At 33.7% G+C, this 72,089-nt stretch overlaps 1 protein-coding gene across 1 annotated transcript; it reads left to right on the top strand.

Annotated features, from left to right (window-relative positions):
- The first annotated feature begins 22,451 nt into the window (after positions 1-22,451).
- Positions 22,452-71,886, top strand: CCDC198 (coiled-coil domain containing 198). Its single transcript, XM_031952639.1, has 6 exons — positions 22,452-22,853; positions 30,050-30,141; positions 56,903-56,986; positions 62,369-62,467; positions 66,010-66,166; positions 71,378-71,886. The coding sequence occupies exons 1-6, from the start codon at positions 22,634-22,636 to the stop codon at positions 71,608-71,610; spliced, it is 885 nt and encodes a 294-aa protein (XP_031808499.1). The 5' UTR covers positions 22,452-22,633; the 3' UTR covers positions 71,611-71,886.
- Positions 71,887-72,089: the final 203 nt, after the last annotated feature.

Raw genomic sequence — 72,089 nt, 5'->3', positions numbered from 1 at the left:
ATCAAACATTTAAAGAACAATTAATTCCAATACTATACAAATTATTTTTAAAAATAGGGAAAGAAGGAGTTCTACTAAATTCCTTTTATGACACAGATATGGCATTGATACCTAAACCAGATAGGATGAAAATAAAGAACATTACAGAGCAATTTCCCTAATAAATATTAATGCAAAAATCTTAAATAAAATATTATCTAAGAATTTATAAAAAGTCATCCCCAGGTTAATATACTATGACCAAGTAGGATTTATACCAGAGATGCAGGACTGGTTCTATATTAGGAAAACTATTACCATAATTGACTATATTAATAACTAAACTAACAAAAATCAGATGATTTTCTCAATAGATGCAGAAAAAGCATTTGATAAAACCCAACACCCATTCCTACTAAAAACACTGCAGAGGATAGGAATAAATGGAGTTTTTCTTAAAATAATCAGTAACATTTATCTAAAATCATGAGCTGGCATCATAAATAATGGAGACCCAGTAAGATCAGGGGTGAAATAAGATTGCCCACTATAACATTACTATTAAATATTGTATCAGAAATGCTACTTTCAGCAATAAGAGTTGAGAAAGAGATTAAAGGAATTAGAGTAGGTAATGAGGAAACCAAATTATCACTCTTTGCTGATGATATGATGGTATACTTAGAGAACCCCAGAGATTCTACTAAAAAGCTATTAGAAATAATCCACACCTTTAGCAAAGTTGCAGGATACAAAATAAACTCATAAGTCATCAGCATTCTTATATATCATTAACAAAATCCAACAGAGTTACAAAGAGAAATTCTATTTAAAGTAACTACCAATAGTATAAAATATTTGGGAATCTATCTGCTGAGGGAAGATCAGGAACTATATGAGAAAAACTACAAAACACTTTCCACACAAATAAGGTCAGATCTAACCAATTGGAAAAATATTAAATGCTCTTGGATAGGGTGAGCAAATATAATAAAGATGACAATATTACCTAAACTAATCTACTTATTTAGTGCTATACCAATCAGACTCCCAAAAAACTATTTTAATGACCTAGAAAAAATAACAACAAAGTTCATATGGAAAAACAAAAGGTCAAGAATTTCAAGGGAACTCAATGAAAAAAAAATCAAATGAAGGTGGCCTAGCTGTACCAGCTCTAAATTTATATTAAAAAGCAGCAATTACCAAAATACCAATTACCAATACCATTTGGTATTGGCTAAGAAATAGACTAGATGATCAGTAGAAAAGGTTAGGCTCAAAGGACAAAATAGTCAATAACTTTAATAATCTAGTGTTTGAGAAACCCAAAGACCCCAGCTTTTGAGATAAGAACTTAATTGTTTGACAAAAACTGCTGGGAAAATTGGAAATTAGTATGACAGAAACTAGGCATTGACCTAATAACACCATACACCAAGATAAGGTCAAAATGGGTTCATGATCTAGGCATAAAGAATGAGATTATAAATAAATTAGATGAACATAGGATAGTTTACCTCTCAGACCTGTGGAAGAAGAAGGAATTTATGACCAAAGAAGAACTAGAGATCATTATTGATCACAAAATAGAAAATTTTGATTATATCAAATTAAAAAGTTTTTGTACAAACAAAACTAATGCAGACAAGATTAGAAGGGAAGCAATAAATTGGGAAAACATTTTTACAGTCAAAGATTCTGATAAAGGCCTCATTTCCAAAATATATAGAGAATTGACTCTAATTTATAAGAAATAAAGCCACTCTCCAATTGATAAATGATCAAAGGATATGAACAGACAATTCTCAGATGAAGAAATTGAAACTATTTCAGGCCATATGAAAAGATGCTCCAAGTCATTAATCAGAGAAATGCAAATTAAGACAACTCTGAGATATCACTACACACCTATCAGATTGGCTAGAATGACAGGGAAAGATAATGCGGAATGTTGGAGGGGATGTGGGAAAACTGGGACACTGATACATTGTTGGTGGGACTATGAACAGATCCAAACATTCTGGAGTGCAATTTGGAACTATGCTCAAAAAGTTATCAAACTGTGCATATTCTTTGATCCAGTAGTATTATTATTGGCCTTATATCCTAAAGAGATCTTAAAGAAGGGAAAGGGACCTATATGTGCAAAAATGTTTGTGGCAGCCCTCTTTGTAGTGGCCAGAAACTGGAAACTGAGTGGATGCCCATCAACTGGAGAATGACTGAATAAATTGTGGAATATGAAAGTTAATGAATGTTATGGAATATTACTGTTCTGTAAGAAATGACCAACAGGATGATTTCAGAAAGGCCTGGAGAGACTTACACGAACTGATGCTGAGTGAAATGAGTAGGACCAGGAAAACAACAATACTATATGATGATCAATTCTGATGTACCTGGCTCTCTTCAACAATGAGATGAACCAAATCAGTTCCAATAGAGCAGTAATGAATTGAACCAGCTACACCCAGCGAAAGAACTCTCTATTTTTGTCCGCCTGCATTTTTGATTTCCTTCACAGATTAATTGTACATTATTTCAAAGTCTGATTCTTTTTGTACAGCAAAATAATTGTATGGATATGTATACATATATTGTATTTAACATATACTTTAACATATTTAACATATATTGGTCAATCTGCCATCTAGGGGAGAGGGTGGAGGGAAGGAAGGGAAAAACTGGAACAAAAGGTTTTGCAATTGTCAATGCTGAAAAATTATCCATGCATATATCTTGTAAATAAAAAGCTATAATAATAATAAAAAAAGAAACAATTCACAACTTTAGCAAAGTTGCAGGATACAAAATAAATCCACATAAATCAACAGCATTTTTATATATTACCAACAAAGTTCAGCAGCAAGGAAGACAAAAAGAAGTTCTATTCAAAATAACTGCTGATAATATAAAATATTTGAGAGTCTACCTGCCAAAGCAAAGTCAGGAACTATATAAACACAACTACAAAACACTTTCTACACAAATAAAGTCAGATCTAATCAACTGAAAAAAATAGCAAGTACTCATGGGAAGACCAAGCAAATATAATAAAAATGATAATACTGCCTAAGTTGATCTACTTATTTAGTGCCATACCAATTAAACTCCCAAGAAATTATTTTACATATCTAGAAAAAATAATAACAAAGTTCATCTGGAAGAACAAAAGGTCAAGAATTTAAAGTGAATTAATGAAAAAAAAAATGCCAATGAAGGTAGCCTAGTTATACCAGATCTAAAACTATATTATAATGCAGTGGTCATCAAAACCATTTTGTACTGGCTAAGAAATAGAGCAGTTGATTAGTAGAATTGGTTAGGTTCATAGGACAAAATAGTTAATGACTATAGTTATCTAGTGTGACAACCCAAAGACCCTAGTTTTTGGGATAAGAATTCACTATTCGACAAAAAACTGTTGGCAAAATTGGAAACCAGTATGGCATTGACCCATGCCTAACACCACATAGCAAGATAAGGTCAAAATGGGTCATAATTTAGACATAAAGAGTGATATTATAAGCAAATTAGAAGAAGCAATTAGATAGTTCACCTCTCAGATCTGTGGAGAAGGCAGGGATTTGTGACCAAAGAAGAAATGGAGCTCATTACTAAACACAAAATAGATAATTTGATTATATTAAATTAAAAAGTTTTGTACAAACAAAATTAATACAGACAAGATTAGAAGGGAAGCAATAAATTGGGAGAACATTTTTACATTTAAGGATTCTGATAAAGGCCTCCTTTCTAAAATACATAGAGAATTGACTCATTTATAAGAATTCAAACCATTCTCTAATTGATAAATGGTCAAAGGATATGAACAAACAATTTTCAGATGAAGAAATTGAAACCATCTCTAGTCATATGAAAAGGTGCTCTAAATCACTATTGATCAGAAAAATGTAATTTAAGACTACTCTGAAGTACCACTACACACCACTCAGATTGGCTAAAATGATAGGAAAAGATAATAACAAATGTTGTAGGGGATGTGGAAAAACTGGGATACTAATGCATTGTTGGTGGAATTGTGAATGGATCCAACCATTCTGAAGTCTCTAATGAGCCTGTATCCCAAAGAGATCTTAAAGGAGGGAGAGGGACCCACATGTGCAAAAATGTTTGTGTCAGCCCTTTTTGTAATGGCTAGAAACTGGAAACTGAATGGATGCCCATTAGTTGGAGAATGGCTGAATAAGTTATGGTATATGAATGTTATGGAATATTATTGTTCTGTAAGAAATGGTCAGCAGGATGATTTCAGAGAGACCTGGTGATACTTACGTGAACTGATGCTAAGGAAAATGAGCAGAACCAGCAGATCATTGTACACAGCAACAAAATATACAATGATCAATTCTGATGGGTGTGGCACTCTCAACAATGAGATAATTCAGGCCAGTTCCAATGATCTTGTGATGATGAGATCTATCTACACCCAGAGAGAGGACTGTGAGAACTGAGTATGGATCACAACATAGCATTTTCACTTCTTTTGTTTACTTGAATTTTATTTTCTTTCTCATTTTTCTTCCTTTTTGGTCAGATTTATTTTTGTGCAGCAAGAAAATTGTATAAATGTTATGCCTATATAACTAAAAAAATAGTTTAACACCAAAAAAAAAAGTTAACATAGTTTGTCAAGGCTTAATTGAGGAGATAAAATCTTAGCTGGATGTTGAAAGATGAGAAGGATTTCTGTAAGACTATAGAAAAAGAATGAAATCTTTGTGTTGGGAGGGACAAAAGTAATGTCTTTGAATGCTTCCAAGAACATGGATTTATCCTGGAAAATAGGGAGAAAGATAAGGTATGATAAGGACAGATTATGGAGGTAGTAATGTTGAAAAACTTGTAAATGCACTTATACTTGACTGGATTGGAGATAAGAAATCATATTTTTTCGACAGTGAAAATAATATTTTAGGAAACTGAGGAAAACTAATATTAAATTTTCTGAAATAAGATTTTAGGAAAATTTAGCTTCACAATTATATGTAAAATATATCAGATTGTGGTTAGAATAGAGGTAGGGAGAAGATTGATTAGATGGTTAAATTCAAGTAAAGTAATTAAAATAAAGCCTGGAGTAATTCAAGTCTGAACTGAAAGGAAAGGAAACAGATTGTTGGGCATGAAAACAGAGGAAAAAGCAAATCTCCGAAACATTTTGAAGGAAAAAACTCAGTTTTATTTAATCAGGTTCTGAAAGTGAAAGGGTGTTATCACTCATACAGAGATGAAAAGAACAAGCTAGGAATGGGAGTGAAGTAGGCAAATGGAAGAAAATTTTAGTTTTAAACTTGTTGAATTTAGGAGCACACAATTCAAATGTTTCCAGGAAAAATGGACATTTGAGATTGGAATATGGTTTAGAGGTTTATATATATATATATAACACTGGGAGAGATCTATATAAAAGATAGTTGTTAAAGTCATAAGATTTGATAGACTATGTATACAAAGATGGAATATGTATACAAAGAAGAACAAGGAGTCAAAGATAGCTTTGAGGAATGCCCACAGTGTGAGAACAAGAAAAATAGTAAAGGTAAGCAAATGAGTTTTTAAAAATAGCCAGAAGAATAGGGGAGGGAAATTAAGTCTAATAGATTTCATGGGAGAAAATATCATTTAGAGTAATGCCAATCACATCAGATGGAAGAAAGCAGAGTTACAGAGCAGGGCAGAAACTGGGATCAAATTAAGAAAAAAAGGAAAGAGAAAAAGTATTGAATTAATAGTTTATGAAATAAAGCTACTGGTTTACTCTAAATGAATAATTATCTTTTATGAGGAAACAACCAAGTGGAAAATTAGGTAAATTTGGCAAGGGATGACAAGTAACAGAAAAATGCAATAGGAAATAGTGAAGGAAAAATAATCCTTAGTATCAAGATGTAGAAGGCTGAAACTCCAAAAAGGTATGTGTAAATCAGACAACCAGGCATTTAAGGTTAATTACCCATTCGATGTAAGACAATGATTCTATTAGCATATATTTGGATAAATGGCTCTTCTCACTGTTGGTGCTTGCTATGTTTGGTGTTAGGATATCACAGCAAGGATTGGAGGGTAGAAGGAGAGAGGCACTTGACGGTAGGATGAGGAGAAGAGAGACTGGTGCCTCTGGACTCCAGGATCCAGGATTTTGCTTGCCTCCTTCACTTCTCCCCCTAAAGACTAAGGACTTTAATTCATCCTGATTCTGGCTGACCCTAAGCCCTCTAGGGAACTATCCCATACTCTACAATTGGCGCCCGAACATCACAAAAAGAGGGGAACTTGGAGAAAAGGGAAAAAAGCAATTGAGAGAATGGGATGAGAAGTAGAAAAGGGAAATATTTATCAAAGAAGATGAAAGGAGTGGGTTCCAGTGAAGAAAATCTTCATACAAGATGAAATACATATTCTCAACAAAATCAGGAATCTTTGAATTGGTTTTATATAGAGGGGGTTAGATCTGCACATTGGGTGATTATATTCTTTGAGTGAGTGTTACAAATTCTTGGAAAATAGTAACACAGTGAAGAGGATGTGGATGTCTCCATTAGTAACTTGGATAGTAGAGGGTTTCAGGTAGCAAGAGATGGATGATATTGATTTCAAAATGGAGATTGATTGTGGTTAGACCTAGAATAAACACCAAGACTCATGGCTTAGGACACTGATGCCCACCACATGATAACACATTCCATTATACATTGCATCTTTCCTGAATTGATATTTCAAGGAATGAGAAATAGCAGAAATAGGGAGGATGGGGTGAGAAGGAATAACATAGAAACGGTATAAATAAAATTTAGACTTGATATCAGACAAAACTTACTGTTAGGATTATCTATAAGCACAATGGGATGCCTAAAAGAAAGTGGATTCTCTCTCATTGAAGGTCTTTAATCAGTGACTAGATGACCACTTGTCAGATGTGTTTTAAAGAAATGAACCTTTTTTCAGATATGGATTAGACTAGATGACTTTTTTTTTTGTTTTTGTTTTGTCATATTATGAAATTCCATTATTCTGTGATTATGTTACTCACATTGAGTTTGTTGTTCATTGAATCCCCCAAATTTCCCTCTTCATCTTATGAAGTTGATTTTTGGACCCCAAGTAAATAAATTTGTATTTTATCTTTTTAGCTTGTTGATAGTACTCTTGTTTATCAAAGTCTTCTAGAATCCTGATTTTCTGATTTAATAGGTTAGCTACCTTTTCCAACATTACGTTAAATGTAAATTTGAAAAGCATGTTCACTTCCATATTAATTTTCACATTTCTATCTGATAACAAATATGAAAAGCTGTTAGTTGATCTTTTAAAAAATTTATATGTATATATACATATATTTTTTCAGTAAGCAAAATTTTACCTTCTCCCTCTCCCATTCAATCCCCCAACTGAGAATGATAGAAAAACAAAAGTCCTATTATGTATGTTTATATTATACTATGTACATATGTATATACAGATGTGTATTACAAATGTATGTTTTTGTAATAGAGATTTTATTTTTCTTTCATTCTCAATTAAGAGTTTGGGTGGGAGAATAAAATAAGAAATTTTGCTGGATGAAAAAATATAATAATTACAAACATGTTTATGTATGAGTGTGGTATTATGTGTGTGTATATGTATACATGCACATACAAACAGGCAATAGTGTACTTCATCTCCTATCAAGAGCTGGATAGCCTGTTTGATTAGTTCTCTGAAATTTTGATTGATAACCATGATCAGAGTTTTTAACTCTTTCAAAGTTTTTTTGTCTTTGTCATATTGTTTTCATTTTATAAATTATTTATTCGTTCTATTCACTACTTTATAGCATTTTATACAAATCTTTCAAAGTTTCTCTGAAAATATCTCCTTTGTCATTTCTTACAAGATAATAATATGCTTTTACAATTATATATCATAAATTGTTTAACCATATATCAATTGGTAGGAACTGCCTCAAATTTCTATTCTTTGTTGTTATGGTCCAGAACTCTGAACTTGAAACAAGGATTCATTCCTACAAGGTTTTAAGTCAGTGGAATTGATAAAGACAATGATTATCTAGTTTAGCATGATGATTAATAATTCTCTAGTTCAGTACATGTACTTAGTATTTACACACTTATGATAATGGAGCATATAACAGCCAGCAAGGACTGGACGAGATTCATTCCAACTTCAGCCAAACTCCTGGTGGCTCTCCTGGGGGACTGAGAGACAGATTCATTCATTTCATCTCACATCACCTCGGTGGCAGGTTCTTCTCATTCACTTCGCCACTGAAACCAAGATTCCTAAAGCCAACTGAGCCCCAGGCAAAGAAACTAGATTGTGAAGGAAATAATAAAGGATTTGGACTTTAACGCCTGGCTATTCTTATGGTGATTAAGCTGCTGAAAGAAAGGCTGCCCCAAAAACCCCCAAAAAACCCACCAAGAACATTATACTTTGTCATCTCTAAAAGAGCTAGAAATAATTTTGCATTGTCTTCATTAGAGTTTAAGACTAAGCACTCTCTTAATCTATATGCCCTCTAATTTCCCTTTTCCTCTTTCCTTGAGATGGAAAGTCTTTGATTTCCTGGGATGTTAGAACTACTTTCTGACTCAGTTGTATCTATTTCACCATCTTGACATTTTAGATTATCTGTGGAGGACCACTCAATCTATGATTTCTTGGTCACAAGGACACCTGGCAAAGGAAATGGTATTTCTTGACATTAAATGTAGAATCCCTACTTTTAAGGATACCCTAACCCCACCATTTCCCACCCCAAATGCTGTTTGTGTAGGTTTTGTTAATTTTTTTTCTTTGAATTTCAGCTTTATAATTAGTTTCTGCTTGAATGGTGAGATAGGATAATGAACATAAGAACAATATAAATTGCTCAAGGAGATGAGATCAATAGTGGTTAAATCAGTTTAAAACAAGAAGAATCCCAGCATCCTGAGGAAAGTTTTCTATTTGAACAGCAACAGTTCAAACTCACATCTTTAAAAAAAAAAACCAGTTGTTAATATGGTTGAGATTTTAGTGTCAGCATGTCTTTTTTGTTATCCATGACATTAATCCAAATCAGTGATAAAAATTCTAAACAGGTTAAGCACAAAACCCTGAGACATCCCACTGGAGATTTTATGTTCTTAAATTGCTTTACTTCCTCTCCTTTATACAAACATACCCTTTCTGCCCGAACAGGCAGTATCTTACACCAGAATGTGAAATAAGCTTCCTGGCCTCTTAGAATTTGATGATCATTTAAAAAAATAGGAAAACATTTGCTATTCTTCCATTCTTTGTGATCTTTCTAGATTACTGACAGTTATAAATCAGTGTTTTTTTACTTTTATTCATTTCCTAAATTTTTTCTTGGATCAGCTTTTTTTCTATAAGTTGGAGAACTGCTATATCATTGCTTGTCATATTTTTTTTCTTATATTTATTCTTCATTCTTATTTGATGATGTTTTTAACTTTTGATCTAATTAATTAACAATCTAATTGATGACAGTTCATTCACAAAAGACCCTTATGTCAGTAATCAGTTACTAGAGTTTATTACTTGAATTAAGGAGGGAGATTATAATTCTCTATATCTTACATGATCAAATCATATCTGGAGCAATGGGTTCAGTTCTGGGAATAACATTAATATATAACATTGATTACCCTCATTCCCAATGCCTGAAAATTAAATGGATTATATTTCCCCACATCCTCTGGGGTTGTCTCATACACTAAATAGGGTTTGAAAATATATAGTCTTTGAACCATTGGCTCAAGTCTCCATTGATTGTTTTCTCCAATTTCAGAAGTTTATTAAGCTCCTCAGTTTCATTTAACCATTTAACAATCAGATTAGCTTTTAAAAGGAACATTTACTTCAAAAATATAGCAAAAAACAGATCTATAAACAATATTTCTATAGAAGGGAAAGGGTGGATGGGAAAAAAATATAATTCCCATTTATATGACTTTAGTGTCTAAGAAAGGAAAGAGTTTAGGTTCATAGTTTAACTGCTTCCATCAAGTTCTAAACCCCAAATTTTCTTGTCTTCTCAGAGCTTCCCTTGGATTGGCAGCAATATCTAGCTTGCAAGCTAGACTTCTAGTTTATCATGGCTCAAGATCAAAAGTCTGGGGAGTTTATTATCATATTTAGAATTGAAAAGAATAAATGAAACAGACCAAAATCCCAAGCATATTCCTCAGGGCTAGAGGGCCTAAAGGGGAGGGGACAGATGGATCTTCTCACACATACACAGTTCAGTAAATGGCTGAACGAAACCATCACTTCTTGGATACTGCCAGAAATAACAGACACAAAAGAACTGTAAATGCCACATAAAATTTATCTTTAACTTTAGAAGCTGTTGGAATTAATGAGCAGGGCCTTAATATGGTTAAACCTATGCTATAGAAAAAATCAGTTTGGCAGTTATGGAAGAAATTTGAGGCACATAGAATAATTAGGAAGCTAATGCAGTAGTCCAGAAGAGAGTCCAGATGAGAAGAACCTGAATTAGGATGGTAACCTTTTGTATATTGAAGTATTTGTGTTTGCTGATGTTTGTTAAATTCACAAATGAGAAAAAAAATTAATTTTAAAAAGGAAAAACTGGGACACTCCCAGAAGACAACCAAGACGATGAAAAAGCTCAAAAAAAAAAAAGATATAATATCTTCAGCTAAAAGAATTGTGCATTTTTTAGCCTCAAAAAGGCTAGTCAAATGATCATTCTATTCAAATATATAAGGAGCCGTCTATAATGCAAGAATCATTGCTAGAGCAATGGAAACATAAAATAGGCTCATATATTCAATGTAGGCAATCAAATTTTATTAATCAAATGTATGCAAACATTATATGATTTACAAATATTAACCCTAATAAGCCCTAATTTCCTAGGGCTTCCCAGTAAATGGGTCTTGTACTAATAATCAATGACAAGATTTGTGCTTTTCCCAGCAAGAGGTTGTGTGTCTTTCTCCAATGCAACTGCTTGATAATTCAGTAAATTTCTGCCCATCAATCAGCACTGTTTGAGCTTCAAGTGTGGGAAATATAGAAACCAGCTTTAGCTCTGTGCCAAAATAAAAGTGAAGATTGGAAGTTACTGACAGGTTTCTAATAGTTTTAGCTATGGAAATTACCTAAGTTTTGATTGGTGATTGATTACCTAAGCTTATGCTGAAAGAAAACTATCAACCAAAGCTAAGGTTATTAGCTAGTGTTTGTCACCTGTTCACCTGATTTGGGGATATGGATCATTATCAGTTGCTTACAAAATCTGGGGGTATGTACACATTATTAGTAGTTGTATAACAAACTACACTCAAGCCCTTATCTAATTTAAAAAAAAAAAAAACATCAACTTATAGAAAATGTGTGAGGAAAAGAAGAGAAGGGAATAAGTGTTTGTGTAGTGCCTACTATGAACTATGTACTGTTTTCAGTACTTTTTGTAAATACCTCATTTGAACTTTACAATAAACCCTTAAGGTAAGTGTTGTTATCATTCTCACTTTACAGTTGAGGAAACTATGACAAACAGGTTAAGTGGCTTGCTTAGGAACACATAGCTGATAATTATAATAGCTAACATATTGTATAGAACTTACTATGTGTCAGATATGGTGCTAAGTGCTTTACAAATTTTATCTTACTTAATCCTCACAAAAATCCTGAAAGGTAGGTGCTATTATTCCTATCTTACAGATGAAAAAACTGAAGCAAGGAATTTGAAATTAAGTACAGAGATTAAGTGACTTGCTTCTGAGACTCTTGTCAGAATTCTCAGTAAAGACTCAGCCAAGACTCTCAGTAAAGGTGTAATCAGTATAATTTAGTATGAGGCTTCATTCAAGTCAAATCTGAAACCTTAGCCCTTTCTAGGTAAATTTCATTGCTGCAGAAAAAAAGGTTTTTGTCTTAATATAGAGAAACATTTGCTAATAATTTATAACTCTTCCAAAAAATAGTCCATTCTCTATCTTAAAAGTTAATTTCTTAATGATCTTCAAGTAGCTTTCTTGTATGGCTATGTTTATTTGATGAACATGTATGGGATGGGGTACAGTGAATTCTGTTCAGTTATTGATTCACAACTCTAGAACTAAGAACTAAGAACTCTAAGAACTTCTTTGACAGCTGAGTCAAAGTCATCCTTCACACAGAAATTTGTTTATGCCTCTCTTGTAGTGATAATGATATTCTGGCATTTCCATAGCACCTTAATATTTATGAAGAGCTTTACACATGTTATCTATCTCATATGATCCTCACAAGAATCCTATAAAGAAGGTGCTATTATGATCTCCATTTTATAGATAAAGAAGGAAAGAGGAAAGGAGGAAGAGAGTGGGAACTATTTTTTAAAAAGTATTTGTACTCTAATTTATAAAAAATCAAGCCGTTCTCCAATTGAAAAATGGTCAAAGGATATGAACAGACAATTCTCAGATGAAGAAATTGAAACTATTTCTAGTCATATGAAAAGATGCTCCAAGTCATTATTAATCAGAGAAATGCAAATTAAGACACCTCTAAGATACCACTACACACCTGTCAGATTGGCTAAGATGACAGGGAAAAAATAATGATGATTGTTGGAGGGGATGCGGGAAAACTGGGACATTGATGCATTGTTGGTGGAGTTGTGAACGAATCCAACCATTCTGGAGTGCAATTTGGAACTATGCTCAAAAAGTTATCAAACTGTGCATACCCTTTGATCCAGCAGTGTTACTACTGGGCTTATATCCCAAAGAGATCATAAAGAAGGGAAAGGGACCTGTATGTGCACGAATGTTTGTGGCAGCCCTTTTTGTGGTGGCTAGAAACTGGAAACTGAGTGGATGCCCATCAGTTGGAGAATGGCTGAATAAATTGTGGTATATGAATATTATGGAATATTATTGTTCTGTAAGAAATGACCAACAGGATGATTTCAGAAAGGCCTGGAGAGACTTACACGAACTGATGCTGAGTGAAATGAGCAGGACCGGGAGATCATTATATACTTCAACAACAATACTATATGATGACCAGTTCTGATGGACCTGGCCATCCTCAGCAATGAGATCAACCAAATCATTTCCAATGGAGCAGTAATGAACTGAACCAGCTACGCCCAGAGAAAGAACTCTGGGAGATGACTAAAAACCATTACATTGAATTCCCAATCCCTATATTTATGCCCACCTGCATTTTTGATTTCCTTCACAAGCTAATTGTACAATATTTCAGTCTGATTCTTTTTGTACAGCAAAATAACAGTTTGGTCATGTATAAAAAAAAATTATTTGTATCCCCAGCACTTAGTATAGTGCTTGGCATAAAATAAATCCTTGATAAATGTTTATTGACTTAAGGCTGCAAGGGTGAAGTGATTTGCTCAAGTAACATAATTATAAATGCTTAAGACAGGATTTAAACTTATCTGCCTCATTCTGTACATTATATTACCATTTTGTAGTTATTTTTATATAGTAAGGTTTTTAATTAAAGGATTTAATTTCCTCATTAACTTGAAGAGCCTAGAAAGTGGTGAACCTTTACAAAGGACTTTGAATATATCTTCCTATGAAGGATATGCACATATCTTTTGCCACACTCTAGAATAGGGCTCACATTGATCATGATTGCACCCAAAATGAATTGATTGACTTGTACTATTGGGAAGTAACACTCATGGAACCATTCCATTATGCTCAACTTTAAAAAAAAAAAAGGGGGGGGGGAAGTCTAAGGAAGAATTCAGCCTTTATCCTCCTCTCCCATCTTTCTTCTAAATAGATCTGAAAGCACAGCAGAAATGTACATGGGAAAGATGGGGTTTTAGAGGGTATGAAAAGTGAAGGAAGGTTCCCAGAAGCTCTTAATGGTGTCATTGGAGCAAAAATACATAGCCCAAGATGGGAATTGCTGAACTTGAAATTTCTGCCATCTTTTTGCCTTTCTTTTCTCTTTTTTTGATCATTGGACAGAGAATAGAGACCTGGGCAGAAGCTTTTCTAGCAAACACACACACACACACACACACACACACACACATACACACACGTGTGTGTGTTTGGCAAACATAATCTCACTGATGTCATAACTATGGAGAGCATCTTCTAGGCAATAACAGCTTTGAGTGTTGCTTTGTGAGTATTCTCAAGTCTTCTGTCTAAAAAAAAGAAAACTTTCTGGGTATCATGTTTCTTGAAAAGAGAAGAGAATGGCAAACATGTCCTTTTAATGCTGGGAGCCTTTGCTATTAGAATTATTTGGCTGGTGTAGACCTAATGAGAAGGAAGATGGGGTAGGATGATATTTATCTGATAATCTTAGTATGTTTCCTTTATGGGAAATTCAAGCCTTTAGGAAATAGTGCTATAAGGTTTAATCTATAATTCTTTTTGGAATGAAGGAGGGACTCACTATAATGTAGGAGCATTGTCTGCTTGAATAACCTTCTGAGTGACTCCAAACCACAAAATGGTGGTACAAGTGTGGGGAGAAAGGACTACACCATCCTATCTATATAAACTCATATTTAGGGGGCGGAGCCAAGATGGCGGAGAAGACACACGCGCCTTTCTAAGCTCTTCTCTTACCCTCTTTATCAATATTATATCGAGCCTCAAAAATAGTCTTGACTGCTACAATTCGTAAAGATAAGAAGTAGAACAACTCACCAGCCGAAAAAAATCTGCAGTCTCGCCAAAAAAGGTTGGTTCCGGGGCCAGGGGGGAGATCGGCGCAGACTGGGAGAGAAATTAGGTTCCGAGGAAAGTCTCAAACCGAGGGTGAAGGCACAGATCTCAGCACAAGCGCGCAGCCCCAACCTGCAGTAAGGGGCTTTTCCTTGGGGCAGTTGTGATCCTGCACGGCAGGAGGACGCAGCCCGGGTTAGCCTCCAATCTGCGCAGGGGGGAGCTCGGCTTGGGGCCATAGAGCTTTTCCAGGGCCGATTTGCATCAGGCAGAGACGCTGGGCAGAGTTTGTGGCTGTCTGCATTCTGCCGTCTGCGCTCAGCTGCTAATACTCACAGTCCCACAAGAGGCTCCGGCCTGGCGGTGACACTTTCACCACTTAGTCTCTAGCCGAGGGCAAGCGATAATCCACTCAGCCCTACTAAGCAGTTTGATAGCTCGGCCAGTGCTGAATCCACCTCCTGTTGGGGGAAGGGAAAACTCTCACACAGAGCACTCCCATACCTTGGAGCCGGAAATCGGTTTACATCTCTCCCTATTCTGCAGAGGAAGCTGGTAACCCCCTTGCCTAGGAGACCTACCCTAAAGGCTTTAAAACATGAATAAAAAGATGAAAAGAACAATCGACACCTTCTATGCAGAAAAAGAGCAGGTCAGCAAACCTGAAGAGACCTCAAACAGCAAAAATGCATCAGACTGTCCTCCTTTACATAATGCTCTCATAGAAGAGGCCATTAAAAGTCTCAAAAGAGAGTTAGAAGATAAATGGGGAAAGGAAAGAGAAGCCTTACAAGAGAGCAACAACTTCCTGAAATACGAATTGAAAAGTTAAAAAATTCTCAGGAAGTGCAGGAAACAAAATTGGTGAATTGAAAAGAAAATAATTCACTAAAAAAATTAGTGAAATGGAAAAAATTCCACAGACCAAAACAATACATTCAAAACTCAATTGACATATACAGAAAGAAGTAAAAAAGCTAACGAAGAAAATAATTCTTTAAAAATTAGAACTGAACAAATTGAAACTAATGATGCATTGAGACAGCAAGAATCAGTCAAGCAAAACAAAAAATGACAAACTGGAAAAACCACGAATTATCTACTTGCTAAAACGACAGACTTGGAAAATAGATCTAGGAGAGATAATCTGAGGATTATTGGACTTTCCGAAAACTATGATGAAAAAAAGAGCCTAGATACTATTTTACAAGAAATCATCAAAGAGAACTGCCCAGATGTAATAGAATCAGAAGGTAAAATAGGCATTGAAAGAATTCATCGAACACCTTCTGAAAGAAATCCTAAAATAAAACCCCAAGGAATATTGTGGCCAAATTTCAGAACTATCAGATTAAGGAAAAAATTTTACAAGCAGCCAAAAACCATTTAAATACCTGAGGTGCCACAATAAGGATCACCCAAGATCTGGCTGCCTCTACATTAAAGGAAAGAAGGGCCTGAATATGATATTCCGAAAGGCACAAGAACTTGAGATGCAGCCAAGAATAAACTACCCAGCTAAGCTGAGCATTTTCTTCCAGGGAAGAAGATGGATATCAATGAAACAAATGAATTCCATTTGTTTCTGAAGAAAAACCAGAACTAAACAAAAATTTGATCTCCAAGAATAGAGCTCAAGAGATGCAGAAAAGGTAAAAATAACTCTTGAGAATTGTATTTCTGTTGTGATATACAAAAGAATACATGTATAATTTGATTGTACTGATATAACATGAAAAAGGGAAGTAGATATGGAAAAGGGATGATGGCAGAATAAGGTGGGAAGGAGGGATAAAAGAGGGAAACCACATCCCACAAAGAGGCTAAGGAAACTTATCATATCTGAGGGAATTTAGAGAGGGGGAGGAACATTGTGTGAATCTTACTCTCATCAGAGTTGGCTCAAATTAAAAATCATTGACATTTGTTTTAGAGAAAATTCTCTCTCGCCTCATTAAAAACGGGGGAGAGGAAAAGGGAAAAGAAAAAGAGTAATAAGGGAAGGAAGGGGAAAGACTCAAAGGAGGGGAGGAGGGATTATAAAGAGGATAAGTATCGTGATACAAGAGGGGTACATAAGTTTAAAAGGGGAAAGAGGGTTGGGGAGGCAAGAATAAGTAAAGCACAATCTGGGGTTATTAGGATGGCAGGAAATACAGATTTAGTAATTCTAACTGTAAATGTAAATGGGATGAACTCCCCCATAAAGAGGAGGCAGATAGCAGACTGGATCAAAAGTCAGAACCCTACAATATGTTGTTTACAAGAAATACATTTAAAGCAGGGGATGCATATAGAGTAAAAAGTAAAAGGCTGGAGCAAAATCTATTATGCTTCAGGTGAAGTCAAAAAGCAGGGTAGCCATCCTTATCTCAGATCAAGCAAAAGTAAAAATTGATCTAATTAAAAGAGATAAGAAAGGAAACTACATCCTGCTAAAGGGTAGCATAAACAACGAAGCAATATCAATATTAAACATATATGCACCAAGTGGTATGGCACTCAACTTCCTAAAGGAGAAGTTAAGAGAGTTGCAAGAAGAAATAGACAACAAAACTGTAATAGTAGGAGATCTTAACCTTGCACTCTCAGAATTAGACAAATCAAACCACAAAACAAATAAGAAAGAAATTAAAGAAGTAAATATAATATTAGAAAAATTAGGTATGTTGGATCTTTGGAGAAAATTGAATGGAGATAGAAGAGAATATACTTTCTTCTCAGCAGTTTATGGAACCTATTCAAAAATTGACCATATATTAGGACATAAAGACCTCAAAATTAAATGTAAGAAAGCAGAAATAGTAAATGCTTTCTTTTCAGATCATGATGCAATAAAAACTACATTCAACAAAAAGTTAGGGGAAATAGACAAAAGTAATTGAAACTAAACAATCTCATCTTAAAGAATGATTGGGTGAAGCTAGCAAATTATAGATACAATTAATAATTTCACTCAAGATAATGACAATGATGAGACATCATACCAAAATTTGTGGGATGCAGCCAAAGCGGTAATAAGAGGGAATTTTATATCCTTAGAGGCTTACTTGAATAAAACAGAGAAAGAAAAGATTAATGAATTGGGCTTGCAACTAAAAAACTAAAAAGACCAAATTAAAACCCCCAATCAAATACTAAATTGAAATTCTAAAATTAAAAGGAGAAATTAAAAATATTGAAAGTAAAAAACTATTGAGCTAATTAATAAAACTAAGAGTTGGTTCTATGAAAAGCCAATAAAATAGATAAGCCTTTGGTAAATCTGATTAGAAAAGGAGGGAGGAAAATGAAATTAGTAGTCTTAAAATGAAAAGGGAGAACTTTCCACCAATGAAGAGGAAATTAGAGAAATAATAAGGAGTTATTTTGCTCAACTTTATGCCAATAAATTTGATAACCTAAGTGAAATGGATGACTACCTCCAAAAATACAGACTTCCCAGACTAATAGAGGAAGAAGTAAATTGCTTGAATAGTCCCATTTCAGAAAAAGAAATAGAACAGGCAATTAAACAACTCCCTAAGAAAAATCCCCAGGACCAGATGGATTTACATGTGAATTTTACCAAACATTTAAAGAACAATTGGCCCCAATGCTATATAAATTATTTGATAAAATAGGGAACGAAGGAGTCCTACCAAATTCCTTCTATGACACAGACATGGTACTGATACCTAAACCAGGTAGGCTGAAAACAGAGAAAGAAAATTATAGACCAATCTCCCTAATGAATATTGATGCTAAAATCTTAAATAAGATATTAGCAAAAAGACTACAGAAAATCATCTCCAAGATAATACACTATGATCAAGTAGGATTTATACCAGGAATGCAGGGCTGGTTCAATATTAGGAAAACTATCAATATAATTGGCCATGTCAATAACCAAATTAACAAAACCATATGATCATCTCAATAGATGCAGAAAAGCATTTGATAAAATCCAACATCCATTCCTATTAAAAACACTTGAGAGTATAGGAATAAATGGACTTTTCCTTAAAATAATCAGCAGCATCTATTTAAAACCATCAGTAAGCATCATATGTAATGGAGACAAACTGCAACCATTCCCAATAAGTTCTGGAGTGAAACAAGTTGCCCTATACGCTATTTAATATTGTATTAGAAACACTAGCTATAGCAATAAGAGCTGAGAAAGAGATTAAAGGAATAAGAATAGGCAATGAGGAAGCCAATTATCACCTTTGCCGATGACATGATGGATACTTAGAGAACCCCAGAGATTCTGCTAAAAGTTATTAGAAATAATCCACAACTTTAGCAAAGTTAGCTGGTTATAAAATAAACCCACATAAGTCATCAGCATTCTTTATATCACTAAAAATCCAACAGTCAGAGTTACAAAGAGAAATTCCATTTAAAGTAACTACTGATAATATAAAATATTTAGGAATCTATCTGCAAGGGAAAATCGAAACTTTATGAGCAAAATTACAGACCACTTTTAAACAAATTAAGTCTGATCTAACCAACTGAAAAATATTAAATGCTCTTGGATAGGGCGAGCAAATATAATAAAGATGACAATATTACCTAAACTAATCTATTTATTTAGCGCTATACCAATCAGACTCCCAAAAACTATTTTAATGACCTAGAAAAATAACAACAAAGTTCATATGGAAAAACAAAAGGTCAAGAATTTCAAGGAATTAATGAAAAAAATCAAATGATGGTGGCTTAGCTGTACCAGATCTAAAACTATACTATAGAGCAGCAGTTACCAAAACTATTTGGTATTGGCTAAGGAATAGATTAGTTGATCAGTGGAATAGATTAGGTTAGGATAAAACAGTCAACAAATATAGCAACCTAGTCTTTGAAAACCCAAAGATCCCAGCTTTGGGATAAGAACTTACTGTTTGATAAAAATTGCTGGGAAAATTGAAACTAATATGTGCAGAAACTAGGCATTGATCCATACTTAACCCACACCAAGATAAGGTCAAAATGGGTTCATGACCTAGGCATAAAGAATGAAATTATTAATAAATTAGAGGAACATAGGATAGTTTACCTCTCAGACCTGTGGAAGGGGAAGGTTTTTATGACCAAAGCAGAACTAGAGATCATTACTGATCACAAAATAGAAAATTTCGATTATACCAAACTGAAAAGTTTTTGTACAAAAAAAATAAATAAACTCATATTTATCAGAATGGAGGAGTATCATCTGTTAGTGAGAAAATGTGTTTCCCTTAAGACTTGATTCTATCTAAAGTCTGAAGAACTGAAGTCCCTGGAAAGACGGATTCACTAGAGAAGGAGAAAAAATGGTATTAATTAAGGAATATTGGGATCTTTTGTGTGTTTTCCAAAAATGTTCATGTGCTTCTATGAGACTTTTGCATTTTCTAAACTTGTAAAAAGAAGGTTCATCAAAAAGAAAATATCTATTATTTTCAATGATTGCATGGGATCTAGGAAACTGGTTACCCTTATCTGTGGAAAACTAACCCATAAGCTGTATTTGGAGATTTTTCTCAGAGTAAACTCTAAGAACATGAACCATAGAATTCAATTTGATATGGGGATGTAGTATGGTTCATATAAGCCAAGACTCAAGAAGTTCTGAACCATGGGTTATATCTGTGATTTGTATCTCCTCTGCAGTGGATGAAGTACTGGCTCTGGAGTCAGGCAAATGCAACTTCCTGAGTTCAAATCTGTCCTCAGAAATTACTAGCTGTGTGACCATGGGTGACTCATTTAACTCTATTTATCTCCATTTCCTCCTTTGTAAAATTAGCTGAATGGCAAACCACTCCAGTATCTTTGCCAAGAAAACCTCAGATGGGGCTGACAAAAGTTAGAAGAGGTTAAAATAAGTGAACGATAAAAACCATACTGTTTACTATGACAGCAGGGACTTAGTACCTTCTAAACTTTGAATCTTCCACAGTGTGAAATCTGTATGCAGTAGTCATGAAATAAATGTTAGTTCAAGAGAACTGTTTGGTTCTGCACACATATATTGTATCTAGGATATACTGCGACATATTTAACTTGTATAGGACTGCTTGCCATCTAGGGGAGGGGGTGGAGGGTGGGAGGGAAAAGTCGGACCAGAAGTGAGTGCAAGGGATAATGTTGTAAAAAATTACCCTGGCATGGGTTCTGTCAATAAAAAGTTATTATAAAAAAAAGAAAGAAAGAAATTTTAGTTGAATTCAATTGAAATCAGCATTTGTTATCTTCAAGATAGTTAAGTTGGGTAAATATTTGACCTTTTCATTCAATGACCCACTTTAAAGGGTGATGATAGAGGCCTGACAGCAATCTCTTATGGAGGATTCCATTTATAATATCAATTTATTATGTTTTGATACCTGTCTACCAAGTAACACTTGATACCGAGTCGTCCTCAAGTCCAATGGATGAATGGATAGAGGAAAGCTATTATCTGGAGGAAATTAAAATTTAGGTCATACATCACTTCTGCTTAACCATCCAGACACATAATTTATATTACTTTAAGCCTTCTAGAGATTGATTTCCCATTACCAGTGAGTTGCAGAAAAGATTTAAATTGTATTAGAAACATAGTTTGAGGATCCCATAAACAGAAACTATAAACTATATCAATTGCATGGTCAATACATAATAATTAACCCATGCAAGAAACTAAATCTATTTGTAAGCTATAGGTAAAAGTTGTTATAAATCTCATAACAAATTTCTCCCAGGGATCTGTTAGCACAGTTCAAAAGCCCAGCAATTTTAATCACTTTGTCTACTGTGCCTCTAGAATTCATTCCTTTAGAATCCCACTACCACATTAGTTGTATACATAAAGGGAAAAAAAATACCCAAGTGGATATATTCATGGACAATAAAACTCCTTTTCTTTAGTTTTGTCCTTTTTTCCAATGCATCTATTTGCCCCTCACAAAGTGTGAAAATGTTTCTTCATGCATATCTGCTTGTCACTTTTCTATTAAGCAACAACAACAACAACAATAACAACAACAACAACAACAACAACAACAACAACAACAACAAAACCCTCACATATACTCACACAAAAACAAAAATTCTCTGATACCTGTAAGATGAAACAAACTCTTGAGCTTCTCATTTAAGGTTCTCCACAATCCAGATCCAATTTACTTTATTGAATTTATTTGTCCTTATTGGAAATCAGTTTGTTTTTTTTTGAAAATGAGTTGCTAGCTGCTCTCACATTCCCTGTTGATGGTGACCATATCCCACACTGAAATGTTTTTCTACTTCAATGCTTCCTGTCAAAATCCTTTCACTTACTTCAAAGTCTAGTTCAGGTGCTACCTCTACCATACAGACTTTCTTTGTGTCTTCCTTCCCACAAATGGAATGAGTTTTTCTTAAGCACTTTTGTCTTTATAGCTTCTTTTCTCTTACCCCATTTTGTCTTTATGGTATACTTATTTCTATATATGTTATATCCCCTGATAGACTGTAAGCTTCTCCTAGACAGAGAGGATATTTTCTCATTTAATATTTGGTGCCTGGAATAATGTCTTGCACATAGTGGAGTTTGTGGAATTCAAAAACAAATGAATTTTCTAAGCTTTCCCACTACAAATATACTGCTTTTTATGGTGTTAAGAGATTTGTCTAATAATTAATAAAAGTTAGTGTTCCTTACACTAATCCTATCAGAGAAAAGTCCAGTGAAATAAATGTTTAACAGAATTCTGATTCAGGAATGACTAGGGAGAAGTTAATAGGGAAGTAGCCATAGAAACCAGCCTACCAGGAAGTCACTCCAAAGGCTTATGTCTAATGAGACAGAACTAGAAAGATGTATTGAACTAAAAGACTGCTTTATAAAGCAACTAGAAAGAACATATCTTAATAACAGGGTAAGTTGAAAATCCAAGATTCTCCTTATTTTCCCCATATACATATTTTAATGTCTTTAAAGTGAAATGGGGTCAAAATACTCTAAGTCTCACCATAAGGTGACCAGAGTGGCCCCTATGCAAGACAAAGACCTAATGTCTTCCCCAGCCAGCCCTGTGGACATAATATTCAATGAGAATCCAGAGGAACAAAGTTTATATTCATTTGCAAGAAAACAAGAGAAGAAAACTTTGGACAGGCAGCTGCCACCACTTCGGGAGACTTTGTATGGAAGATATTCTTCAGGTAAAAAATGAAAATGGCATAGAAATTATACTTCCATAGGAAGGAAGGCTATTGATAAAATGTAGTTGTTTTTACAGAGAACTGGAATTTTTCTGTCTAACTGGGAAAAAAGATATTAACATGTATCAAAAGATTTAGCAATTAAGAGTATGTCCAGGGGACCAAAGGAGTTTATTTTGGAAGATGTGTGACAAAGATTTTTGCAGTTCTGGTTTGAGGGTGAAGGAAAATCATTTTGATACTTCTCAGATACTTCTCAGAAACAGTAGTTTCTAAGTTTTTTTTTTTTTATTCATGGCTCAAATTATACTATCAGCATTGTGTGTATGTATAAAATCAATAATAATAATCAGTCAGATAGGGTCTAAGTTAGAAATTATTTTTATAATATCTTATATCACCAGTGAAATATTGTTGAAAAGCTTTGAATAACTGCAAACTACTAATGATTCCAAAGGACAACTGAATGAATGAATATTTCTTTCTTTACTTCATATACTCTTTTTCTCCCTATACATCTTCAAATTAAGAAGATAAACTTTAGTACTCTGATTACAAGAATCAATCCTAAAGTGACTAACTTGTTTCTGGATAGGCTAAGTAATTTCTGTCCCTCCCCCCCACTCCCCAGCATTTTATTATGATAGAGCATCTAAATACAAGTTATACTTTGAGAAAAGCTTGTTACTGGATATTTCCAAACTACTTTAAAACCAAATATTTTTTTATTAATGGACTTCCAGTTTTTGTATCCCATTCCAGGTTTATAAAAGAAATGAATGCCTCTAGTTACTTAACTGGAAGGTATTGTTCCATATAACTAACTAAAAAAACTTGTATGCTTGCACAAAATACAACTATAGTAATATATTTAAAAGAATTGCACATATTTAACCTATATGAGTTGCTTGCTATCTTGGGGAGGAGAGGCATATGGGAGGGAGAAAAACATTAGAACACAAAGTCTTACAAAAATGGATGTGATGTTTAACATATATTGGATTACTTGCCATCTAGAGGAGGGGATGGGGGAAAGGTGTGGAATTGGAACACAAGATTTTGCAAGGGCTACTGTTGAAGAATTGTCCACACATATGTTTTGAAAAATAAAAAGCTTTAATAAAGAAAAAAGTGAATGTGAAAATTATGTGTATTTGAAAATATAAAATACTGTTTAAAATAATCATATGCATGATACTACAATGTTTCTACAATTGACTGGTTTAAAGCTATTCTGTATAAGTGCATGTTTGATATGTCTCTCAATTTCTATTCACAGAATGGAATTTTCTCTTTAGATTTTCTCTGCAAAGATGCTTTTATGTACTCATTTCATCTCTAGGATAGAAATTTTTGTGTGTGACAAGAAAATTACTTCACTTGAATAAGGAAACATGGACCCACTTTGGAAGTCAAGGCTCTAAACTGATCTTCTATGCTTGTGAATGATTAGAATAAAAACTTTTTAAAAGTAGTATATGGAAACATCATTAATATTCAGGAGAGCTGAGTTCTAGGTATAGCTGAACCATTATCTAGTTCTATGACCTTAGGCTAAATCTTTTTACTAAATCTTTTCATATATCTCAGGTTGTTTTTCTGTAAAATGGAGGTATTAATATGTCCTTAACATCTCACACAGGTATTGGAAATACAAAATATAAAAGTAGGTAAGACTGCCTTCAAGCCCAATTGAAAAGTGAAGAATAATGATATTTGACATCTAATTGGCATTTGTGAATATTTCACCAAAAATATTTTCATTACTAAGTTCCCCATAAAGGGTCTGGTGCTATAAAAGATAATGAATAGATTCAGAATTATGAAGACTCAAGTTCAAATCATTCCTCAGATATTTGCTAGATGTGTGGTTTTAGGCAAATCACTAAATTTCTCTGAGCCTCAGTTTCCGCATACATAACTAGGGATAAGAATTGACCCCACTGACAGGGTGGTGGGGATTGAAAAGAATAACACTTAATATTATCAGATTTGTAAAATCTTTTGAAAACCTTGATACTTTATATAAATGTTATATGTAGGATTATCATAATTATTATTTTGTATTAATGTAATGATAACACTTTAAGTTAAACTGAAAACCTGCTTCATTTAAAATTACAGAAAAAATACTGTATTAATTATTATCTCTTAATAAGGAAAAGCAGTGGTAAGTTACTAGTTGTGCAACTTTTGGATGTGTCAATTTCTAAGTCCCAGACAAATGTAAGTAGAATAATTTTAGATTTTCAGTTGTGGAGGGATTTTCCTTACCTGGAAGTCCTTACATCAATAAAACCATTGACCTCATAATAATAAAAAAAAAAATTAAATACCTTACCTTGGAATTTTTTCATTGAAATGCAAAGTAAGAGTGAAGTGAATTATGGGTAAGGCATTTAAAAATCAGGATTGAAATTGTCATAAAAAGCCAAGAGGTATGCCTTCATTTAAATTTTATTATGTTATAATTCTTTAAGCCACCTTTGAGAATAAGACCAAGAAATGATGCATTGAGGTTCCAAGTTTGCTCATGGAACTTATCTGTTGTTGTTTGTCTCATTTTCGAAGAAGACCATGACAACAGGGAGATGATGCCCTGACATACAAGTGAACTGGATTTAAGTAAGGGAAGATTGTACAAGGTCATCTGGCTCACTTTTCCCTCCAGAACCACCTGCGTCCAGTAGCCAGATATAGATCAGAATGATTGAGATAGTCCTGGATGCAATGGCAGACCCTGGCTTTTTTAAGCTAAGGTCTTGAACATGTCTCAATTTGACTGAGGTCACACCCATTCAATGATTAAAGCCAGATAGCAACTGAGTCAAAGAATCTCCTCTTTCACCTAGTCCCCAGATAAATGAATGAATGAATTTGGAAGGAGAAGACCCTCAGCATTTCTGGCCAAAGTAGAAATGATTACTATTTACTTTGAATCTGAGTCAATCAGGACCCAAACAATGACCAAATGGGGTTTGGCTTAGGACCTATTGGTGGTCAATGAGAATCAGATTGAATTTGGTTTATTTTCACTGGTGACAGTTTATTTAAGTAGAAAAAGCTTCTCTCTTTCTATGTTTTCATTATCTATATGTTTCTCATCCACCTTCTTTATATTGAATTTATGCAATGGATGTATGATAGGATTATAACAAGTCATGGTTGGGAATTAACCCCTCAAAGGATATGCTTTGTCCCCATCTTTTATTTATTTTGGAAAGTATCATCTTTGTACTTTCAGGGTCTATTACAGTGACTTATACACAGTAAGTTCTTAATAGATATTTATGATCTCCAAGCTGAGGGCTATAACTAGATGTTGGGAGAACTATGACCTAATCCCAGGGAGGTATGGAATCAACCCATCAGAGTGTGAGAACTTGGATCAAATGACAAGCAATTGGCTTGGACTTGTGGGAAACAACTACATGCACCCACATCTATCAACATTCCTCCCATTCCTCTCTCTTGGTTTAACTTTGTTGTTTGTCCCTTGTTCTGTAAACCTAACTTAACCTTGTTCCAGATATCTACAATTATAATCTAAGCTTCAAATGCAGTTGCTTCCCTCTTCCCCTTATCTTTACCTTTCTCCCCACAACATAGCAGTGACAAACATTAGGAGAATGGTTTCCAAAGGCTTTTCATTCCATGGCAGCAGTTGGTTCTTCTCCCACCCCCTTTATTTTTATTTTAGGTGGAAGAGAAAGAGTTGTACAAGATAAGCAGCCTGGATCTGTTGTGACAGACTGGATATTTCATTACTTTATCTTCACTCCCTAAAACCAGCTCTCTTCTAACTTCCCTATTACTGCTGAGTACACCAATATTCTTTAATCTCTTCAGAATCACAACCTCACTATTGGTATTTTTTATTTGCCAATAAGTTGCCAAATCTTTTCTTTCTGAGGAAGATGTCTTCGGTCTGTCCCTTTTTTTTCTGCTCATACTCATTACCTTCTTCAATATCCTCATTTTGTTTTGCATGGATTGTTGCAATAGCTTCATAATTGGTTTTCTTGCCCCAAGAACTGTCCTCCCCAATTCATTCTTCATCAAGATAACACAATGATTTTTCTTAAGTGTAGGGTTTGACCATATGACTCTACTCAATAAATTCCAGTTGTTCTCTATTTCATTTTTATCTCGTTCTTTTAAAATTTCTGGAGCCAGAAAGACTTGTTTTATCCATTGTGCCATCTAGCTGATTTTTCCATTAGGACACTCCATTTTCCAACTCAGAATGCACAATTTATGGTCCTAGGGAATGACCAGGGGGTAATGAAGAGTTAAGTGACCTGCCCAAAGTTGTTTAGTCTTCATGTGTAATTTGAACCTAGGTCTTTCTAAGGCTGAATCCTCTCAAATTATCTCATTTTACAGATGAGAAAACTGAGCAAAGTCTGAAAGACTAAAGAATTTCACCTATTATCTCATGGGCAAATTTTGAACCTACCTGTCATAATGCTCTATGCTAGTGATTTCCAAAATTTGTGATCCTACACCTCAGAGTAAGCTACTTTTATGGACCTCAGTCTCCTTATCCAAAACTCTATGATATTTAAATTCTCTTACACATCTAATCTATGGTTCTGCGATTTTTGTCAATAAAAAATAAAGAATACATGAACACATTGTTGTACCAACATATAGAGATGAGTTGAGAAATATTAATTTTCAATTGGAGAATTTATTAAAGTCAACTTTGGCCACATGGGATCAGTATCCAAAGCATGTGGTCCTGAACAAAAGAATATAGGGCCTTTTATGGGGTCTAAAGAAACCAGCAAACAGGTTAGCCTGCTTCCTTATCTGACAGATTAGGTATAGACAAAGTCAGGGGGACAGAAGTCTTGTATGAGATTTCCACTCCTATTCTTATGCAGGAGGGAAGGGAGACAAGGATCTTTTAAGGTGTGCAAAAGCGGTTTGGGGATTTCTGGATCATTTTAAGTTCTCAAATCCAGTTTTCTTGTGCATTTGGGGCTATGGTTGTAACAACATATCCCCAATATGTATATATGAACATGTATTCGGTTGAAGGTATCTCAGTGGATAGAGTGTTAGGCTACGAAGATGTATCTTTGTGAGTTAAAGTCTGACCTCAGACACTTACTAACTATATCACCCTGGGCAAATCACCTAACCCTGTTTGCCTCAGTTTCCTCATCTGTAAAGTGAGCTGGAGAAGGAAATGGCAAACCAGTACAGTATCTTTGCCAAGATAACCCCAAATAAGGTCACAAAGAGTTGGACTTGACTACATTGATTGAACAACAATGGGAAAGAGCACCGGACTTCTTGTCAAGAATACCTGTGTTTCAGACAGCTAGATGGCACAGTGGAAAGAGCACAGGTCCTGAAGTCAGGAGGACCTGAGTTCAATTCTGTCCCTTAACACTTACTAGCTGTGTGATTCTAAGTAAGTCACTTAACCCCAATTGCCTCACCAAAAAAATATAAAATAAAATACCTGAGTTTGCATTCTGCCTCAGGCACAAGCTTCTTGATTCTGGGAAATTAATTTAACCTTTCTCATCTTCAATAAAATGTCAATAACAATAGGCTATTTTACTGGATTATTGTGAGGATCAAATGAGATAATGTGTAAAATATTTTGCAAATCTTAAAACACTACTACTAAAAAGGGCTTTTGGGACACTATATGATGACTGATGGTGATGATAATTGATAAGTATCAATGAAATCACAAATCCAGAAAATGGAGAAAACAATGCCCTACTATGCTACAGAATAGAGAAGAGAGAATGTCCTGTTTTAAATTCATTTAATAATTTAACATTTATTGTTTTTATTATCAGATATATTTCCTTACAAAGAAAGTAAGGGAGGAGATAAGGAAGGTCATGGCTAATTCTGGGTATCATCTAATCCAATACAGCAAACATCTATTAAGCATTTGCTTTATGAGCATGTTTATATTGAGAAATAATGTCCAGAATGGCTAAAGGGCCAACCTTGGAGTCAGGGACACCTGAGTTGAAACCTTATTTTTGACATATATTTAGCTATGTGACTATGAGCATATCACTTAAACTCAGTGCTTCAGAGAAAGTTGTAAGATGAAATCTCAGATCAGTAAACTCTCAATTGGTGAATGAAAATTCTATAATTTCTTATGCCAATACCTTTTTTACCCTAGTTGTGTGCATCAAATAAAACAGACAAAATGTGCATAGTGCCTAGCACATATTAATAAATGCTTGTTTCCTTCTTTTTGTTATTCCAGTGAAATAACAGTTTAGAAGGAGGAAAATGTATATTTCTTGAGATTACAATCAAAGAATTTGCATTCCTTACCATTAAGAAATTTATACTCTTATCTATTTATCTAATAGTAGCTATCTCTAGGATAAAGGGGGAGGGCAAGAAAAAAGAGGAAAAAAAATAAATATGATAACTTTATTTAAAATTTTATTTAAAAGGAATGACAAGTTGCACATACTAGATTTGTAGTTTCACATGCAATCATTTTTTTTATTATACCATGTTGTAGAAATGTTTCTTTTATTCCATAAATTTGAAATAAATAAATAAAATTTACATGTTATCAGGTCTAACATTTTATCACTGTGCTATTAACACAATGAGCCATTAACATGTCCATATTTTTATTTTATTTTAAGAGTGTACTGTTCTTCTAGATTAAATATTTAAAAATTATATCTGGAAAGATGTGATTATTTATTAACAGTAATAGCTAATGTTTATATGGCAATTTAAAGTTTGCAAAGTATTCTACAAAGTTTGCAAAGTTCACTTAGGTCTTGACTCATTTGAATCTATTTTCTATACAGCTCCCATAGTGATTTTTCTAAAGTGCAACTCTAATCACTTTACTTCTTCCCTCAGTAAAACTCTAATGGCTCCCAATTATCCCTAGTATTAAATACACACACACACACACACACACACACACACACTTGTCACAACAACTCTGGGACATAGGTACTGTTATTATCCTCATTTTATAATTACTTCTATTTTACAGATGAGGAAACTGAGACAGATTAAATTAAATTGACTTGTCCAGGGTCACATAATTAGTAAATATCAGAGGTGTGATTTGAACCCAGGCTTCCAATGCTGTATCTATTGAGAATCAAACTGTCAATGTTTCATATGAATTGATGTGAAAATATTTGTAATGACATTTTCTTATTTCTTCTCAGGCCTTGAAATCTCCAGGCCCATGTCTGTTGATATTCCACTGGAAAGGGGAGAAACAAGTATTATTAAAAGACATCCACCCAGAAGATTTCAAGTAAGATGAACTTAAAAGAATTCATAAGGAACTCTTTTGGAATTAATGGTAACATCCTCTTTCAACAATAAACATATAAAAAGACAATGGATGTTGTAAAGTGATTAATAGGATGCTGTTAATGAGCCATTCATTCTCTTTTGACAAAGAATGGTGACATAATTAATACGCTATAACAAAGCCCCATTCCAGCTAGATGGTATAGTGAGTGGATAGAGCAGGGGTCCAGGAGCCAGGAAGATGAATTAAAATCTGGCCTCAGATGTTTACTAGCTGTATGACAGTAGGTAAGTCACCTACCTTCTGTCTGCCTAAATTTCTTCAATTACAAAATAGGGACATGAATAGTATATACTTACCAGGATTGTCTTAAGGATTAAATGAGATAATCTATGGAAAAGCATTTAGCACAGTGTCTAGCACACAGCAGAGATTTAATAAGCCCTAGTGTTTATTTTTCCCTTCCAAGCCAAAAATTTGGCTATAAAACATACAAGCTAATCCTTGAAGCCAAATTTGAACACTAAGATAAGGAGACAAGAAAGACTTATTGTTATCAAGTAAAGGGAATTATTGAAGGGTACATAGAATCAGGTGGAAATAGACAGCCTTAAATTCTAGTAACACTAGTCCTGAAAAGGCAGCTGCATTCAGGAGGCAGCCCCAGGATTCAGCTTCCTTAACTCTGTAGGATGTTGCAAACTCTGCTGGCTTCAGCTATGTGTAGTGGGATGTAAAATAACACCAACCCCAATTCTTTTTTTTGCTCACTCATAAGAGTTTCTGGGCATAAGAAATGTCTACAGCAAGTAGTATTAGGGGGTGATTAGACAAGTTCCAGAGGTCCCCAATGCTGAACGCTTTTTACCTTTGTTTTAAACAATGGCAGAGACTAGCTATCATTCATTAGATGATAAAAAATATCTGTATTGGTAGGATGTGTTATGAAGCTCAAATAAAATACTGGCTGTAAAGTATTTTGCAAATCTTAAAAGTATTTTTTTAAAGCACTTAAAGTGCTTGAAGATTTCTGAGGCATAATAATGCTCATGATGAAAATTTAACTATTGAATAGGCATTAAAACTAGCTGAAGTACAACTCTGAGTACACATTTGAGTGTGTGCATGTGAATTTTGCTGTTGTTCATTTGTTTCAGTCATGTCTCTTTGTGACCTCATTTGAGGTTTTCTTGGCAAATATATTGGAGCAGTTTACCATTTCCTTCTACAGATAAGGAAATTATGGCAAAAAGTGTAAAGTGACTTGCCTGGGGTCACACATTTATTATTTGGATATATCTGAACTCAGGAAGATGAGACCTTGTGTCTTTCCAGTTATGGACATTAGAGTTTCTTTTTTTTTTTCCTTTCTCCTTTAAGCTCATCTGAGTTATCCTTCCCTAGCAAGATTTTAAACTAGAGATTAAGGGATTTCCAAAGATTAAAGAGTAAAGTCTCTCCTTAGTTTCCTTCCATAATGTCACTAAATCAGTTAGCTTTCCCATTCCATTTCTTCAAAGGCCTTCCCTAAAACCAATGCAATTGCTGGATCTTATCTCTCACTTCACATCTCCAATCAGTTGTTGAATGTTATCCTTTCTATCTCTCTAACATCACTTATATCTCTCTCCTTTTTCCCCCCTCTACAAACCACCATCCTAGGTGAGGCCTTAAGGACCTCTCCCTTGCTCAATTACAATAGCTACTTAATTGGTCTTCTTCACTTAGATCTTGACTCATTTGAATCCATTTTTTATGCAGCTCCCATAGTGATTTTTCTAAAGTGCAGCTCTAATCGCCTTTACTTCTTCCCTCAGTAAAACTCTGGTGGTTCCCAATTATCCCTAGCATTAAATACACACACACACACACACACACACACACACACACACATCTCTTTCTTTAGAATATAAGCTCTTTGAAAGCAGAAACTGTTTCATTTGCTGTGTATCCTCAATACTTAAGACAGTACTTGATACATAATAGGCACCTAATTAATTCTTGTTGATTAATCTTTAAGCCAGCTATTCCTCTCCCTCCTCCCCCCACATTAACTAATTTGTCATGGTCATTTAGTCTTTCCCTTCTGCCATTCAACCAGTTAAAAATTCCTGGTTTTTCTTTGCTATATTTCTTTCTTTTTTTTATTTCACTCAGTTTTATTGACACACAATCTGTTAAGACAAGACAGAACAGTCATCATGGAGATTTTTGTTTTCTTTTGTTTTTTTAAATAATTATAACTTTTTATTGACAGAGCCCATGCCAGGGTAATTTTTTACATTATCCCTTGGACTCACTTCTGTTCCGATTTTTCCCCTCTCTCCCTTCACCCCCTCCCTGAGATGGCAAGTAGTCCTATACATGTTAAATATGTCACAATATATCCTAGATACAAGATATGTGTGCAGAACCGAACAGTTCTCTTGTTGCACAGGAAAAATTGGATTTGAAAGGTAAAAATAACCAGAGAAGAAAAACCAAAATATAAACAGTTTACATTCATTTCCCAGTGTTCTTTCTTTGGGTGTAGCTGCTTCTGTCCATCATTGATCAATTGAAACTGATTTAGGTCTCTTTGTCGAAGAAATCCACTTCCATCAGAATACATCCTCAAACAGTATCGTTGTTGAAGTGTATAATGATCTCCTGGTTCTGCTCATTTCACTCAGCATCAGTTCATGTAAATCTCTCCAAGCCTCTCTGTATTCATCCTGCTGGTCATTTCTTACAGAACAATAATATTCCATAACATTCATATACCACAATTTACCCAACCATTCTCCAATTGAAGGGCATCCATTCATTTTCCAGTTTCTAGCCACTACAAACAGGGCTGCCACAAACATTTTGGCACATACAGGTCCCTTTCCCTTCTTTAGTATCTCCTTGGGTATAAGCCCAGTAGTAGCACTGCTGGGTCAAAGGGTATGCACAGTTTGATAACTTTTTGGGCATAATTCCAGATTGCTCTCCAGAATGGTTGGATTCGTTCACAACTCCACCAACAATGCATCAGTGTCCCAGTTTTCCCACATCCCCTCCAACATTCATCATTATTTTTTCCTGTCATCTTAGCCAATCTGACAGGTGTGTAGTGGTATCTCAGAATTATCTTAATTTGCATTTCTCTGATTAATAATGACTTGGAGCATCTTTTCATATGGCTAGAAATAGTTTCAGTTTCATCATCTGAAAATTGTTCATATATTTTGACCATTTATCAATTGAAGAATGGCTTGATTTCTTATAAATTAGAGTCAATTCTCTATGTATTTTAGAAATGAGGCCTTTATCAGAACCTTTAACTGTGAAGATGTTTTTCCAGTTTGTTGCTTCCCTTCTAATCTTGTTTGCATTAGTTTTGTTTGTACAAAGGCTTTTTAATTTGATGTAATCAAAATTTGCTATTTTGTGATCAATAATGATCTCTAGTTCTTCTTTGGTCATAAATTTCTTCCTCCTCCACATGTCTAAGAGATAAACTATCCTATGTTCTTCTAATTTATTTATAATCTCGTTCTTTATGCCTAAATCATGGACCTATTTTGATCTTATTTTGTTATATGGTGTTAAGTGTGGGTCCATGCCTAATTTCTGCCATACTAATTTCCAGTTATCCCAGCAGTTTTTGTCAAATAATGAATTCTTATCCCCAAAGTTAGGATCTTTGGTTTTGTCAAACATTAGATTATTATAATTGACTATTTTGTCTTGTGAACCTAATCTATTCCACTGATCAGCTAATCTATTTCTTAGCCAATACCAACTGGTTTTGGTGACTGCTGCTTTATAATATAGTTTTACATCAGGTACAGCTGGGCCACCTTCATTTGATTTTTTTTTTTCATTAATTCCCTTGAGATTCTCCACCTTTTCTTCTTCCATATGAATTTTGTTGTTTTTTTTTCTAGATCATTAAAATATTTTCTTGGGAGTCTGACTGGTATAGCACTAAATAAATAGATTAGTTTGGGGAGCATTGTCATCTTTATTATATTCGCTCGGCCTATCCAAGAGCACTTAATATTTTTCCAATTATTTAAATCTGACTTTATTTGTGTGGAAAGTTTTTTGTAATTTTGCTCATATAATTCCTGACTTTCCTTTGGTAGACAAATTCCCAATATTTTATGCTATCTACAGTTATTTTGAATGGAATTTCTCTTTCTATCTCTTGTTGTTGGATTTTGTTGGTGATGTATAAAAATGCTGAAGATTTATGGGGATTTATTTTGTATCCTGCAACTTTGCTAAAGTTATGAATTATTTCTAATAACTTTTTAGTAGAATTTCTGGGGTTCTCTAAGTATGCCATCATATCATCTGCAAATATCTTTGCTATATTTCTTTCAAGTGACCTGCTGATGACTTGGGATGTTACTTCCCATCCTTAGATCTATTGGCTTTTACAGGTGACTCTATCCAATCTAAATCCCCAAATTTCCTTTAATGCCTCAGTTCTTTGTGAGAATTGATTTTATGCTTTTATAATATGAAATTCTACTGCCCAAGAACATTTTTTTTCAATAAGAACCATCATTTCTATGGAATGGATGATGCCTTTTGATGTTAATTCTTTAAAAGACAAACCACAAAGGGATAATTACTAACATTAGATGAGGGCACTGCTGCACTTCTATCATTATTGACTTCTCTGATGTAATTAACAATTAGGGTTTTCTAAAGTAGTTATCTAAGAACCTTCCTAAAATAGGTTATATTTTTCTAGCCCTGCCTAAATGATAGTAAAAAGTTCTGACCTTGTATCCTTGCTGTTGGTTTTGAACATAAAGCGGGATTAAATGTGATTTTGAGTTTACTTTGCTGTGTGAAGTATATAACGAAATGAGTTCTGACATGGGATTTACAACCCATATATCATCTTTTAAATAGTGCCAATCAAACAAGCCTCAGGAGTTGTCTACCACCAAGCTTGCAGGACCCAAGAGAATTTTACTCTCTGCATTGCTGGATGGAAAGCAGAATAGGATACATGATTAGATAGTCAAATATACTTATTGAGGGTAGCAGGACATAAAATATTTTAACTCTATTTAACAAACTTTAAGATACAGAAGGTACCTAAGTGAAAAGTCAGTCATCTTAACACATAAATAAATGCAAGAGGAATAAGCAGATACTGCAGGCCTATATTCAGTTCCTAGAACAATAGTCCCTAAGGCATTCAGGAGGAAATAAACTTCATGAGGTGTTTATACACCGTAGCAGCTGGTAAGCAGACTCTCCTGCAGAGATCATGCTGGAATGTAGGACATGAGAGGAAGACATCTCTTAAAATTCCATTTCTCAAAGACCCTAAACAAAATAAACATTTGGCTACTTCATCAAAAGGAATTTGTGTAAAATGCAATGGTAGAATTTCCATTAAGCTATCAATCTTCTTACCCAGTTCTGGGCTACCAAATAGGGGTTTCTTCTACTAAATACACACTAACCAGAACCTTCTGGTTTTCCCAAATTTTTAATATTAAAAACTTCCAAGTCATTAAGAAGTAACTTTCAATCACTTATTATACTTTCACCAAGTAATCCAAGAAATCCCATTGCCTGAATCAAAATTGTAGTCTTAATTATTTTGATTGATATGAAGCTTTTAGATTGGAGGGCAAGGATGGTCTTTTGCCATTCGTTATAATTCCAGAGGTTAGCACAGCAGCTGGCATATAGAAGGCACTTAATAAATGTTTATCTATTATTTGTAAATACAAGAAGTGAATATTAAGAGCATAGGTTAATTAGGAACAAGTCATGTTAAACTGAATTTTTTAGGAAAGAATTATTGGACAATTAAAAGAATATTCTTGGAAAGAAGAGGTCTGACCTGAAAAAGACAAGTCACTCATGAAAGGTCTGTAGGCAATATAGAAAAATGAAGAATACATAATAGTATAACCCAACAGTTTTTTAAAATAAGTTGTTGACCAATTAGAGCTAAAGAGTGGTTATTAAGAGATATATGTCCACCTAATGAAATATCAGCAGCAAATAAAATACTGAAGGTAAGATAAATTGTAGCTAACTTAACAGAGTTAAGCAGAGTTTGACACTAATGATTTTGAATTCAGTGGTTTTAGTTGTTAAATATGTTAGTATAAGCAATTATATATAGAACTGATTTAGTAACTTGGGACAGTATAAAATAAACTGAGACTGCTAGTTTTACTTGTAGTCTTAATTTTCTGTCTTACTGATTTACAAGCTTGTATCTTGGATACAACTTATCTAATAAGATGAAACAAAATAAGAATAAATGTGCACATATTGGGAGAGGCCTGCTTAGATATGAGATGATGTGGCAACTCCTCCTCCTCACAAAAAATGCACTTTTGATTTCATTAAAAGAACCATAGTTTTTAGGAATAGGGAGGTGATGGTTTCTCTGTAATCTTTAGACCACATCTGAAACAATGGGTCAAATTCTGAGCATTACAATTTAGAAAATATGTTGACAAAAGAGAACATATAGAAGATGAAAGGGCCTTGAGTTCATCTTATGTGGGATCACTTGAAAGAAATGGGAATGTTTAATCTGAAGAAGAGAAGACTTGAAAGAAGAGAAAGACATAATAGCTGCTTTTAAGTATTTAAAATCATGGAGAAGGTAGACCAGATATTTTATATTTGACCACAGAAGACAGAGACAGGAGCAATGGCTGGAAGTTGCAGGAAGTCAAATTTAGACTTGAAGGAAGAAAAAGCTTCCTAATAGTTAGTGATGTCCAAAAATGGAATGGGTTATATCTGGTGGTCTTTCTTGCCACATCTTACCTATTGAAGATCTTCAACAAATACCTGCCAAGTATTTTATGGTGGGTTTCTCTTTTAGGTATGGAGGATACTAGGTGGCCACTGAAGTCCCTTCCAATTCTAAAACTGTGATTCTGTGAAGATGAAATGTAATAGAGATAAATATAAATTTTGTTATTTGTGTTTTAAAAAATGAATTGAATTGGTATGTGGTGGGGGAAATGGAGATGTAAAATTTTTCAAGTAGAGAGAAGACTAAAAGTTTAATTGGACTTGCAGTTTCAAAGTTTGATTATAAATTTATGCAACCTAAACTAAATGGGGCCTTTGTTAATAAAACTATGCTATTATAAACTGTTTTCTCAAGCCTCCTACAACATCACTTTTCCAAATATCCCCAATCACTTTCCTCTCAACCTCATATTTGGAGCAAATAGGTCAATATATATGATCTTCTTACCTTCTCTAGATATCAAAACTCTTCTCAATCTCCATTCTTTTATTCCTTACCAAGGCCAACTCTTCCCCACGTTCCCTTAATCTAATTTCCCTCTTTTTTCTGCAGTATGTTGCTTTTACTATTATCCCTTATCTCTTTCTAATCATCTGTCCTTTTTCTATTCCTTCTTTCCTTACTGTCTAAAACACACCCAAAGCTCTCCCATCCTGTAAAAACTCCCATTTGACTCCATCACCTTAAGCTAACATCTTCTATCACCTATCACAGCCAAATTCTTAGAAGAAGCTATCAACACCCATTTTCTCCATTTCTTCTCCTCTCATTTCTGAATTTTTTGCAATTTGGCTTCCAATCTTGTTACTTAATTGAAATTGCTCTCTCCAAAGTTACCTATGATCTCCTAATTGTCAACACATATGATCTTTATTGCTAAATTTTTGACTTGCCTGAAGCATTTGACATTGTTGATCACCTGCTCCTCCAGGATACTCTTTCCTTTTAGGTTTTTGTTTTTGTTTTGACATCTGTTTTCTTGGTCTTTCTTTTACCTATTTCATTACTCTTCAAGCTCTCAGGCTAATTCATTTTCTTTCATATCTCTCACAGCCAGGTTCTATTTGGACTTTATTCTAATCTCTTTATGTATTCTATTATTGATGACCTTATCAGCTTCCAGGAGTTTAAGTATTATCTCTATGGACATGGCTCTAAAATCAATACAGCCCCCCTTGTCTTTCTCCTTAGTTTTACATCATAATTTCCAAATGCTTACTGAATATTTCAAATGGGATGTCTTAAAATTTAGTATTAGAAGTCACTATCTTCTTTTCTAAACCTACTTCCTTTGTGAATTTTCTTATTTTTGTAAAGGGTACCCATGGAGTTATACCCCAACTCTCTCTAATTCCACATATTCAGTTAGTTGCCAAATCATTCAATTTTTATCTATACAAAATGTCTCACAAACATATTCTTCTCTTTTTTGGCACAGCCACTATCTTATTTCAAGCCCTCATAACTTCTCATCGGGAGTAACTGATCTCTGCCTCAAGTCTCTCTCCATTCCAATCCACCCTCTATACCAATACTAAAGTGATTTTCCTGAAGTGCAAATATGACCATCTCATTCCCCTACTTAATAAACTCCAATTCTTCCCTATTGTCTCTAGGATTAAATATACATTCCTCTGTTTGCCTTTGAAAGCCCACTACAATGTGACCCCCTCAATCTACCTTTCCAACTTTGTTAATACGTTACTCTCAGAATATTCTACCTTACAATCCTTCTGATCTACTTTGCTGTTCCTCACTTGACACAGTCTACCTCCTATCTTTGTACCTTTATGCCTGTGCCTGGAATATACTCCAGCTTCACTAAAATCTCTTGTTCCTCTGAAGTGAAACACTGCAATAGCTACTGCTCTTCTCCCCAAATTATCTTCTTTGTAGTTTGTATATATTTTGTACACACACACACACACACACACACACACACGCTTTTATGTCTCGTTATAAAACTTAGGCTTTTTGAAACCAGGAATGTTTTCGTTTGTGTCTTTATTCCTAGTGTCTAGCACAACAGTGACAGGCACATAGAAAACATTTCATGAATGTTTTCTGATTAATTGGCTGATTGATTAAATTGGAAATCAGGAGATATGAATTCTAGGATCCACTCTTAGTAATTGTATCTAATTCAAGCTAATAAGAATTGATTCAACACCTACTTACTACATGCTAGGAGGCAGCTAGGTGGAATATCATATATCAATTTCAGTTTTCTCATTCCATCTCAAAATGATTTGAAGAAGGAAATGACAAACCATTCCAGTGTCTTTGCCACAAAAAACTCCAAATAGGATCGTGGAAATGATTGAAAAATAGAAGAACAACAACAAAAATGGGCCAGGAACTGTGCTGAGTGTTGGAGATACAATTACTACAAATTGCTACTTCCCTCAAAAAAACTTATTATCTAAAGAGAGAGATAAACATACAAAAGGAGGCAGGAAATCTGGAGCTGGGAGAAGATCAAGTGGTATTTGGCATGGGAACATCATGTTCTGTAGAATTGAAACCAGTCAAAACAGCAGATGCACAGTGCAATGATCCCCCAAATCCAGCTTTCTGTCCTCTACAAAGGAAAGCATTGGGAGGAGTTGGTCCCTTTACCCTTCACACCTTCAATCTGAAGGGAGACTTGCTGAGAGAGCAAGAAAATGTCAGTCAGAACTGAGTTAGCATAGTGATGAGATCAGAGGTGATGAGCTAATCTGTGAGGGCATAATATTACATGGAGGTGAAATCATTGCTTTTAATTCTTCATCTGAAAAGAGATTTCTGGGTTTCCTCTACTTCTGATTTTTAACACCTATATAAGCTGAAGCATTTTATCCTTATTTTAGAAGCCTCGAATTTGGCCTGGCAAGGAGAGAGAGAGAAATGCATAAACTGCATGAGGGTTCATTCTCTGGTTGTGGCTATTGATTTCATCCAAGTCTTAGATCCCATTTGGCATAATTTTTCTTGGAATTACTTGAGAAATGAATCATAATCTACTAGAGGTTCTTATATTAGAAAAACAAGTTGAATCAAAAGTTGTTCAAACATACTCCTTTTCTGAATGATAGGAGATATTTCATGTTAAAAATACTGTTCATAATATGACAGTACTTATTTTTGGAGCTAAGTAAAGAAGAATCTGCTTTAGAAAGGAAAATAAAAGAATTGCCCAAAGGCCACAAGAAAATCAACAAGCATGGAAGTGAAACCTAAATTCAAGTCATTGAATGATTATTTCATTGGGTAGTACTCATGATGAGCATATAAAGAATACCAAAAAGGTGATCACGGCCTATCAGCTCACATCTTTTGAAAAGGATACAAAAGTAGGGAATTTTTTTAAAAAAGTAAATAAAACCACTTAAAGTAAAGGTCAGCTAGATAGTGCAGTGGATAGAGTTCTAGACTTGGAGTCAGGAAGACTTATCTCCCTGAATTTAATCTGGGCTTAGACTAGCTGTGTGATCCCTGAGCAAGTCACTTACTTCTATTTGTCTCAGTTTCCTCATCTGAAAAATGAGCTATAGAAGACAATGCCTAATGACTCCAGTATCTTTGGCAAGAAAATTCCAAATAGGGTCAGGAAGATTTGGACATAACTGGAAAACAACTAAACAATAACAAATTTAAATTGAATCAATATATATTGTGATACAAAGGAAATTCAATGAAAATGTCTGAATAGAAGAGTTTAACAAAAAACACTGGAAAATTCTATTTTAGAATAAGAAACTAAAGAAGTCAAAAACATGTAAAGAACACAGAATATTTATGTCTATCTATCGTCATCTAAATTATTATAAAGAAAACTTTCTTTTACAGAAAGTCAGGATGGTAAGCTACACATGGTAAGCACAAAATAATATCACGACAAATGAAATTGATTTTACTGAAACAGAAAAGAAATAATTGGTTACTGACTGCAAATAAAATGTATATAGTAGATTATTGGTTAACTTGTGAAATGATTAAAATCAATACCAAATTAAAAGAAAGAATAAAATGGCATGATGTACAATTGAAGCAACTCCAAACTGAGTCTCTATTTAATAATTATTGTGATGCAAAAGATAAAAGAGTAAGTGGGTAAAAGAACAACAAATGCTACTGTCTCCTAAAGAAATTTAACTTCTGTAGGCCAATCACCACAACTGGGCAACTAAAATAATTGAGAAATCAACTGATTCAGAGAATAGTTTATCTTTCCACTAACTAGAGAGATATGAAAAACAAGGGCAACACTGGTTTAAAGAATAAACTTGGGAGAAAATTCTAGGAATATGGCAGAATAGGTCAGAAAGTTCCAAACTCTCCAGCTTTTCCCCACAAACAAAACAAAACTGAGTTTAAGGAGTATACAAATTGGTAAATTTAATAAGAGTTGGGACAGAACACTGGTCCTCCTGGGACAATCAGAAAAAATCCAAAGAAAAATATCAGGATGGAAGCTTGGGCCTCTAATGTGTAAATACCTCCAGGCTAGATCCACTGAAACAACAAGGTGAGATCCCTTGGACTAGCTGGATTCAGAGGTAGCCTTGGCCACAGACACAGGAATTTTTCATCCTAGGACAGTGTATGAAGTCAGGGATTCAGTGAAGATTGAGAAACCTCTGCTGAGAAAGACCACCAGGTCCAGTTGCTGTGATCCAGCACCGCATGAAAAGAACACAACACAGCCTGTGAGTGCAGAAGCAGTAGAGCAAGAATACTGCTAGTTGAGGGCACATACAGGAAGGAGGAGTTATTGATTTTGGGTTCCAGGCCATAGGGGAAAACTAAAGGAGGATCTGAGGCCAGAGGCACCATTCCTCTACCCCATCCCCCTGGCCCCAGATTACACCAGTAATTTGATACAAATAAAAAATGAGTAGGCAAAGGAATAAAACACCAACGATGAAAAGTTACTATGGAATAGAAAAGATCAGGATTCATCTTCAGAGGATAATGAAGAAAAAAAAAGTTTCTCCTTCCCCAAAGAGTAATATCAAATGATCACCAGCCCAAAAAAGAATTCATAGAAGAACTCAAAAAAGATGAAAAATTAAACGAGAGATACTGAAGAAAAACAAAACAAAACCAAAAGAACCACCAAGAAAAAAGGAGATTATGAAAAGTCAACCAACTAGAAAAGGAGACAGTCTCAAGGAAGAAAATGATCCCTTGAAAACTAAAACTGGGCAAGGGAAGTTAGTGAAGTTATAAGAGACCAAGAAATAATAAAACAAAATGAAAAGAATGAAAAAATAGAAGAGAATGTGAGACATATCATAAGAAAAACAACAGATCTAGAGAACAGAACAAGAAAAGAAAATGTAAGAATAATTGAACTACTTGAAAACTACAACCAAAAAAAAAAAGAATATTGATATAATAAGAAATAATTAAAGAAAATTGTCCTGAAGTGTTAAAACAAGAGGGAAAAGTATAAACAGAAAAAAATCCATTGATTATCTCCTAAAAGAGATCCTATAAGGAAAACCTATGGGAACATCATAGCCAAATTCCAAAACCTTCAGGTTTAGGAGAAAATATTATGAGTAATAAGAAAAGCAATTCAAATATGGCAGAGCCACAGTTAGAATCACAATAATTAGGAGTGGCTACATTAAATGGCTGCAGTTCTTGGAACACTAACTATTGAAGAGGAAAAGAATTAGAGTTGAAATAAAAATATATAATGCCCAGCAAAGTTAAGCAAAATCCTGAACAAAAAAAAAAGAAATTCAATGAATTGCCAGATTTTCAGGCAAAAAGATCTGAAATTAATAGACATATATGATCCAAGAGAAATAGATGGTAAATATCAAAGACTAATTTCAAAGGACTCCATAAGGACAAAGTGAATGTTTTATACATGGGAAGGTAAACCATATATCTAAAATTGTCATTAGTAGTTGGGTATTTCAAAAGAAAGATTGGGATAGACCTGAGTCTGATGTGATTCTTCTAAAAAGGAAAACCATTTAGGAAAAATTAAAAAGAGTAATTATGTTATACTAATGAGGTATGAAAGCAAGAATTGACAAAGAGGAATTAAATGGGGGAGGAGAATTGGTAGTTTTGGAACCCTATTCACATTGGGAATGAGTTGAAGAGAACTAATTATACATAGGTATAGAAGCCTTCTAAATTTATAAAAAAAATAAGAAGGGAAAATAGGATAAGGAAGAGTATCAAAGAGTATGCAGACTAACAGGAATGGGATAAAGAGGGAGGGAAAGGGAGGAATGGAAAAAGGAGGGATCCTTGGTGGCATAATTAGTTAAGTTAGTAAGGCAAGGTAGTGGGTAGAAATAAAGCAGAGGAGTTGGCAGGGATAGGAAATATGATACATACAAAGATGATAATAACGATTAGAAGTAGAATTTATTAGAAAAAAAGCAAATTGTAATCATTGATCTCAGATAAAGATCTAAATTTAATTAAAGCTAAATTTAATTAAAAGAGAAAAATCGGGAAACTACACTCTATGTCCACCATATTAATCAATATTGTTTTAGACTATTTAAAACAACTAGATAGTATAAGGTTGAAACGTGGCTGTGGTGACAGAAATAATGAGCTGATGGATTTAGAAAAATATGGAAAAATGTGGACTTATGAAAGATAAAGTTATCCACCTTCAGAGAAACAGAGGACAAACATAGTATGCCTTATATAGATGTATATGAATGTATTTGTATATATATATATATGCATGATTATAGATATATATATATATATAGATATATAGGTATGTATATGTGAATATGTATATGTGTGTGTACATGCTTAATAGCATTCTTCTTGGGGGACATGGAAGAGAACAAAGAGGAAAAAAAAAGAATAAAGTAAAAAAGTTCACAGCAGAGAACAAAAGAAAATCTACAAAAACCCAAAGCAAATATGGACAGCTCTGAACACAATGTGTAGTATTTATTATATAGGATTTCTTGAAATGGAAATTTATTGTTTCATTTTGAATTCTCTCCTGTGTTCTGCTCTACACATAGCAATGCTTTTTAAAAATTTTGTATTTGTTTTAAATAAATAATTTTTTAAAAATCCATTGGTGAAATATCATAAGAGAAGATTGTGATGGTGAGAAGTGGAAAGAAAACAAATTTATAGACTGCTTGGCAGGAGATTTAATTAAGACAGATGAAATTAGAAGAGAACAGCAAACAAGTGAAAATTTTTTTTAAAAGACCTTCCAAGATTATTATTACAAACTCTTTTCATCAACAGTACCAGAGGAACTATTACTTTTAGATCCCAACATTGTAGTATCTAGTTTGCTAGCTGAGGAAGTAAAAACTGTCAATCAAAGATAGGAAAAGCATCTGAAATAAATTGATTATAAAAAGACGAATCAAAACACTTTTGAAAGCAACATGGAATTAATTCTTTCAAATATTATGAACAGGATTACTACTTTATTTTTAAATTTTGTTCTTTAAATATTTAATGTTTTCCTATTACATGTAAAAGTAATTTTCAGCATCCATTTTTAGAAAGATTTTTAATTTCAAATTTTTCCCTCTTCCCTCCTTTCTCCATACCAGGAAATCTGATATAGGTTATACAGGTGCAAGTATTAGCTTAAAAAACTAATTGAGAAGACATAGGTATCAATCCATATATCTAACTTCCCATTACTATAAAATCTTTATGAGAACAATTTACTTTCAGGAAGGACATGATAAAGATGAGATCATGTAGACTCTCACAAACTACGTTCTAAATGATCATATTTCAATATTTAACACAATTGACAGAAAAATATGATGATTATAAAGATTAATTTATAAATATATTTATATATAAATACATTTATAGCTATAAATTTGATATGGGAGGATGCCATCATAAAAACTCTCCTCTAACAGAATGTCTTTAATATTGTTTCATATTTATATGCATAAGTCTAATGTATGTTTGTTACACACTTAAAAATCATAAAAAAATTTCTCATAAAATGTAACAAAAAGTAATTCTATTCATTTATCCACTGACTATTTATATCAAGTGATGTCATAAGACAGAGATTCAATGTAAGCTTGTAAAAATTGTTCAACAATTTTTGTAGTTGACAATGTTATGGAAGATATTCAGCAGAGACCAAATAAAAGATGGAGGTCCTCTAAATGTATTTGCAAATGATATTGTGCCAATTACATCAAGTCCTGGAACACTGCAGTTTCCTTATTGGACTAAAACCACTTCAAAAGGATTGCTTTAATTACATGTACATGAAAAACCAAGTAAATGATGAATGTCCATTGTTCAGACTTTAATAGGCAGTTGAGTGGACAGTCCATAAAGTTGGTCTATCAATACTCAATGTATCTTGAACAGACAATGAAACTGGCCTGGGATGGATGGGATTAAGAGAAATTTACATTACTTTTAAGAAATTGCACAATCAGTGCTTTTAATGCTGTGAAGATTCTTATAGAAATAACCTTTTAATACTATTTGTTTATGATGCTTTTTGTATACAATATTTTGAATAAAATATCACTTTGAAAAGTCCTTATGGTTAAAGAATTAAATTTTCAGGTTAAGCCAAAGGGCAATAGAGTAACATATAAAAGGATATCACCAGTCAAAAATTGTGCTGAAAAGTGGGGGGGAAATGTTACCCCAAAAATGTGTGCTTGGAAAAGATGAATGGATCATGTAGGAAGAGAAAATAAAGAATATCCAATGGACAACCCATGTATTACAATGTTATCCACATAATATTAGTGTCTTTAGAAACATAACCTTTCAGCCCCGTGCACTTTTTATAAAGCACCTATTGGAGATTTATGGCAAGACATGAATATGAGTCAAATGTGATGATAATATGTGAATTGAGTGCTATTTTCACTCTTAAAAAGATTAACACAGTGCATAAAGTGCTGGCCCTGAATAAGGAGGATCTGAGTTCAAACCTATTCTTTAACACTTACTAGCTGTGTGACTCCAGGAAAGTCACTTAATCCCAATTGCACCAAAAAAAAAAAAAAAAAAAAAAGCATTATTCATATTAATTGTGGGCATATCAAAAAAAAAATGAGGAAATTAGTATCTGCTTCTTTATTTAGCTCACACTATTATCTAAAGAACCCCAAAAATAAACATTTAAGAAGAAAGCCCAACTGGTTGTTGAAATATCTAAGGAAATCTTTTATTTAAATGTAAATTTAATTGGGTTTTTCTTTTTAAAAATTCATATTACTTCTCATTTATATTTTTGATGGTTTAGCAGAATGAAAGCTAAAAGTGCACAATATATATGTCATTTTATTGTTTCATTTCCCATGCTTACCCTCACCAAGTAGAAATGACAAGGTCTTTGCAAAATCCATGTACAATTTTCACTTTAATCATCTTGAGTTTCAACTCTCTTTGAAACAAACTGTGCATGACATGTAAAAGACTGACTGAAGAGAGGATAAGATTGTGCATGATGGATTCTTACTTCATATTCTGTGCCAATGAAAAATGACTTATATAAATGAAATGGTAAGCAGAGTCCTTAGTGTTTTGGAACTGATGTCTAAGTAGGGTGTTACTCTTTTAAGTACTCTTAATAAATAGTAGATAGGGAGGAAGGAAGGAAGGAAGGAAAGAAGGAAGGAAGGAAGGAAGGAAGGAAGGAAGGAAGGAAGGAAGGAAGGAAGGAAGGAAGGAAGGAAAGAAGGAAGGAAGGAAGGAAGGAAAGAAGGAAGGAAAGAGAAAGAGAGAGAGAGAGAGAGAGAGAAAGAAAGAAAGAAAGAAAGAAAGAAAGAAAGAAAGAAAGAAAGAAAGAAAGAAAGAAAATAGCCACAGTGTGAAAACTATAAAGCAATGTCCTTTTGTGAATGAACAGTATGGTAATTGGAAGAGAGAGAAAATGAACTTTGATTTAATAAAAACGACTCAATTTTATGCATGAATAAACATAGGTTTTAGATAGGCTGGGAAAGTTTGTCCATAGAGATAAAAAAAAAAAACAAAACTCTGTTATAAATGAAAAGGTTCAAATAACCTTGTAAACGTACTGAATCTGTCTTATGAACATTTTGATGGTTGAAAGGGGATAGAAAATGAATTTTTTGTTCATTAAAACGATACATATAAGTGTGAAGAAATATAGTTTTTAAAGAAGAATTCTTTGAGAATTTACTGAAATGGAAGGGCATTGAAAGTCTATCAATATATATAGAGAAAGGAACTTTTAAACTCTCCTAAATGCATAGATAGGTAATTACCTATTCCTAAGAATTTGCTGAATTTTCCTCCATGTTAATCCAAATCAATATTTAATGTACTGTCAGCAAGTTCTTTAAAGGTACATTTTCCTGGTTGTATTAGATGGATTTTGAGGTCCCTTCCAACTCAAAAAGTTCATAAATATTCAAAGCATTGTACCTGAAGTCACAAAGACCTAAATTCAAATTTGGTCATAGACACTAGTCATGTGACTGAGCAAATCATTTAATTCCGTTTGCCTCAGTTTCCTCATACTTAAAAATGAACTGGAGAAGGAAATGAAAAACCATTCCAGTATCTTTCCTAAGAAAATTCTAAATGGGGTCACAAAGAGTCAGACACAATTTGTAGGCACTTTCTCAGCAGAATTCCAAATTGCTTTCCAGAATTGTTAGATATTCCCAATTCCAAAAACAGTGCATTTTTGTTTTCTTCTTTCCACAACCTCCTCAATACTGAAAATATTCCCATCTTTTGTCATCTTTACCAATTTCCTAGGTATAGAGTGAAATCATAGAATTGTTTTATTTTCTCCTATAAGTGATCTGAAACATTGTTTTATGTGCTTGTGAATAATTTCCATGTTTTTTGGGGGGAACTATTCATTTATATCTTTTCACCCCTCATTTTTGGGTGGTGGAGAATGCATAATATATTTTTATTGTCTAATCTTTGAAGATATAGATATATTATACAAAGGTGATTTTTTTCCTCATAGCTAGTCACTTCCTTCTTATCCAAATTATAATTTTTTCAAACAAAAGATTTTCAATTTCATGTAATTAAAATTATGTGTTTTATACTTCATAATAATTTCTCTCACCTCTTTGATTCAAAATTCATCTCCTACACAGAGCTATGAAATATACCTGATGTGGTTCTTTTCTCTTTTTTTCACAGTATGAACTAATATTTAGGTTGTATATCTTTTTTGAGTTGTGATATATCTTGCAAAATTTGGTCTAAATCTAATTTTTACTAGACTGCTTTCCAATTTTATCAGCATTGCTTGTCAAATAGGGAAGTTTTGTCTTTTTAAAAAATTTTTACCTAGGTAAATTATATTTTCTGGTTCATCATTGAATTCAATTTTTCCTGATTGTTTGTTGTCTGACTTGTTCCATTGACCAGCTTTTCTATTTTTCATTCGTACCAAATAATTTTGAAAACTATTACTTTATATTTTATCCTGAGGTCAAGAAGTACAAGTCTGCCTTCATTCTTTCTTTTTATTCCCCTTGATATTCTAGATCATTTCTTTTAATTAAATTCTGTTATTGTTTTTTCTGCTCTATAAAGAATCTCCTTGGTAGTTTGTTGTTAAGGTACTAAGTCTGTAAATTATTTGGAAGTATTGCCACTTTTATCATGTTGGCATGGCATACTTCTGTGTGCTGACTATCTCTCTGATTATTTTTGCTATTGATTCTTTAAGGAACATCTTAAAATTGTAGCTATTCAGGTATTAAATACTTTAGTAAATTGATTCCCAGGTTTTTATTTATTTGTAGTTACTTTGAATGGGATTTAAATTTTTATTATATTGTCTTGAATTTGGTTTTTATTAAACAGAAATGAATTTGATTTTTGTGAGTTTACTTTGTAACCAGACATTTGATTGGCGCTATTAATAAAAACCAGTTGAATTCTTTGCTTTTCTTAAGATTTTCTGAAATAAATCATCGTCATCATCAAAAAGGAATCATTTTTCTTTCTCTTAGTCTAGCATGAAGTCCTTTATTTCTTTCTCTTATATCTTGGTTATTGTTAGTATTTCTAGAAATATGTGAAATATTAACAGGGAAAGGGGGTGTCCTTGCTTTACTCATGTTCACTAAGAAATCTAGTATTTTTCTATTATATTTAATGCTAATTATTGGTTTTAGATATTAATATTAATAGGTAATAAAATTGTGTTTTAGAAGACTTTTGTATGTTTATTCTATTAAGGGTTTTAGCATAAATAAGTATTATGTTTTATGAAAGACTTTTTTGCATTTATTCATATAATCATGTTGTTTGGCATTTAAAAAACTAAAAAAATTATGTTTAATATTTTCTTAACACTGAACCATCCTTGAATCCCTGATGGAAATGATTGGGTAACTGGTTTTTAAATAAATATTTGTAGAATTTTAGCTAATATTTATTTAAAATTTTAAATCAATATCCATTAGATTAAAAAGAATTCATTCTTTTTAATTCTCAGTTTTGTGGATAGATTACTGTGTAGTAAGTTCTGATCATTTGTCTTATTTCTTTGTTGTATTCTTATTTTTGTGAATTTCATTTTTTCTTTTTCAGCCTTGTGAGATCTTTCAAAGTGTTATCTGTTCTATAATCTTTTCAACTTCTAATTTATCTCTTACGATTCAAAATTTCTTTTTTCATACTTATTTTGCATGTTGTTTTCCTAATTTTTAATTGTGTAGTAATAAAAACAATCCTCCTCCCTGCCCTACCAATTTTGTTAATGTATGCTATTAGGGACATAATTTTTCCTTGACTATATCTGAGAAATTTGGAACCACAGCATTGTCATTATTGTTGTCCTTCATGTAATCATTGTTTTGATGATTGATTGTTTTGACCTTTGGCTTAAGATTTAATTACCATATCTCATTTAAGTCTATGTCTTTGGCTTATACTTTTTATGTCATTAATTTTTATTGATTTATATATTTCTGCTATATTTATTTTATCATCATCATCATTATCATCCTTTATGGATGTATTTTAATTTCAGAACTTTTTAACATGCTTTTACATTTACTATGTCATTTTATCTTTATAAAGTAATTCTGTCAAATACAATGGACTGCCATTATTGTCTTCATTTTATATTTAAAGAAATGGGAGATAGAGATTACATGATTTGTTTAAGACCACTCAGTAATTAGGAGATCAGGATGAAAATCTGTCTATCTGGGAAGCTAGTTGGGGTAGTGGATAGAGCATCAGCCCTGAAGTCAGGAGGACCTGAGTTCAAATCTGATCTCAGACACTTAACACTTCCTAGCTGTGTGACCCTGCAATTAATCCAATTGCTTCAGTCAAAAGAAAAAAAAAATCTATGTATCCTAATGCCTAATCATGAATTGCTTTCACTAATCCATGTTGCCTCTTTAATTTAGAAGACATTTTTGAGAAAAAAAAAAAACAACACTCCTTTGCCTTCTGACAATGGAAAAACAATAACAACATGTATAATTGAGAAATTGAATATTAATTTAAACTTTTTTTCATGATGAATGTTCTACCTTCTGACACAAAATGTTCACTTTTGCCTCTCTTATCTTTTTGACAATTATATCTCTAAAGTACTCTCACCTCTGCATTTTGGATTGTTCATTTTAAAAACTTGATCTTCTTGCTTGGATCAAAACTTTTCATTAGCTTTGCTTTCATTAGTTTGTTTCCATCTTCCATTTTCTTATGACTTAAATTGATTTAAGAATCTTGAAAGGCTTTATGTTACTAAACAAGGATTTCCCCTAGTGGTCTAACTTTTGAGTGATCATCTCTCTGAGGCAGAAAAATAGATTGAGGTAGATCCCATAGGCTTAACATCAGCTAAAATGAGAGCTCTATCCTCATTTATAAGCAGCACGTAACACTGACATTTGAAAAGCAGAATTGGAGATAAATTCCACCCAGTTCATTCAGATGCCTGAGTCAACCCAAGGGATATGCTCCATGAGCAAGCATTTACACTTTGAATGAATAATACCTTTTGGTACCAAAAGAGAATTATTTTCCCATACTGAGAAATGTGACAACATTATTTTGGATAAGGATAAATATTATTAAGATATAAATTTAATGCTTTTTTAAAAAATCACTTATTTGTGTCCAGATAAACTGGACCATATAAAAAAATTTTTTAATCAGATAATTCTTTTTTATCACAGTGGCAGTTAGATGACCCAGTGGGTAGAATACTGAGCCTGGAATCAATAAGAATTGAATTCAAATTTGACTTTAGAAAATACTATTTGTATGATCCTGAGCAAGTCACAACTTTATTTGCCTCAGTTCCTCATTTATGAAATGGGCACACACTGGAGAAGGAAATGGCAAACCACTCAAGCATTTTTGACAGAAACATCCCATGGACAAGTTCATGGGACCACAAAGAGTTGGACTTGAATGAACAGCTGAACAGCAACAAAATTTCTGTCACAAGAATTATATGACCTGTTGTTTAGACCATGGGTAAAGATTTATTCCCTAGGCAACTCAGTAATCTTTGGTCTGCCTTTCATAGCTTGAGACTGAACTTTCAAATATTGACCAATCATTCTAAAAGTGAAGAAGGAAATAAGAGAGTGTGCATTACTTGGTACAATTCATAATTATCGGGAGGAGAGGGGAGTGCATGTATATATGTAGGATAGGGAAATATAGGAGAGGAACCCAAACTCAAAGGATGTAATGGGCTGAAGATGACAACTATAATCATCCTCCTTCATCAAGGATAGTGCTTTTTAAAAAAAATATTTGACACAACAATAAATATCTGAGAGGACTAATAACTAATAAGCCCCTTTTCATATCTTCTATCTCCTTCTCAGATGTCTTTTTGCTTCTAGCTTCTCCTTTATCCAATCTATCTTCCATACAAATGTAAATTCATATTCCTAAACTATAGATCTGACCATGTGAAATTTTCTCCTGTTCAAAAAGTTCCATTGGCTTCCCATTGCCTCTAAGATAAAACACAAATTTTTCTGGCATTTAAAATTCTTTTACAAACTTATTCCAGCTTATCTTTATAATTACATATTAACTCCCTTCCCATATTCTACATTCCAACTAAATCAGTCTATTTTTGCACCTTTGCACACAAGCTATTTCTCATGCCTAGAGTTCTACCATCTGACTCATTTATACCTTTTGGGCTCTGTTCAAATGACACTTCCTTCAAAAAAGGAGAGGGATAGATACTGGACCTGTGGCTTTATTGCTATGATGAACTTCCAAAGGAGGATACTCCCTCAGTCAATGGAGTTTGGCAACTCCTTTGGGACATAGAGGGTGAGAGTTACCTAAAGCAAAAAAGATGAAGTGATGTGCCTAGGAACACACAGCTAGGGTCAGATGAAGCACGGGAATCCAAGACTTCCTTAAAGGATCTATACCAGTGTCTGACCTCATCTATATCAATGAAATTATCCAAGGAAGAGAGGAGAGAGAAAGAGAGAGAAAAAGAAGAAGAAGAAGAAGAGAAATGAAGGAAGGAAGGGAAAGGAAAAAAACAGAAAAAGAGGGAGGAAGGAAGAGAAGAAGGAGGTGAGGGAAGGAGGGAAGGGCCAAGTACTTTATAGGTTTACTTGACCTGCTTGAAATCTTATTTTCCATTTGTAGAATTTCTACCTCAGATCATAATTTAACATAAAATTATAGTTAGCTTGGAAAGGGATCATAGAAATCATCTAGTCTACCCCACCCCCAATTTTACAGATGAGGAAACTGGCCCAAAGAAGTTATGATGTATCTAAGTAGTCAGTGATATAGCTAAGATTAAACCCAGGAACCTCTAACTTCAAATCTAGAATTATTTTTGCTGAATTCCAATTGAAACTATTTCTTATCCTTTTTTATAACAAATTATCTTTAGTCTAATATAAACTTGATATGAAGGTAAAAAGGAATTTTTTCAATACATTCTTTTCAGTATTAGGGATCCTTTCTTTTTTTCTCTTTTGATCTATTTTAAGGAAGAAATATTCATTTTATTTCACTTTGGTTAACACAGCAGAGATTCTGTTTTATGTCTGCTAGTCTATTGTTGCTATTTAAAAATATAAACCCAAAACATCTTATTTAGACCAGGTGTTTTAGACCAGAAAAAAATTCTGTTTTTAAAGGAAACAAATTTGTTCTAAATCCCTAGACTTATATAAATATCAATAATACTTAGACCACTGGATTTTACTCTGTACACCAAGTACTATGGATTTTTCTTTCAATTTAAAAATAAAAATAATGAAAAAGTAGAGTTTTTTCTTAGGTACTTTGGGAAATATTTTTACCATATTATCTCTGATGTAAATCAGACTTTAAATATGTAGCCTAGTATTGTCATGAAGATGCTTCCCAAAGATTCTATTAACCATTGACATAATAAACTAGGGAGCTTCTAAGGTGTTTACAAGGAGTTTAAGGAAGGAGAAAAAAAAAAAGAAAAATCTGCATCAGATGGATAGGAATTAGTATCGTCCTCCATTTTTAACTCCAGTTGGATCTTGTAGCATGGAGAAGTTGTGTTATTCTGATCCTCTCTATAAAGATTTTGAAAGCTGCTCTTTGGAGCCATATTTCACCTGCTGCTAGCAAATAAATTATGGCCATACTTTCAAAGTGCAACAATTGAGTTATGAATGTTGAACCCTCTCCTTTTCCTCCTCTGCCGCATATGTCAGGAAGATTAAGGCTGTGGCAACTGAGCAACTACTTCCAAGATACCTGGGGCCCTTCTCTGTATGAGAGAGATACATAGAACAAGGGCAGCTACTCTTATTTCTGCAGTCAAAATGGTTTTGCTATTATGCTATCATTTTCAGAGAATTGGACTAACCACTCTCCATGGTGGTCTCCCCTGCTTCAATTTTTTCTTATTCCTTCACTACTGTTTATTTCCTTGTGAGATAAAAGAAATTAGTGCCCACCAATTCCTGTTTTGAATTCAATGTTATTTGTAGTGATAGAGGTTGGGGAGAGAGTGAATCTGGATAAAAATCAGTGGGTACAGCCCACTTCATTAGAGAAGCAGTCAAATAATGCTTTCTTCCTTTGAACATAACCAACCTGGTGATGCTTCCTTGCTGTAGTCTTGCTAGCCAGCTTAAAGTGATAAGCTAAAAGTAATAAGGAGGGAAAGATAATAACAACCTGAATTGAGTCCTATTTCCCTCTGGAGATATTGGTGAACTAATAACTAGTACTTTAAGAGGGGAGGGAAGATTGCTTGATACTATGAGTATAATAGATCCTTCTTGGAATAATTTATTGGTGCATTGCTAAATCTCTTCCTACATTCACCTCCTGGCTGGAAAATGAGGGAATGTTTAGGGTAAGGACTACTCTGACTATCTGAAACACATCTGCGGTATTTATTTTATAAAAGTTAGCACCAGATGGTATCTTAGAAACACTCTGTCAAACTTCTTCATTTTACACATGACTAAAATAAGAGCCAGTAAGTCAAAGAAAATGATGTCAGAATACACAGCAAGTTGGTAGGTGAGCTGCAAATGGAACTCAGGTTTCCTGATTCCTAGTCCAGTGGTCTTTCCTACTTACTTTTTTTGGCTTCCTCATTTCTTTCCTCTAATTCCCCAAGCAATAAATTGGAACATTCATGATAAACACAAACATTGAGACAATTATTTTAACAAATTTTATGAAATCTTCATCCTTTGGAGGATGAGGAGGGAGACAGAAAGGGAAGGGACCTCTAAGATCTGTATTGGTTGGAAGTTTATCATTCTAGCAGTATTATTTAGGGAATTTCTTTAGATAGTATAAATAATTAGAAGAGATGATGGCTATTTACAATACAAGTTGCTGCCATCTAGTGCCATCCCTGGAGTTATGACAATATTGTGGCTTTTAATTCTTTTCAAGAAAAAGCCTGAAAGCCCCCAATATATAGATATCCTTAGGAAAAGTCTATCACTTAACTCTTTCCAGACCTATAGATTTTTACTATAAGAAAGTGAAAACAGAGAAAATGAATTCTGTGATCAATTCTATTTTCACATATCAGATAAGCTGGTTCATAAATGCAGGCTGTCCAAAAGTTGCAGTTCAGTTTTAGGCTATTAAAGCTTATAGAATATGGAATTTTTAAAGAAAACTTTCTGAAAATCTTATCCTTTTTATATTCAGATTTTGAATGACATTTTAAAAACAAATCATCCATCTGCATATTAGTGATACATTTATTAATTCACTTTCACTCCTTTTTTGTTCTCTCTTTTTCCCATGTTTCTTTTTAAAAATTTATTTTTAATTTATGAAATAAAACAAGCATTTCTTTAGCATAGTACAATTTTAAAAAGATGAACATGAAGCTGCAAATCTACTGTGCACAACTGTTCTTTTTTTTCCCCCTTATTCCTCCTCACTCCCATCCCAATAGTCTTTTTAATGGAACTGTCCCCATTCCCTGAGAAATTAAAAAGTCTTATCAGAGAAAAAGAAAAGAAAAGAAAAAGAAAGAAGAAAAAACATTCTAAAGCATTTGATTTCATTGCCATAAGACAACTGTTCTCATACTTCATCCTGTGACTCCTGAAGTCTCATTATATGTTTCAAAGCTTTGAAGTTTTTTTTAAGTCCAATTTGTTTTATAGGCCTTGACATCATAAAATATCTCTTTAGAATTCTGTAGCTCTGATCTTCAGCCTTGCAGCAATAGCTTTTAAGAAATTGAAAGAAAAGGTAGGCAAAGGAAGAGGCCCAAGAGGATGTTGTGAACTATAGTTTAGGGTAGAAAAGTGAAAGAAATTTAGAGGGCTTAGTCATGAATTGTTGTTTATTCATTTCCAACTCTTTGGTATACCATTTTGGGGTTTTCTTGACAGATATACTGGAATGGTTTGCCCTTTCCTTTTCTAATTCATTTTTACAGATAAGAAAATTGAGGCATACAGGGTTAAGTGGCTTCCCAGGGGAAGTCTAAGACTAGGATGGATTTGAATTCAAGAAGACATTTCCCTGACCTCAGGGGCCCCTACTCTATCCACTGTGTTATCTAGCTGCATAAAGCTCTTAGACCTGAGTGCAAGACCTAGTTCTTTGACTTGCATCTATGTGGCCTTAGAAAAATTACTTAGTGTTCTTGATCCTGAATTTCTTCTTTTAAATAACAGGTTTGGGCTTTCTGAGGTCCCTTTCAATTCTACGTCTTTCATCACATTATCATGCACCACCAGAACATACTAACTCTTTGATCTTAATCCCTCTCCCACCCCAGCATTTCTTCCTCTTACTAAAAATAAAAGGCTATTCTTACTATGAATTTGCTTCATTAGCATTAATGATTGCTCATGGTATACTGTGGCATTTTCTCTGGAGACTTAGAAACAAGAGAGTTTCTCTATTAGGAATGGCATAGATCCAAATGAAACTGTAACTACTGTTTTGTCTTGGGACACCAACATTTATAAGTGATGAAAGCTATTATTCTTTTTGAAGAAATAGAAATTACTGAGCTTAGCCAGTTAAAAAGAAAAAACCCCTATCATATTTAAAATAGGAAAGCTCTAGATTGCAGCTTCCATTGCCAAGTAAGCTTTCCCAGGCTGGCTCTACTTTGTACCTTATAGAAGTCTCCTCTGTTGTGTCTCAGGGTCTCTGTCAATAGGGAAAGGTGTCTCAGGGTCTCTGTCTCCCTTTCACTGGGTATCTTGGACTTTTTCCCTTTGGTAATTGAATTGGTCTTAATTGCAGGACATACATTCTAAAGCAATACCAAAATTGCTATTTATAGGTCTAGTGTTATAAAGTACAGAGCTATAAAGGAAATTACCTTTCTGAGTTCTTTTCATCTGAAATTCTACTAATTGTTTCACCACATGAGCAAAGCTGTAAAACAATTATAGAATCTTGGAGATGAAAGAAACTCTAAAGAGAGTGACTTTTTTTGGGCAAATTCTGGAAAGGAATTTTTTGGCTTTTATCTTTCATTGAATGCTGGACTAAGTAATGCTGAATGGTTTAATTGTTGGATTTTAGATGCTGGAACCTCTTGAACCACAAGTCAACACTGCTGAAAAGTTCTTGACCCAAAAAGCGGCTGAAACCATGCTAAAGAAAAAGGTGAATATTGTTAATGTTGGGGCAATGGTAAGGGTGAAGAAATAGTATTGCTCTTTTTTTTTCTTCATAGAAGCATAAAAGACAAAATGCAAACTGAAAGCTTTAAGATACATAGAGACATATTATCTGGACCTGATAGCCCAAGCCCATCTGACCCAAACTGGCAATTATTATCTGATTAGAACACATAGCCCTCTAAACTGTTTGCCCCATGAGATCTAGTCCATTTTTGACCTTGTAATAAACATGGGAAGGTTGATGAAAGAGGATAGTTGACTTTGATACGGACAGGTCGGACAAAATTTATTATATTATATATTGAAAAGAGAACTGAACTTGAAGTAATGAGATCCTTGTTTTAATTTGGCCCTGATAATTACTATCTGTGTGTCCTGGAGTTTTTTTTTCTCAATAGTATTTTTTTCCAAATGCATGTAAAGATAGTTTTCAACATTCATTTTTGTAAAACTTTTCCAAATTTCTCTTCTTCCTTCCCTCACTTTCTTCCTTTCCAAAATACCAAGCAATTTGATATAAGTTAAATATATGCTATCCTTTTAAACATATGTCCATTTCTGTCATATTGTGCAAGAAAAATCAAACTAAAAGAAAAAAATATGAGAAAGAAAAAAATAAATAAGCAAAAAGGTGAAAATATCCTTTGATCCACGTTCAGTCTCCATAATTCTATCTTTGGATGTGAGTGGCCTTTTCCATCCCAAATTTATTGAAATTGCCTTCAATCACTGCATTGTTGAGAAAAGTCAAGTCCATTACAATTGATCATCACATAATATTATTTTTTTAATTGTGTACAATGTTCTCCTGGGTTCTACTCACTTTATTCATCATCAGTCCATGTAGGTTTTTCCAGACTTTTCTGAAATCAGCCTGCTCATCATTTCTTATAGAACAATAGTATTCCATTCATATGTCTTACCTTATTCAGCCATTCCCCAACTGATGGGCATCTGCTCAATTTACAATTTTTATTATCTCTTTGGAATACATATCCAGTAGTTGGACTGCTGAATCAAAAGGTATGCATAGTTTGATAGCCCTTTGGGCATAGTTCCGTATTACTCTCCAGAATGGTTGATTCAGTTCACAACTCCACCAAAAATGTATTAGTGTTCCAGTTTTCCCACATGCCCTGCAAAATTTATCATTATCTTTTCCTGTCATCTTAACCAATGTGAGAGGTACTTAAGTAATAAGTCATCTTAACTCTTTGGGTTTCAATTTCTTTACCTGTCAAATGGCAATTTCAATCTCTGTTGTTGAAAACAACAGTTGTTGTTTTTGTTGAAATTCAATTGTTTCACTGGGAAGAAAAAACACCACCACCAGGATTTAATATCCTAAATCCTTAGCATCACCACTTAACATGTACATTCTCATGTCTTCAAAAAGAGTACTCTTTTCCATGACCTTTGGCCTATGTTATGAATTAAACTTATTGAATTAGAGAAATTGCATCCTTGTATAAGGTTACACACAGACACACATACACACACACACACACATTCATTCATTCAAATGTCTAAGTTTTTGAGGATATCTATATAAAATTACAAAGTCTAAGAATATGCTTAGGCATAGACTTGCTCACTTTGACTCCTGGGTTAGTTTGTATCTGTGACTTTTCCTTATCTTCTCATCTCCATGGAAGAATAAAAGAACCTTAATGTTTGACATCTACTGTCTGAACCCAGAGTTGTTTGGTAGTTATTGCAGAAATAACTATTACCTGATTATCCAAAGTTTGGAAATTAAAATTGAGAGATATGCTAAGGAAAGCTCTGGTTTTGGGACTCTGACAGAAGCCTCTGGCAGGACTCTAACTCCTTATATTAGGAAGATAAGTCCAAAGAAAAGGCAATGGAGATGGGTGGCAATTCTGGTGGCATTAGCTACTTCAAGGACTCTATGCTTTGTTCTAAAGAGTTTTTCATATATAGATGTGAATCTCCTTTTAAGGAGATGAGATGCCTCAGACTTAAGATTAAAAGAACATGATAAACCTGAAGTTTTTTTTTGATGGCTCGCTGCATCTTCTAAAATATCTGGGAAAAACTCAGGTCATTTATTCAAGTTTAAAAAAATCTAAAAGCATGGTAGCACCTGTTCTTGCTTAAGGAAGAGCTAACCAAGGATATCAGCTGAGCTTTAAGATGGAGGTAATGGAGCCTGCAATCAAAACATCTCTGGCAAAGATTATAATGAAGAAGCATCTGGTGGAATAGAATTCTAGTAGAGATTGCAAGACCATTCCAGCATAGTATAAGGGATGAGCAGTGAGAAGACTGGGGGTAAGCACAATGACATCACTAAAACATATCATGGTCTTGTAAAGTTAGAAGTATGAGTTGTTTGTTACAAATATATCCTATACACTCATGATCCCCTTGTTTCCACCCTTGCATGAATGCACCCTGACCATCTCTTCACATGTTTTTTAATATGTGTTCATTCTTCCACTGATGTGTATATTTGTGAGAGAGTACTTCTCAGGTTTATGGGGAAAATGTTTTGTGGTTACTTCTTTTTTTCTATACCATTTTTCCTTTGAACAAATTTTGGCAGTCTGCCTGACCAACAAAGTTGACTCCATTAGTGGGGGCTCATGAACTATAATTTTAAAGGCTGAGAAACTACAGAATACTTTGAATCCAGAGCAGCCACTCCCTGTGAGGTTAGATTGGAAGAGGGTAGCTTCCAGAAACTACTAAAAGAAAAATTGTACCAAATATCCTTCTTGTTCCCTTCAGTTTGTGGCATTTTTTCTTTTTTTCCCCTCTAAGGGAAATTAAATTCATATGGTAATGACTTATCCTGACCAACCCAAACAAAACATTGTCTTGCAATTGGTACAAATGATTTCCAGGCATTGTTAGACTTATAAGCTTAAGTAAAAACAGTCCTTCTGTTGACGGGCCTCTCCATAGATGTGCTGGCTTCCAGACATATACTTGAAAGAAATTGTCTTTCTCACATTTAACATTACCTGACATGGGTCTTCCACAAGCTCAACATGAAGAGTATTATTGAAAGGCTTTGTCTGTTATGTTTCTTCCCTTTCATTCACTACAACACCTGGTGAAAAATAAGGATGGACTTTGTCCTTCATTATCCACAGATATTGTTTGCATTGTTACTGAAGCCTAATGGAGAGGGATGACCAATGTCACAAATGTTCAATTTCAGGTTCTTTCTATGCTTTAGTAGCTCCTAGGATCATTATTTACATATTACAGCATTGTACAGCGATGAAACAAGCTTTCCTATTAGGAAAATCAATTTTCAAATCAATCAAAACTTTTACTTCTCATTAAAATATCCTGTCCTTGATAGAGTAATAGCTCATATTTTGGCACTTTCAAGTATAAAAAGGTTGTAACATGTATTATCTCATTAGCTCTTCAGAGCAAATCTTTAGAGTAATATTATCATCCACATTTCATAGATGAGGAAACTGAGACTGGGGAGATAAGTGACTTGCTTGAGGTGATATAGTGTTTCAAGCAAGATTCAAAGCATATCTTTCTGACTTCAGAGCCCGATACTCTATTCACCAGCTATCTTTGGGAGTGAAAAAAGTATATTTCACTTAACCATGACAAAATCCCAAGGACATTGCCCTCAGAGTTGGACTAAAGGAGAGACAACATTATGAACAAATGAATATTTCAAAACTCTAGGTTCAGTAGAAATATTTAAAAAGATAGAATACAATATACATCAAGAAGCAGTAATAACACTAGTAACAATAATGAATGACTCATTAATGATATGGAAAGATAAAACCTTAGGCTTGGAAAGATAATTTGTATTGCAGTTAGTTTCAGCAAGATGAAGTAGAGCAAGCCCCCTAACTGGAGTTAGAGAGAACTGGATTTTAATACCACTCTACACTTACTAAGCTGTATGACTTGGGGCAAATCACTTTGTCCCTATGAGTCTCAGAAGATATTCTACTAATATTTATCTACCTCATGTGGTTGTTTACAAATATAACTCCTATTTCATTACCCATAGAGATTATAGATATTGTAACTCTATCCTTAAGAGCCAAGTGGAGCTTTGTGAAGTCTGAAGTTTTGTATTTTATCAGGTATTTCTTCCTGTGGAATCAGGGAAAGGATGACTAGGTTAATTTTGCTTTTTTTTCATGAGAATCCATAAAGAATCTGTATAGAATACAGAAAGAAAGGTTAAAAGGAAATTCTTTTTTATTAAACTGTATCCATTTTTTAGGGCTTTAAAAAAACCTTGATAAAAAGAATTTTTTATGAAGGAAATATTAGATACTAGCAGCTTATTGGTGATTTGTTGTTGTCTTTTGTACTCAAAGAGAACCAAAATGACATGATATTATGTTACAGTCAGTGTACAATGCGTCTAACTGTGGCGATCAGACCAATACAAGCTCAGAAGACTACCCATAGGTTAGGCACAAATAGTCCACATTACATTTGAAGTGGAAATGTCTCTAAATTTGCATATCTCATATTTCTTTTGAGCTACTGTCATTCTGCTTTGCTCATAGAACACAACACCTTCTTTGATGTGGGCACACCCTGCTGGGCAGTCCTGTGCCAGTGTCTCCCATTTACCACAATTGATTCCAATGTGCATTTTGGATAGAATGTTTGTTGTGATGGCTGAAAAGAGATAAATGAAAAGAACTAATATGGCATTTCCTGAGAAACTGAATTTACTTGTTATCTTGAAGAAAAATTTTAAAAAGAATTTTTAATAGAGTTTCATCAGTGTCTGAAGTAAATTAAATGATGAAATATTTCCAGAAATGAAGTAATTTGTCTTTATAGTAAAGAACTAAGGTGACTGATTGAGATATTTTTCAGCCAAAATACTATAAATATTTCTTTTTATTAGTAGTTTAATTTGTTAATAAATTATATATTTTGTAAATTTAATTTTATTGATTTATGGAAGACTTAAGAGTTTAATATTGAGAGATACAAATGTCTACTATTAGAAAAAGGAGGTTTCTCCAGTTTAATTAATAAGTAGTATTTCACATAGGCAGATGTTAAAAATAACTGATTAATGAGAAAAGATTATGATATTATTAATAAGAAATACACATATACCCCCAGATTATTTTAAATCTTAGAATAATGATTAAATACGGAAATAAGTTAAGTAAAAAAAAAAAAAAAAAAAAGGAAATAAGTTAAGTAGCAGACTGAGGTATAACCAATAAGTAGGTGTAGTTGAACATACAAACCCGGCTACATTAGGATCTCATGAGATAATATATGAAAAGCTCTTTGCAAACCTTCAAAGCATTATATAAATGTTACTGTTATTATCAAACAATCTAGCTTTAACCAGTGTATTAACTTTTCATTGCAGGAGCTGGAAAAGAGAATGCAAGCTCTGACATACTCTTCTGGGAAAAGGCAATACTTACACAAAATGAAAATGCTAGAAATGAACTGCAAGAAACAAGAGGTAAAGATAACAACAAAGGAGAGGAATCATCATTTATTAATTTAAAAATTATTAAATTTTACTAATTTATTAATTAAATTTATTGTTTACTAATTTAAAAAACCTTGTGTGTGTATGTATAACATTTTTTCTCTTCCCCCTCCCCCCAATAGAGATTTTAGGAAGAGGTTAAAATAAATCACTGAACTTTCAGTTAATTCAAACATAACAATACTATGAGAGACAATAACAATGATTATGGGAGAAATCAGGAAGAACTTTTTCCTGATAGGATTATCTTTTCTGTTACTGGCATATATTTTGATATTTTCTTAATATCACTTTATCCATTGTATAATTTGAATGAGTTTTCAAGGAGGGCTTGAAAAGAGACCTTTTGAGTTCAAAATATAATTTCTTTTACTTGTGTCAGAGTCAAATCAAGGTTGAGATGATTGTGCCTCAATATGGAAAATTGAGAGAGTTTTAATGACACTCACTTGCTGACAAGGTGTCTAGACTCATTTCATCCTCAAACAACTATCTATTTACTTTAGGGATTACTCATTCTCTCTCTAGTCCCCAAGAATCAAGAGTCTTAGATGTCAAATGTGAAGGCACGCAACTTCTACCCATGATAAAATAATTCTATGTGACTACCGTTCAGATATTCATAGATGGTTATACATTCCCTCTGGTGTTCTTTTTTCCAAGTTAAACATCTCCAGTTTCTTCAAATATCCTGATTACCACATTTTCTATTCTTCTCATCATTTTTTCCAGACTATTATGGACACATTTCACTTTGTCTTTTCCCAAATGAAATGCTGAGAAATGAACCCAGTACTCCAGATGTGTTTTGACCAGGGCAAAGTAAAGAACTATTAATATCTTCATTCTAAACATGATGCTTTTCTGTGCCATTTAGGATATTATTTGTTTCTTTGCCCTATACATCACACTATTGTGTGACTAGACCAATAGACTATTGGTCTATTCTAAGCTTGCAGTTCACCAAGATCTCCAGTTCTTTTTTTCTAATTTTGATTTAGCTAAGCTTTCTACTCCCTTCCCCATGTTGTATTATGAGTTTGATTTTTTTTTTTAAATACAAGAAAAGAATGTATTTCTGTATGTGTTTATATGTATTTCTGTCATTTCATTTTATTTGATTTTATTGGGAGATTTCTCAATGCAGTCTCTGTTATCCAATATATCAGTTAATCCTCCAAACTTTGTGCCATCTTAAAATTTAATAAGCATGCCATACAATCTTCCTTCTAAGTAATTGATCAAATTAAATAGGAAATAAGGGATCAAGAACATGTCACTCTGGCATGCTACTAGATAGATTGTTCTTCAAATTGATTATGTAGTCATCATTATATACTTAATGATTTTTGTCATTCAATCACATATAAGATGGAATAATATAGGCTGAATGATAGTACAATATAGTACAGTGTCATTCAGCTTATATCTCTCTGTCTTATGTGTGATGTGCCTAGAATATAGTAGGAACATAATAAATGCTCATTGATTAAAATATATATATATTCACTTATCCACAAGTATAGCATGAAAAACTGTCAAATTCTTTGCTGAAGTCTAGATACGTTATATCAACCACATTTCCCTGATCTACAAAGTTAACTTTGTAACTTTGTGAATTCACACTTCCCTTAATCCCTCCCTCAGAGGAGGAGTCAACCTTTAAGAGATCATATATAAGAAGCTCTTGGAGCTTCAGTCAGTTAGTTAGTTCAGAAGAAGCCAGGAGTAGGAGTTGAGCTAGAGCCAGAAGTCACTTCGGAAGACTGACAGAGTGAGAGAGCACTCTGGGAGGAAGCCCACAAGCCCACTCTCGGAGGTGGAGTCAGATTCATTCCAACTTTCACCTTGGTGCTGGCTGGAGACATTTGGAAGAAGAGAAGCAGAAGTTGGCAGAGGCAAAAGATTAGGGGCAAGAGCTCTCTGAACCAAGGAAAGCTGAGGCCTCTAAGAAAGCTAACTGGGCCCAAGGAAGGAGGGAATAAACGTTTGAACTTTTATCACCTGGCTGATTTTGAGGTGATTATTACTGGAATTGGCCTGAATCATCTCATTGTTGAAAAGAGCCAAGTCCATCACACTTAATTATCAGATAATCTTATTGTTTTTGAATCTGGAATTTAGTTTTTCCAGGTCTGGAGACTTGAACTTATTAAAGCCTATAAGATGCTTCCTAATCCTTTCCTCAGTTATCTAGGATGTCCCTTCCCTGTTGACCACTCTGGGTATCATCATCTGCTCAAATATCGTTACTGTTGGAAGAGAAAAGAAAAAAAAAAACTAGTTGGGAGGCAGGCTAATTTAGCTTTTAAATAAAGCATTAACTTTTGAATCAGAGGACCTAGGTTCAAACCTTATCTCTGATGAATAGGACCAATCATTTAATTTCTATGTGTCTCACCTCTCATCTTTAAAATAAAGGAGTTGGAACTAAATGATCTTTAAAAATTCTCCAAATCTAGATATTGATCTTAAAATGGTGAGATTAAATGATTCATTTTTTCTTTTCTCTTATTATAGAACATGATCACCACCTATAAATATCTGAAAAGTAGTCACGTAGAATTATTTCATCTCAGAGCAATGGATAGAAGTTGTATTTCTTCATATTTGGAATCTAAGAATCCTGATTCCTGGGGACCAGGGGCAGAATGAGTAATCCCTACAGTAAACAGATTGTTGTTTGAGATGATGGGGATGAAAGAAGTCTGGAGACATTCTTCCTTGTCAGTTTAGGAGTTCTATTACAACTGTCTCAACTTCCCACCCTGAGACAAAATCATTTCACCCTCTATTTGACTCTGACACAAGTAAAAGAAATTACAATTTGAACTCAAATGGTCTCATTTCAAGAGCCTTCCTTGAAAACTCATTCAAGTTATAAAGCAGATAAAATATTAAGAAAATATCAAAATATATGCTGATAACAGAAAAGATAATCTTATCAGAACAAATTTCTTCCTGATTTCCCCATAGTCATTATCTCCCAGAGTATTTCCCTCTACCTTTTCCACCAACCTGTCCTCCTCTGAATTTCTCTATGATATACCAGAAACTTCTTTATTTTAGAAGATAATTTCAACCCTAGAACTCACATTTCAGAAGCCTGCTTTGACTCTACGGCCATTTTCTCTGATTTGAAGCAAGGATGTCTTCCTACCCCAACTTCCTAAGGAGAGTTCTCAGGCCAGCTATCTCTTCATTTTCTATCTGACTTCACTTTTCTGTACTTCTCCATCTTCCTTACTCCATTTCAATTTCTTTTTAGTTGTTTTTCTCTCCATTCCTCTTAACTGGTTATCTAGTTGATTTTGGAAATCAAAGCTACTTCTAAGACTTTTCTCCAAAACGTTTCAATCTAACATGTGTCTTTGTCCTTGTGATGAACTGTGACACATTCAGTTTGTTAAGAGTCTCTAAATTCTGTATAGTGAAGGCTGCCAAACTTGGGGAAGAAGTTAACTATTTACTTTTCTGTTATATTAATATAATTGAATCATTTACTGGCTCAGAATGAATTGAAGAGGAGTCTCCACAGAGAAGCAAGAATTAATAAGCACAAAATGAATGAACTCAAAGCCAAAAAAGTCCTTGAAAACATGCCAAGAGATGATGACAATGAAGACTTTGTAGCTATGGAGTCTAATATACCCATAAATGAAGAAAGAGGTGAGTTCAGTCATTTTTCAATGAAATGAAATATTCCCAATTTGTTTTTAATTTCATCTGGCATATTTCTGATGAAAAAAGAGCAATGGCTTTGGGTTACTCCTATTGTTGTACTTATGTAATTTACTAAGCCTGTCCTAATTATACATTTTGGGATTGAGGAATTATAAAATAAATAAAAAGAGAAGTTTGCAAAACAGTTGGAAAAGACTTTATTAATTGATATTTCACCAAATTATTAAAAATATTTTAGTTATATTATGACTCACTCATTTTTTAGAAGCCAAACAGAAAAATCTTCATTTATGATTAAAGAAAACAAAAGACAAAGAGGTTTATTAATGTATTGGAAGTTGCACAGGATGTTAATATATTAGAAACAGTTTTTCTGATTTCCCACATAGTGTTCTGCCATCCCCAAGACTGTCCAATCTAATACAATCGAATCCAACAAGTATGTCTGATGGAACAGAATTATTCTAAGTTTTCACAATCAAATGTCTCCAGACAAATAGTAATAGTGACAAACACATCAATACCAGCTTATTAAAGAGAGGGGAGAATCTTAAGTTCTGTTTTGAGTGCTCCCCTCTTCCTCTCTGAGTTATTCTCCTACATGACTTTCAAGAGGTACAATGTCAATATTGGCATAATATCAGGGTATATGGATGATATTATGGAAATGGCAATGTCTCTGTCACTTAGTTAAATTTGAGAACTTTAAAGACCTAACCTTTTTTTTCTTATTATGTATTTTGTAAAAAAGATATCATCATGTAGAAGAAAGAGAGCTGGCCTTTATTCCTTACTAGCTAGAGTCAAGAAGATTAACTTTGACATATACCAGATTAAGACTATAAATTACAAATTATTTATAAAATGGGGAGTTCCACATAGATGAAATCTGGACCCCTCCACAATAAAGAAATCCATTCAAAATCTTCTAGAACCATTCTAAGATTTTCACATGAGTTTATATTCTAAATTGGTTCTGCTCTGTCTTGATTAACATCTTCCCATGTTTGTCAGAGAGACATCAAGTATTTCTTGATAGAGTCGCAAAGCTCTTTTGATCTCTTTGCTGTAGTAACTGACATTGTTGCTAGTCTATAAAAGGATATAGTGAGGCCCACTAATGGAATTGACTCCATCCTCAAAGATCTCTGGGTGAGAATAATTGCTTCTTTCTTTAAAATATGGAATCAAAAATTAGTTTGCATTAGCCACCAATAGCTGTTCAACTGAGTTGTTCAACCATTATACTGATAACTATTTCATAGTCCCAATCTAAAGACTTTTTCTCCTTCTTCATCTTTCTTGACCTCTATGAAGCACTATCAATCACCTCCTCCAAAATTCTCTCTCCTCTTTAGGTTTTCACGACAAAACTTTTCTCTCTTGGTTTTCCTTCCTATCATATGAGTATTCCTTTTCAGTCTCCTTTGTTTGATAATTTAACCAAAGCACTCTCAGGAATAATGGATGTCCCCAAAGATCTAAACCAGATCCCCTTCTTTTTCTCTATCCTATCTCACTTGAAAATCTCATTTAATCCCAGGGATTCAATTATCATCTCTATAAAGATGATTCCCAGATAGGTAAATGTCATTGCTTGGCATTTACAAGCCAGCCCTTTCTTACCTTTCCAATATACTTACACTTTGCTCCCCTCCATGTACTCGATGATACAGTGGCAATGGCTTCCTTACTGTTCCTTGTAAATGATATTCTATCTCTTGACTCCATACCTTTTAATTGGCTGATCCTCATCCTTGAATACACAGCATTCATCAATTCCTCTCACTACTAATCTCACTACTAATGCCTTCTTTATGAAGATTACCGTATATTTATACCGTATATATCTTGGATATATATAGTTATTTGTATGTCTTTCTATTAGAATATGAGCTCCTTGAAGGTATTGTTAGATTTAATAAATGCTTGTTGACTGACTAATCTCCGATGTGAAAGCTTTAATCCTTATCCAAAGACAAAGAAAGACAAGGCTTGTACTTTCCCATTGTCTTTACAGTACATTCCCAACTTCTTTCTTTCAACTGGCAAGGGATGGCACTTCACAGCTCAGTTATGTGGACAATCCACTCAGCTTTTGATGGTTGGAGTTTTGTAATAAAGCACAATACTGCCAGGAAGTCCAGAAGGATATACTCAGGATTAGAGACCTTTCAATGTGGTTGGAAGGAAATATGGACCACTAAGCCTAAGTGACTCCATATTAGAGTTCTATCATTATAAATATAATATCAAACAATAAATATGTGTGTATACATGCTTTTTATTTTTATATCTTGTCTATCAAATCCTTATCTGAAAAACTTCATAAAATGATATTTTTCTCAATTGACTTTCCCTTATCCCAATCAAATGGGGAAAATATCTTTTTATAAAGTTTCTCAGATAAGGATTTGATATTCAAGATATTAGTCTAAACCTTATATAGGTCAGATTACTTTCCACTTTTAATAAAATGGGGGACATTTTAAAGTATTTTTATGTATTTTAAATCAATATTTGTTAATTGTATTGTCTGTAATTCTCCTGTGCTTTATCTTTCTCTCATTTTGACATTAGATTTATATTTCTCACAAAAGAAGCAAAGAAGAATATTTTAATACTCATTTTTAAAGAATAATTTGTGCCATATTGATATTATTCTTTAAATGCTTGACAAAATTCTCTTATGAATTCATCATAATCATTATTAGGGCCATTTCCCCCCCCTTCATTGGTATTTCCATTACATGTAGTTCTTTTTCTTTACCAACATTAGCTTACTTAAGGTTTCTATTTGCTCTTCTGTTCATTTGAGTATTTTATGTTTTTGAAAGTATTCCTTATAAGATGACTATTATAAAAAGGTCTTGCATGACTACACATGTATAACCTATATAGAATCATTAGCATTCTCAATAGGCAAAGGAAAAGAGGGGAGAAAATCTGGAATTAAAAATATAAAAAATAAATATTAAAAATTGTTTTTACATATAACTGGGGGGGGAATAAAATACTAAAATAAAGGGAAGGAAAGAAAGTACTATGCTTTCTTTTATCTTTTCAGATTTATTAACATATAACTATTCAAAATAAGTTCTTGTAATCCTTTATTTTCTTCTGTTTTTGTTGTTCAGTTTTCACTGACTGTTTTGCCTTACATGGCTTCTGCAAAGACAGAACTGGTCCCAAATGAATGCCATTTTTTTTTCTTTTGGCCTGATATTCTCCCCCTCTTTCCCCACATTAATGCCTTGTTCCATTTCCCTTTCTGTTTCAGTTCTCTGGTTGATCCCTGGAGCAGCATATTATCAATAATATCTCCTTCTTCTCTAGAATAATAATAATAAAACACTTGTATATAATGTACTATGTGCCAGGTACTGTTCTAAATACTCTGCCCATATTGTTGCTTTTGATCCTCATAGCAACTCTGGGATATCGATACCATCATCATTCCTATTTTACAGATGAGGAAACTGAGGCAAACAGGATTAAATGATTTACCCAGGGTTACACAACTAGTAAGTGTCTTAGACAAGATTTGAACTCAGATTTTCCTAATATCAGGCCTAGCACTTTATCCACTGCACTACTTAGCTGCCCAGGGTAAAACAAGTCCAGCTGTTAACTACTTTTCGCCTTCTCTACTAGTCTGAGAGTACATGTAAAAAACTTATTCTCCTCTCCCTTTGCTGGGCTATGGCTTTCCTACTTGTAGTGCCTACCTTCTACTTTTCTTATATTAAAAATGTGAAAAAAAACATTTTTAGCTTCCCTGGTGAGACAGTCAAGAATTAGTTCTCAGGCTGTAATTTGGAGATCTCTGTTCTGGGAAAAGAGAAAAATGGCAGCAACTTACTTCACTAACTTCTGCATTGGTTCACATACATCAAAAAAGATAATATGATTTTTGTCATAAAAAAAAAATTGAAAAGAAGGACATCTAAAGGTTTGAACAGATATTAGTCTTTCTAACACCAGGCCTTCAAGGTATTATTATATGTAGACATTTCTGAAACCTATATATCCAACCTATATATCCAATCCTTCTTAAATTCTATTCTTGAATTCCCAACTGCCCATGAACCATGGAGGATATCCAACTAGATGTCCTGTAGGCATCTCAAGCTTAAAATCTCCCTGATTTCCTTATTTCTATTGAGGATATCATATCCTTCTTGTCATTCAGGTTTACAACACCGGAGTCATTATTAACTCTCTCCCTTATAATCCAATCATTCTTGTTAATTCTACCTTGACAGTACCTCTCACATCTGTCCTCTTATTTTCATCCATATGATCACCATTCTAACTCAGACCATAATCATCTCTCACCTAGAGCATTGCTATAGCATTCTAATTGGTCTAGCAATTTCTAATCTCTCTTCTCTCCAATTTACCCTTCACACAGCTGCTTAAGTGATATTTTTAGGGCACAAGACTGACTGTGTCACTTTCCTGATAAAGCTCTAGTGGTTTCTTCTTGCCTCTGGGATAAAATATAAACTTCTCTGATTAGCATTTAAAGCCTTCTCAATCTGGTCCCAATCTGTCTTTCTAATCTAATTGCACATTTGTATTCTTCACAAATTCCTAACTGTTTTACTTTGTTATCCCCCATACACAATATTTCATCTTCTGCCTCCTTGTCTTTGTATAACTATGTCCATTATGTCTGAAATTCATTTCCCCCTCCTATCCATCACAAAAATTAGTTAGATTCTTTCAAATATCAGCTTGTGTCATTTCTCATACCATGCCTATCCTAACTTCAATGTCATCAATTCAGAAATTACTTTGCAATTACTTTATACATATATATCTATAATATTGTTTATTGTTAATATTTATGTTGTTAGTAATACAATATTATTAATATTTACATGTAATGTTTCCTTTTCAAGATATAGATGCACATATTTGTGTATACATGTGTACATGCCTGTGTGTATTTATATATACCTACACATACATATATAGTTTTGCCCTAATAAAATGAGGACAAAGCCATTTGAGGGAGGAGGATCCATTATATCTCTACTTCAGTACCTGGCATATTATGGGTACTTAATCAATGTGTATTGAATGAATAAATTAATGAATGAATCTAGATTTTTTTTGGAAGCAAACTTTCCTTAGACACAATATTGACTATGTTGGATTGAATTCTAAAAGAATTTTGGTCTTTCATAGGAAATGCATGGAATAAAGAATTGATGAATCATGAATGGAGTGGATATCATCCCAGGAAAAGTGATGAATTGAGAAGATGGTCCCTCAAACAGCAGGTCCAAGATGAATTATTTTGGGACAGTTCTAGCACCAATTCAGATGAGTCAGAAAAAGATGAAAGGAAATGCTGGACACTAGTGAGGACTAAGACAGAAAGAATTCCAGTTTTTGATGAATTCTTTGATCAGGAGTAAAACATACAAGATTGGAAAAAGAAAGGGAGAAGAGGTAGTGGATTGAAAAATTCAATTACTTGTGATTCCAGGACCTAGAACAGTGAGTGGCATATAGGAAGTGCTTAATAAATACTTTTTATTAATTGTTTAATTGTGTACTGAGTCAAATCAATATGTGGAATAAGCTACATTTTTTTTAAAGCCTTTATTTTTAAAAATGGAATTTTCCTAGTCCCAAAGTACTATATCTCTGTCTCATTTATAAAACAAATAAATTAGAAGATTGGTTGTTCATATATGCTCTTTATTTTATTTATAAGAATTACAACATTGGTGTTTGAAATACCAAGATCATTAAGGAAGCTTATAGGTTTGTTTTCATATAACTTAATCATAGAAACACCTGGGAGACTACAGAAATATTTAATATGTTAGGATTATTGATTAAGAAAATAATGATTAAATGAAGTTAAATCAATTCTGAGAATATAGTGAGA

This window comes from Sarcophilus harrisii, chromosome 2 (genome assembly GCF_902635505.1).
Source record: "Sarcophilus harrisii chromosome 2, mSarHar1.11, whole genome shotgun sequence".
NCBI lineage: Eukaryota > Metazoa > Chordata > Mammalia > Dasyuromorphia > Dasyuridae > Sarcophilus > Sarcophilus harrisii.
The sequence above is the reverse complement of the archived record's forward strand: the minus strand, read 5'-3'. Positions and strand labels throughout refer to the sequence as shown.

What these genes read in the sequence shown, in the direction of transcription:
- CCDC198 (XM_031952639.1), top strand. Translation starts at nt 22,634, where the DNA reads ATGGGGTCAAAATACTCTAAGTCTCACCATAAGGTGACCAGAGTGGCC. An exon ending in GTATGGAAGATATTCTTCAG is followed by an intron (nt 22,854 to 30,049) that starts GTAAAAAATGAA and finishes ATTTCTTCTCAG; the next exon opens with GCCTTGAAATCTCCAGGCCC. An exon ending in ACCCATAAATGAAGAAAGAG is followed by an intron (nt 66,167 to 71,377) that starts GTGAGTTCAGTC and finishes GGTCTTTCATAG; the next exon opens with GAAATGCATGGAATAAAGAA.